We start from the raw sequence: 72089 nt of genomic DNA, 5'->3' as shown, positions 1-72089 counted from the left end.
CCCCACAAAGAAAACTCCAATTGACTCTTAATAAATCAGGGCCATAGTGACTACAATGCAGTGACATCCAGTGACACACAGATGACCTTTCTCTCTGATCAGACTCATTCAATCTCCTTTTCTTTTCCTTTGGGATTAGATGGCCATGGTGACTTCTTTCAGTCACATCTTGTCTCCCCAGAATCTGCCAGACAAACATGTTAGGTTCCACGCTTTTTCCAGCATCCTACACCTATGCCAACTTCCTATCCATAGCGCCCCCAGAGTACTTAAAGAGGTTATCCTGGGACCAAAAAAAGTACTCCACATGGTGTGGAACGTACTTAAATAGTCTCCTGTGCACCATCCTACTCTGCCCACTGCTTCCATTTCTCCCTGTGCCTTCCTCCTGCACACCCTATTAAAAGTAAAACTACATTTCCCAGCAGTCCTCAGTGCCGAGGCTGTTAGCAAGGGGACATGGCTTGATGAGCTATGATAAAGAAAAGGGTGGCTTGGTTGGACCATTTAAGAAAGGGGCATGGTTTGTCAGTATCACACCAGAAAGGGCTTGCAAGGTGAGTACACTAAAAGCCAGGACAGAGTGTCACATCATCTGTCTCAGATGGGGGAGAGAGCAAAAGGAGACAAAGTGAACAGAATATGGCAGTTTTCCACTCTTACTGCCTGTCACAGCATATTTCAAAAGGGAAAACGGCCAAGTACCGGTATTAAATGCATTTTGCAATACAAATGGTGCCGGGCCAAAAACGTCACACTGCAGCTCAGCCTATCGCCGGCTGAGGCGGACTATGCTGGGGCCGGTGATTGGCTGAGTGCAATATGAATCATCGACCACCGGCAACCAGGAAGAGGATCATGACAGAGGCCGGAGCGGGTTAATGGAGGCACCGTGGGAGTGACGGAAGGTATGTACCTCTTAATTTTTTTACTGCCGGCAGTATGACGGGCAATTTTCCCATCCCGGAGTACTCATTTAAGGATAGATTGGAAGGCTACAAGGGTACATATTGAATGAAGTCTTTAGCTCCACTTCCCTGCTCTCAGCTTGGCATTGTGCAATCTGCAGACCCCTCCCCTCCTCTTCTGCCCCGACTGCCAATCTGCGCAACAGGAGTAGGCAGGGGTGTTACTGAGCAGGCTGGGGGATGAGAAAGGAAATTGCCCTGCTGCTGACTGTACATCTTTTTGTATGTGGCAAAGTTGAGGCCGTCCCTATAGACAGCCCTGTAATTTTAGTTAAGTAAAAAAAAATGGTCCCAGCTGTGTTCCTCCTTCCTTTTCCTATTCTCACAAGGTGCCAACACCATGTATTTCTTCTATTCTACCATGGCGCCAACACTATTTACCAGGTTTAACCAAAGTGGACCAGTGAACATTTGCTAAAATTCTGACCATTACTATAGCGGTAATATGTCTCTGTGCCTTGGGATATTATTTATTAAGTACTAGAAAATAATAAATAAACATCTTATACACAAACCCTTTCTACCTGAACCATGCATAATTGTGTGCAGTATACCAGTGAGAATAATGGAACTAATTACTTTGCGGATTTACTTTTGCTGAAAATGGCATTTACCTTTTTAATGCACATACAATTAGATGCATATTATCCTAGACTGCTTTACAGCACCATGAATATAGTTTACTATTAGTCTTCATGGATACTTGCTCTTTATGTCATTATGGCACTTGCAGACATATTGAGAGAGATGTTATCTGGTTGCAATTCAGTGAAGATAAAATTAAGCACCAACTTGAATTTGAATTAGGAAAATTAATGCTTTCGGAACTACTTGCTGTTAATTTAAGAGCATTCGGAATGCCTGTGCACAGCACACCATATATTTAATGTTGTTTGCATACATTCTGATTATGAAGACTCATCTGATCAGCTCTCATCACATTCGTTGAAACATTGAGTGAGTATTCAAGGTTATGCAGCATATTGCCCTTCTAATGCTTTGTTCTTACACTCATCATCTCCAGAAGTGTCCTCAAGCTATCTAGAAGCTCAGTAATGCATTTTAAAGGCATGGAGCGCCATCTAGTGGAAATACAATAACAAATAACACTTCGAGTTGCTTATGAATAGGCTATACTAGAGCATTGAGAAATGTATATGGTATAATAACCTATGTTTCAAAAGTTATTTTATACAACCAACAGGAAAACTACTTATTTAGACATAATGTAGGTATTGCAAATAATAGCACACATGGGGTCTGGAACTGAATAGGAGGGATGAGATATGAGTGAGATATATATTATACGTAAATATATATATATATATATATATATATATATATACTTTTTTGCCATATATATATATATATATATATATATATATATATATATGGCAAAAATTGTTGTTAGTATAAATGGCAAAAATGTATATATATATATATATATGTATATATATATATACATATATATATATATATATATATATATATATATACACACATGAATTTTTGCCATTTATACTAACATAACAATTAATTACTTAATTACAAAAACATTTGAAAATAAGTAAGCTCTTAAAATACTAAATATAGGAGTGAAATAATAACAACTACAGCAAATGAAATGAAAATTAAAGTTCCCACATGCATAATTTTTTAGCATTAACAAAAGATAAAGGAAGTGATAAAATAAACAGTGCAATACAGGAACATGATTGGGAAATCTTGAATGGAGGATAAGAGGCTTAATCGAATCAAATCAATCAACATCTCTTTGATCATGACATCACAGTCGATTATGGGTGTAGATCTTATATATGAAAAGAACATTCACATTGTGAACTGAGCTCAGCAGGACCATTTCCCACAATGCCCTGCACTCTTTCACTAGCTTGCTGATTCTCTCCAGCCTTAGACATCTAAGGGCTATATTGTGTGCACTCCCTGAACTTGAATGTAACCACGGTGACATGAATAAACTATGCACCATGGTACATGCAATGAATTATAATTATCATCCGGCAGCAATCTTATATGGCAGAAATAACAAGCTGCCGGGTTCTTATCAAACGCTGCCATGTGCGCTGTGTTTTTATAGTCAGTTAAATTTGTCTAATTTTAAATCATAATAATCATAATAATCTCTTCCAAAAACAAAAGGCGTGACCTGTCTTTTCTCTAAGAAGTCTACAGTCACATTCTTCTCTGAATTTTTCCATGTGACAGAGCAATGCTACAATTAAAGCACAATAATTTGCTTATTATTCCAGTCAGGCATTAGTCCTAGTAATGGGGTACTTGGTGGAAAGATGGATTTTCTTGTTAGGAGCTAAGCATGGGATTAGCTGAATTCTCCATGGAGAAATCTTGATTTGTTCAAGGTCTTTCATGTTTTCTACAGAGAAAGGATTATGTCTGCTTAAAGAGAGGCCTTGCTTAAAAAGCTACAAAGTATAAGAAAGGGATTTAGGGCAGCCGGGCCTACGGTTAAGTAGCTGAGGGGTAGAGGGAGTTTTAGAGCAGAGGATTATTTAAAGCCATGAAGTTCAAAAAATAATTGGTTTAGCTCTGCTGGGTCAATGCAAGGTAACATGCTGGAAAGGCATTTAAGCATAGGCTAATATTCATTTTACTACAGCTAATTATTGCAAGGATTCAAGGGAAATGGAGAAAAAAAAAAGTGCAGCTCTCCACCGGGGCTTTAATCACTCCGTTCTCATTTTCTTTCTCTTTCCTCTTCACTTCCACATTTCACTGTCCATCCATCATTTTCAAGTCAATGTCATATGCCTATCTCTGTCTCTCATACAAGGAAAAATGGCAATCATTTCTATTTTCATCACTGCTGGGGGGTTTATTTTTATGTTTATTTTACATTTGCATTTAACTAATGTAAACACATAACAGTTGATTTATTTTGTAGATACATTTTGTCTCCTGACCTTCTCCTGCAAACAAAGTCCTTAGATAATTGGGCAGATTTTCCTTTCATAGCTTACACAGGAGATCATTAGTGTCTATGATAATACAAAGAAAGGAGTCTGTGTCACAGGACCGCTGTCAATGGTTTGGCAATTAAACGTGTAACTACTATGAACTTTAACTGGCTAATTTTTAGTTTCCTTTGTACATTTGAGTAAGTGACGTAATAGAAACTGTTTACTTTGTTACTTAGAACTGTTGCATGCTTGCTGTCTGCATAGCTTTCTCAAAAAGCCATCACCCTGTTTCTTTAAAGGGGTAGTCCAGTGGTGAAAAACTTATCCCCTATCCTAAGGATAGGGGATAAGTTTGAGATCGCGGGGGGTCCGACCGCTGGGGCCCCCTGTGATCTCTCTGTACAGGGCCCCGGCTCTCCGGACAGATAGCGGTGTCGACCCCCGCACGAAGCAGCGGCCGACACGCCCCCTCAATACATCTCTATGGCAGAGCCGGAGATTGCCGAAGGCAGCGCTTCGCCTCTGCCATAGAGTTGTATTGAGGGGGCGTGTCGGCCGCCGCTTTGTGCGGAGGTTGACACGCCCCCTTCCCGCGGGCTCTCAGAGCTCCGTACAGGAGATCGCAGGGGGCCCCAGCGGCCGGCCCCCCCGTGATCTGCAACTTATCCCCTATCCTTAAGATAGGGGATAAGTTGTTCACCACTGAGTCACCACTGGACTACTCCTTTAAGGATATAATAAAAAGCATTTATAAGTGTTGACTGTGACGACTAAAGTGAGCAGTTTACAAAGTGCAAGTGAATGCTAAAAAAAAGTTTTAATATTAATATTTCATATTAATGTATTGCTTGGTGGTATGAAGTTGTGTGTAACACGAGATACATTTATTATGTATTATGTATCACTATACAGTGAACCCTCAACTTACAATGGCCTCAACATACAATAGTTTCAACATACAAGGGTCTTTTCTGGCCCAGTGTAACTTGAAACCAGACTCAACATACAATGCTATGGAATCTGCAAAACGTGTCAATGGCTGGAAGAACCGACCAATCAGAATGGATATTTCACTGGTAAAACCTGTGTATTCCTAAAGTGCATGCACTCACTGGTGTCTGGTAGCGCCCCCTACAGTACAGGGAGGTATTACATGTTCTGTACTCTACCTGTACCAGGGTTAGCTGCTCCTTTGGGCATCAGATGAGGGCGGCTCCATTTTCCTTTTTTTAGGACATTGTGTGTACTGTACAGGTCCCTGAAGAAGCTTCTGTCCTCTACATAGACCAGTGTTTCCCAAAGAGGTTGCCTCTAGCTGTTGAAAAACTACAACTCCCAGCATGCTCGGACAGCCTTTGGCTGTCCGGGCATGCTGGGAATTGTAGTTTTGCAACAGCTGGAGCCACCTTGGTTGGGAAACACTGAAATAGACAGTGATTTACAGCTCCCAGCAGATCTTTCTTACTTTTATGTGTAAGGATTTGCTTTATCTATATTAATTATTTACTTATTTATCTTTAAGCCTCACTTTTTCCTATTTTTGGATGACATTTTGGTGGCTTCAGAACCAATTACCAGGTTTCCATAGAGTTATGGTCTCAACATACGATGGTTTCAACATACAATGGTCATCCCAGAACCAATTAATATTGTAACTTGAGGGACCACTGTACTATACATAAACACACAGCTATATCCTTTTCCATGTTAAAGAATAATCTGAGGTTTTTTTTTTTTTTTTACTGATTAGAATTAAATGAAAACATGTAATGACTGACGTCATTACAAAGTAGAATTGGTGTCACAAAAAATAAGCAATCATATGGATTTTTAGGTGCAAAATTGAAAGAGTTATGATTTTTTAAAGGCAAGGAGCAAAAAACGAAAATGCAAAAACGGAAAAAACCCTGGTCCTTAAGGGGTTAAAGGAAATGTGTCACCAAATGTGATTTTTTTTTTTTTTTTTTTTAGTGGTTAAATAATTTTTACATATTTTTTTTATATTTTTGTAAATGTTTAAAAAAAAATTACTTGTCACAAAATATGAAAAATTAAATAATAACATGAGAAATCTGGTGAAAGCAAGCAACTTGTCTGTTGCTGCAAATTAGACCTCGCCCATCTACCTTCCTCCTCTGTCTATGTGCAAAAGGAGAGGGGGAGGGGTTTTGTAGTTTTTCAATTCCACTGTCACCATTTTGTTGGTGTCTGAAGAGAGGTAAAGAACAGACTAGATGTCTCTTGATAGGTCACTGCTCCTAAGGGGCTTCAAGAAAATAGTGCTGGCTCCCCCCTTCATTTCACCTAGCCTGTGCTATGCACATGTGCAGAAAGCAGTTAAAGGGGTTATCCAGGAAAAAACTTTATTTATATATATATATATATATATATATATATATATATATATGTATATATATATCAACTGGCTCTAGAAAGTTAAACAGATTTGTAAATTACTTCTATTAAAAATAATCCTTTCAGTTATTGTGATCTGCTGAAGATGAGTTGTTCTTTTCTGTCTATGTGCTCTCTGATGACACCTGTCTCGGGAACTGTCTAGAGTAGAAGCAAATCCCCAGAGAAAACCTCTTCTACTCTGTGCAGTTCCCGAGACAAGAAGAGATGTCAGCAGAGAGCACTGTTGCCAGACAGAAAAGAACAACTCAACGTCAGCAGCTGATAATTATTGGAAGGATTAAAATTTTTAATAGAGGTAATTTACAAATCTGTTTAACTTTCTGGAGCCAGTTGATATAAAAAAAAAAAATCCTGGAATACCCCTTTAATGCTTTTTCTATGAGACACTTTAAGTCTTAAAGGGTTACTCCGGTGCTAAGACATCTTATCCCCTATCCAAAGGATAGGGGATAAGATGCCTGATCGCTGGGGTCCCGCCACTGGGGACCCCCGTGATCTTGCACGCAGCACCCCGTTATAATCAGTCCCCGAAGCATGTTCGCTCCAAGTCTGATTACTGGCAATCACGGGGGTCGGAGCATTGTGACGTCACGGCCCCGCCCCCGTGTGATATCATGCTCTGCCCCCTCAATGCAAGCCTATGGGAGGGGGCGTGACAGCTGTGGTCTCTAAACGGTCTCTAAACTGTAGCCCTCCAGATGTTGCAAAACTACAACTCCCAGCATGCCCAGGCAGCTGTTTGCTGTTTGGGCATGATGGGATTTGTAGTTTTGCAATATTTGGAGGGCTACCGTTTGGAAATCAATGTGCAGTGATCTCTATACTGTGGCCCTCTCGATCTTGCAAAACTATAACTCCCAGCATGTCCCCACAGCAGTTTGCTGTCTGGGCATGCTGGGATTTGTAGTTTTGCAACATCTGGAGGGCTACCGTTTCGAAATCACTGTGCGGTGGTCTCTAAACCGTGTCCCTCTAAATCTTGCAAAACTACAACTCCCAGCATGCACAAACAGCAAACGGCTGTCTCGCCATGCTGGGAGTTATAGTTGTGTGCCTCCAGTTGTTGCATAACTACATCTCCCAGCATGCCCTTTGGCGATCAGTACATGCTAGGAGGTGTAGTTTTGCAACAGCTGGAGGCACACTTGTTGGAAAATACTGAGTTAGGTAACAGAACCTAACTCTAACTGAAGGTTCTCCAATCAGTGTGCCTCCAGCTGTTGCAAAAGTATTAATCCCAGCATGCACGGTCTGGGAGTTGTAGTTTTGTGTGCATGCTGGAAGTTGTAGTTTTGCAACAGCTGGAGGTTTGCCCCCCCCCCCCCCCCCCATGTGAATGTACAGGGTACATTCACATGGGCGGGTTAACAGTGAGCTTCCTGCTTCAAGTTTGAGCTGAGGCAAATTTTCCACCACAGCAAAAACTCCTAGCGGGAATCTCACCATGAACAGCTGGATGCACCCTGTTTGTGAATCACTGGCGTAGAATACCCCTATGTCCACCCCTATGCAATCCCTAATTTAGTCCTCAAATGCACATGGTGCTCTCTCACTTCAGAGCCCTGTCGTATTTCAAGGAAACAGTTTAGGGTCACATATGGGGTATTTCCGTACTCAGAAGCAATTGCGTTACAAATTTTGGGGGGCTTTTTCTCCTTTTATCCCTTATGAAAAGGTAAAGTTGGGGTCTACACCAGCCTGTTAGTGTAAAAAAATAAAAAAATAAATTACACTAACATGCAGGTGTTGCCCCATACTTTTTATTTTCACAAGAGGTAAAAGGAAAAAAAGACCCCTAAAATTTGTACGGAAGTGAGTACGGAAATACCCCATATGGGGGGCATAAATTGCTCTGCGGACGCACAACAAGGCTCAGGAGTGAGAGCGCACTATGTACATTTGAGGCCTAAATTGGTAATTTGCACAGAGTGGCTGATTTTACAGTGGTTCTGACATAAACGCAAAAAAATAAATACCCACGTGTGACCCCCATTTGGAAACTACACCCCTCATGGAACGTAACAAGGGGTATAGTGAGCCTTAACACCCCACAGGTGTATGATGAATTTTCGTTAAATTTGGATGGGAAAATGAAAATGAATTTTTTTAACAAAAATGCTGGTGTTACTCTAAATTTTTTATTTTCACAAGGGAAAATAGGAAAAAAAAGCTCCCCAAAATTTGTAACCACATTTCTTCTGAGTGAGAATATACCCCATATGTGGATGTAAAGTGCTCTGGGGGCAAACTACAATGCTCAGAAGAGAAGGAGCGCCATTGGGCTTTTGGTGAGAAAATTTGTCTGGAATTGAAGGCCACATGTGTTTACAAAGCCCCCATGGTGCCAGAAAAATGCACACATGTGACCCCATTTTGGAAACTACACCCCTCACGTCATTTAATAAGGGGTACAGTGAGCATTTAAGCCCCACAGGTGTCTGACAGATTTTTGGAACAGTGATCTGTGAAAAATGTAATTTTTCATTTGCACAGCCCACTGTTCCTAAGATCTGTCAAACACCAGTTGGGTGTAAATGCTCACTCCACCCCTTATTAAATTCTGTGAGGGGTGTAGTTTCCAAAATGGGGTCACATGTGGGGAGGGGGAACTGTTCTGGCACCACAGGGGGGCTTTGTAAACGAACATGGCCCCTGACTTCAATGTGCTCTCTGGTGCTCCTTCTCTTCTGAGCATTGTAGTGCGCCAGCAGAGCACTTGACATCCACACATCGGGTATTTCCATACTCAGAAGAAATGGGGTTACCAATTTTGGGGGGCATTTTCTCCCATTACCCTTTGTAAAGATGTAAAATTTGGGGAAAAACTGCACTTTAGTGGGAAAAAAATGTAATTTATACATCCGAATTTAACTAAAAGTCGTCAAACACCTGTGGGGTGCCTTGAGGGGTTTAGTTTCCAAAATAGCATGCCATGTTGGGGGTTCCTAAATGCGACATCCCCCCAAAAACCATTTCAGCAAAATTCACTCTCCAAAATCCCATTGTCGCTCCTTCCCTTCTGAGCCCTCTAGTGCACCCACAGAGCACTTTACATCCACATATGAGGTATTTACTTACTCGAGAGAAATGGGGTTACAAATTTTGGGGGGATTAAAAAAATGGCTCTGCAAGAACATGCAAGTGTAAAAAATAAAAATTTAGAATTTTCTCCTTCACTTTGCTGATATTCCTGAGAAACACCTAAAGGGTTAACAAACTTTCTGAATGTTATTTCGAATACTTTGAGGGGTGCAGTTTCTATAATGGGGGTCATTCATGGGGTATTTCTAATATGAAGGCCCTTCAAATCCACTTCAAAACTGAACTGGTCCCTGAAAAATGTGAAAATTGCTGCTGAATTTTGAAGCCCTCTGATGTCTTCCAAAAGTAAAAACATGTCAACTTTAAGATGCCAACACAAAGTAGATATATTTTATATTACAATCAATATAAAATTTATTTGAATAGTTTATTTTCCTTACAAGCAGAGAGCTTCAAAGTTGGAAAAATGCTATACTTTCAAATTTTTTATGAAATTTTAGAATGATGCAAGTATCAACGAAAATTTACCACTATGTTAACCCCTTAAGGACGCAGCCCTTTTTCACCTTAAGGACTGAGCCCTTTTTCGCAATTATGACCACCGTCACTTTACAAATTAATAACGCGAAAATGCTTTTACCGAATATTCTGATTCTGAGATAGTTTTTTTGTGACATATTCTACTTTATTTTGGTGGTAAATTTTCGGCGTTAATTGCATCCTTTTTTGGTGAAAAATCCCAAAATTTCATGAAAATTTTGAAAATTTTGCATTTTTCTAACTTTGAAGCTCTCTAATTGTTAGGAAAATGGATATTCCAAATAAATTTTATTTTTCTTCACAAACACAATATGTCCACTTTATGTTGGCATCATAAAATGGACATACTTTTGCTTTTTGAAAAAATTAGAGGGCTTCAAAGTAGAGCAGCAATTTTCAAAAATGTCATGAAAATTGCAAAATCTGAAGGGACAGATGTTACAGAACTACAACTCCCAGCATGCCTGGGCAGTCGAGGCATGCTGAGAGTTGTAGTTTGGCAACATCTGGAGGGCTACTGTCTCCAAACTGTGACCCTCCAGATGTTGCAAAACTACAACTCCCAGCATGCCCAGACAGCCTTTGGCTCTCTGGGCATGCTGGGAGTTGCAGTTTGGCCCCCCTAGTGGTTGCCACAGTAAAGATTGATTTACTTTCACTTTCAATTCCCCCCCCCCCCCCCCCCCCACTGTCGATTCCCTACCTGATCAGGATCCTGCAGGCTCCAGCGAAGATCCCAGGTCCCCAGGCATCTTCTCCTGCAGGTACGGCCTCCATCTTCTTTCCAGAGCCCCTCGACATCCAGGGGCGGGCAGAACGGGGGGTTGCCATGGCAACCCCGTTCCTGCGCTGCCATTGGTCAGAACTCCGTTCTGACTAATGCCAGGGGATAGGAGTAGATCGCAGCTTTGCGACCTCCCTCCTATCCTTTAGGCTGATCGGGGCTGTTGCTGACAACTCCGATCAGCCCTATTTTCCGGGTGATTGGGTCACCAGAGACCAGATCAGACCGGAATTGGAGAAAATCGCATGTCTGAATTGACATGCGATTTTCTCCGATCGCCGACATGGGGGGGGTCTCAGGACCCCCCTGGGCGATGTGCCAGGGTGCCTGCTGAATGATTTCAGCAGGCATCTGGCTCCGGTCCCCAACCGGCTAGCGGTGGGGACCGAATTTACCACGGGCGTATGGATACGCCCTCGGTCCTTAAGGACTCGGAATGCAGGGCGTATCCATATGCCCTGTGTCCTGAAGAGGTTAAAGTAGAATATGTCACGAAAAAACTATCTCGGAATCAAATTCATAAATAAAAGCATCCCAGAGTTATTAATGCTTAAAGTGACAGTGGTCAGATGTGCAAAAAATGCTCTGGTCCTTAAGGTAAAAATAGAAAATAGGCTTGGTCCTTAAGGGGTTAAAATAATTCTATCATCTAGAATCTGAGCATAGGGCTTCCTGATAGATAAAGCTGCTAACTCCCCTACTCTCCTAGCTGAGGTAACAGCTAGTAATAATGCCGTCTTCTGGGATAGAGTACTCATGGGAACTGAAGATAGAGGTTCAAAGGGATTCTTGCAGAGAGAATTAAAGGGGTATTACAGGAAAAAACTTTTTTTATATATCAACTGGCTCCAGAAAGTTAAACAGATTTGTAAATTACTTCTATTAAAAAATCTTAATCCTTTCAGTACTTATGAGCTTCTGAAGTAAAGGTTGTTCTTTTCTGTCTAAATCCTCTCTGATGACACCTGTCTCGGGAAACGCCCAGTTTAGAAGCAAATCCCCATAGCAAACCTCTTCTAAACTGGGCGTTTCCCGGAGGATTTAGACAGAAAAGAACAACCTTAACTTCAGAAGCTCATAAGTACTGAAAGGATTAAGATTTTTTAATAGAAGTAATTTACAAATCTAGAAGAAGGACAGAGCAATTCGGCACAGCTTACTTCCGATCCTCTGGACTATATAGCTCAATAGCGGATATGGCAGTGAGGTGTGTGGTGCTCAGACTGATGAATAGATAAATCCAAACAATTCATGTAGAAGGAGAATGAAGCAGTCGGCAACTCACCAATCCTCGGTTCAGCAAAGTTCTTTATTGCACATACTCACAATCTGGGGTGCCCAGGGAGAAGACAAGATAGATGGCAATTGCGGGGGGGGGGGGGGTACCACAGAGAGACGACAACGTTGTTTCGCACTACATAGTGCTTCAACTGGCCGGTTGAAGCGCTATGTAGTGCGAAACAGCGTTTTCGTCTCTCTGTGGTACCCAACCCCCCCCCCACCCGCAATTGCCATCTATCTTGTCTTCTCCCTGGGCACCACAGATTGTGAGTATGTGCAATAAAGAACTTTGCTGAACCGAGGATTGGTGAGTTGCCGACTGCTTCATTCTCCTTCTATATGAATTGTTTTAATTTACAAATCTGTTTAACTTTCTGGAGCCAGTTGATATATAAAAAAATTTTTTTTCCTGGAATACCCCTTTAAGGACCAGAGTAAGATCCCAAGCTGGAACAAGACTAGACAGACAGCTGTAACTTGTTAACTGACCTGAAAAATCTAACAATCCAGGTTTGATTTGCAATTTTCTGGCCATATAGAGCCCTGAGAGTCGCTACATTCATTTTGAGGGTAGCCGCCCTTAAGCCCTTCTCAAGACCCTTTTGTAGTAAATCCAAAATGAAAGCAAAGTTTGGTTCGTTCAAATCTAATAAGGTAGAGTCTGATGTAGACAGAAACTTCTTCCACATCTTAAAATAAATTTTGGTAGTCACCAGCTTCCTAATATACTGTAGTGTAGATATTACTGCAACTGAGAGACCTTTGGATTTAACTCCTTAAGGACTGAGGGTTTTTCGGTTTTTGCACTTTCGTTTTTTCCTCCTCACCTTTTAAAAATCATAACCCTTTCAATTTTGCACCTAAAAATCCATATGATTGCTTATTTTTTGCGCCACCAATTCTACTTTGCAGTGACATTAGTAATTTTACCCAAAAATCTACAGCGAAACGGGGAAAAAAATCATTGTGCGCCGAAATTTAAGAAAAAATGCCATTTTGTAAATTTTGGGGGCTTCCGTTTCTATACAGTACATTTGTCAGTAAAAATGACACCTGATCTTTATTCTGTAGGTCCATACGATTAAAATGATACCCTACTTATATAGGTTTGATTTTGTCGTACTTCTGGAAAAAATCATGACTACATGCACGGAAATTTCTACGTTTAAAATTGTCATCTTCCGACCCATATAACTTTTTAATTTTTTTGCGTATGGGGCGGTATGAGGGCAAATTTTTTGCCCCGTGATCTGATGTTTTTAGCGGTGTCATTTTTGTATTGATCAGAGTTTTTGATCACTTTTTATTCATTTTTTAATGATATAAAAAGCGACCAAAAAGACGTTATTTTGGACTTTGGAAATTTTTTGTGCATACGCCATTGTCCGTGCGGTTTAATTAACAATATATTTTTATAGTTTGGACATACTACGCACGCGGCGATACCACACATGTTTATATTTATTTTATTTACATGGTGTTTTTTATTTTTATTTACATGGTGCTTTTAATGGGAAAAGGGGGGTGATTTGAACTTTTATTAACCCCTTAAGGACACATGACGTTCTCATACGTCCCCATTTCCCAGAACGTCATGTGCTTTCCCGGCCCCCTGCAGCCATCTGGAGCGGAGCCGGTGCCCGATGCCTGCTGAAATCGTTCAGCAGGCATCGGGGCATATCGCCCAGGGGGGTCACAATTCAGTCCAGCGATCTGCGGCGGATTCCGGGTCAATCGGGTCTCCAGTGACCCGGTGACCCGGAATTACTGGCTGATCGGGGCCGTCTCTGGCGGCCCCGAACAGCCATAGCCAGCAGGGGTGAGGTGGCACTGGTGCCACCTCACGATCGCCCTGATTCGTCGGCCGGTTTACCGGCCGACCAATCAGGGCACCTGCTGCGGGTGTCACTCCCGCAACCCGCTGCGCCCGTCTACCGGAGGACGTGAGCGGGACGTGGACCCCGGGAGCTGGGGACCCCGATCCCCGTCGTCAATGTTGGGATCGGGGCCCCAGGAGCAGCGGCGGCAGCGAGGGACTGACCTGCAGCGTGGATCCGGAGTTGGGTGAGTGACAGCCTCCTGCTGTTGCTTAGCAACAGCTCCCAGCATGCAAAAAGGGCATGCTGGGAGCTGTAGTTATGCAACAGCAGGAGGCAGACAACCACAACTCCCAGCATTCCCTTATGGGCATGCTGGGACTTACAGTTTTCTATGGAAAAGTGTACCTTCAGCTGTTGTATAACTACAACTCCGAGCTTGCACAAACAGCTAAAGTGCATGCTGGGAGTTGTAGTGGTGCATCTGCTGGTTGCATAACTACAACTCCCAGCATGCCCGTTGGCTGTCGGTGACTGCTGAGAGTTGTAGTTTTGCAAAAGCTGAAGGCACACTGGTTGTGAAACTCAGAGTTTTTTTTTACCTAACTCAGTGTTTCACGACCAGTGTGCCTCCAGCTGTTGCAAACTACAACTCTCAGCAGTCACCGTACACCATGCCCCGTACATGCTGGGAGTTGTAGTTTTGCAACAGCTGGAGGCACACCGGTTGTGAAACACTGAGTTAGGTCACAATCTCACTGATACATAACCAGTGTGCCTACAGCTGTTGCAAAACTAAAACTCTCAGCATGTACAGTCTGTCAGCGCATGCTGGGAGTTGTAGTTTTGCAACAGCTGGATGTTCCCCCCCCCCCTCAATGAGAACGTACAGGGTACACTCACATGGGCGGAGGTTTACAGTGAGTATCCGGCTGCAAGTTTGAGCTGCGGCAAATTTTCTGCCGCAGCTCAAACTGCCAGCGGGAAACTACTGTGAACCCCCGCCCATGCGACTGTACCCTAAAAACACTACATTACACTAACACACAATAAAATAAAAAGTAAAAAACACTACATATACACATACCCCTACACAGCCCCCCTCCCCAATAAAAATGACAAACGTCTGGTACGCCACTGTTTCCAAAACGGAGCCTCCAGCTGTTGCAAAACAACAACTCCCAGTATTGTGGGACAGCCGTTGACTGTCCAGGCATGCTGGGAGTTTTGCAACAGCTGGAGGCACCCTGTATGGGAATCACTGGCGTAGAATTCCCCTATGTCCACCCCTATGCAAGTCCCTAATTTAGGCCTCAAATGCGCATGGCGCTCTCAGTTTGGAGCCCTGTCGTATTTCAAGGCAACAGTTTAGGGTCACATATGGGGTATTGCCGTACTCAGGAGAAATTGTGTTACAAATTTTGGGGGGTATTTTCTGCTTTTACCCTTTTTAAAAAATTTCCATTTTTGGGAAAACAAGCATTTTAGGGAAAAATTTTTTTTTTTTTTACATATGCAAAAGTTGTGAAACACCTGTGGGGTATAAAGGTTCACTTAACCCCTTGTTACGTTCCCTGAGGGGTCTAGTTTCCAAAATGGTATGCCATGTGTTTTTTTTTTTTTTGTTTTTTTTTTGCTGTTCTGGCACCATAGGGGCTTCCTAAATGCGACATGCCCCCAGAGCAAAATTTGCTTCCAAAAAGCCAAATGTGACTACTCCTCTTCTGAGACCTTTAGTGCGCCAGCAGAGCACTTTTCACCCCCATATGGGGTGTTTTCTGAATCGGGAGAAATTGGGCTTCAAATTTTGATGGGTATTTTCTGCTATTACCTTTTTTAAAAATGTAAAATGTTGGGGAAAACAAGCATTTTATGTGAAAATTATTATTTTTTTTTTTACATTTGCAAAAGTCATGAAACACCTGTGGGGTATTAAGGCTCACTTTATGTTACGTTCCCATGTTACGTTCCCCGAGGGGTCTAGTTTCCAAAATGGTATGCCATGTGGGTTTTTTTTGCTGTTCTGGCACCATAGGGGCTTCCTAAATGCAAATGCCCCCCAAAAACCATTTCAGAAAAACGTACTCTCCAAAATCCCCTTGTCGCTCCTTCCCTTCTGAGCCCTCTACTGCGCCCGCCGAACACTTTACACAGACATATGAGGTATGTGCTTACTCGAGAGAAATTGGGCTACAAATACTAGTAAAAATTTTCTCCTTTTACCACTTGCAAATATTCAAAAATTGGGTCTACAAAAAAATGGGACTGTAAAAAATGAAGATTTTGAATTTTCTCCTTCACTTTGCTGCTATTCCTGTGAAACACCTAAAGGGTTAAAACACTTACTGAATGTCATTTTGAATACTTTGGGGGGTGTAGTTTTTATAATGGGGTCATTTATGGGGTATTTCTAATATGAAGACCCTTCAAATCCACTTCAAAACTGAACTGGTCCCTGAAAAATATCGAGTTTGAAAATTTTGTGAAAAATTGGAAAATTGCTGCTGAACTTTGAAGCCCTCTGGTGTCTTCCAAAAGTAAAAACTCATCAATTTTATGATGCAAACATAAAGTAGACATATTGTATATGTGAATCAAAAACAATGTATTCGTAATATACATTTTCCTTACAAGCAGAAAGCTTCAAAGTTAGAAAAATGCAACATTTTCAAATTTTTCATCAAATTTACGGATTTTTCACCAAGAAAGGATGCAAATTACTACAAAATTTTACCACTATGTTAAAGTAGAATATGTCACGAAAAAACAATCTCGGAATCAGAATGATAACTAAAAGCATCCCAGAGTTATTAATGTTTAAAGTGACAGTGGTCAGATGTGCAAAAAACGCTCTGGTCCTTAAAGCCAAAATGGGCTTGGTCCTGAAGGGGTTAAGGAAAGGGTTAAATCACATTTATTACCTTTTTTTTACACTTTTTTTTGCAGTGTTATAGCTCCCATAGGGACCTATAGCACTGCACACATTGATTCCCAGCACTGTTCACTGCAAAGCCATAGCTTTGCAGTGATCAGTGTTATCGGCGGTTGATTGCTCAAGCCTGCATCTCAGGCTTGGAGCAATCAATCGCCGTAGGAACACGCCGGAGGCAGGTAAGAGGATCTCCGCTCGTGTCCCAGCTGATCGGGACACCACATTTTCACTGCGGTAGTCCCGATCAGCCGGGCAGCTTTCACTTTCGCTTTAGACGCGGCGTTCAACTTTGAACGCCGCGTCTAAAGAGTTAATAGCGCGCGGCAACGTGATCGCTGCCGCACGCTATTAGCCCCGGGTCCCGGCTTCAGATACATGCCGGGATTGACCCGATATGACGCGGGATCACAGCGTGACCCCGCGTTATATCGCGGGAGCCGGCCAAGGAAGTAAATATACGTCCTTGGTCATTAAGGGGTTAAGAACTAGCCTCTCAAGAACCAAGCCATCAAATGAAGATTGCGGACATCCTGATGAAGAATTGGCCCCTGACTGAGAAGATTCTGGTCCTGGGAGAACCTAGGGATCTGTTAAAGACATGGTCCGTAGGCAGGAGAACCAAGCTCTCCGAGGCCAGAATGGGACAATCAGGATAATTGTAGCTCTGTCCTCTTTGACTTTCTTTATGACCCGGGGAATGAGAGCTAAAGGAGGGAAGGCATAGGCTAAGTCCCAAAGACAATTCTGGGACATTGCATCCACTGCCAGAGGTCTGTCTGCTGGATTCAAAGTAAGAAAGTTCCTAACCTGTCTGTTCTGCCTGGTAGCGGACAGATCCACTTGCAGAGTTCCCCACAAGGCTGACATCTTGTGAAAAATTCTTTGATTTAGACACTATTCTCTCTGACGAATCGGCTAACGACTTAGAAAGTCTGCCCTGATGTTGAGATCTCCTTTGAGATGCACTGCCGAGATTGATTTTAGATGGATTTCTGCAAAGGACAGGACCTGGAAAAATGAATTAATTAGGGAAGGACTCCTCGTGGTACCTTGTCTATTGATGATGGACATTAGAGTCACTAATAAATTCACTAGCCGATTCAAGAGCTCTGAAAATTGCCAATAATTCTTTAAAATTAAAAGATCTATCAAATACTTATTCTTTCCAAGGACCTTGAAAATTAAATTCTCCCAAATGTCCTGACAGCTCCAGTCTATACCCCTAGACAAATTTTCTTCAACTAACCATCACCGGATAAAGGCAAGCACAGGGGGAGACAACTCAATATGTCTGTCTAGACGTTAGAGCATTTAACAGCTCTAACTGCAAACCCCTAGAGTGAAGATGAGCCCAGGGGACTGCCGGAATGGCTGCATTAAATAATCCTAAAACAGACATCCCTTTCCTGATAGAGATATGGGGAGAGCTAATAATGTCACTGACTGAGGAAATTATCTTCTCTATCTTTGATGAAGGAAGGAAAGTGTCGTGTCCCGATACAGAACGTGGATCTGTACAGTTCCTAAAGTCCCCTCAGGTAGAGTCCCTCAAGCCCACAAAGCTCTCCTGCAGGATCTCCCTAGGATATTATTATGATTTCTATCGTACATTAATTATGTATGGTTATTTCAGGCATTGTACAATGAATATAAGCTATGTACAAAGGTTATTAGGATGTTTAAACTGTATAGGACCTTCCTAAGGTCATGTGATATGGTCATGTGATATGTGATCACCTGATACCCAGAGTTCCAGAGGCACAGGTAACCACAGGCAACCAGCTACCAATGGGATTTAGTCCAGCCCCTTGATATACAGTATAAAGGGCTGAAGTCTCCACACTTGGTATTTTTAGTTCCTAGACAGTAAGCAAGCAAAGGACTTCTATACAAGTTCAGTCCAGTACAGCTAGGACAAAGCCTACAAGTCTGCAGCCACATCTAATTTGTAAGTCTCATCCATGTTTACAAGTCAAGTCTCTACTGTCCCTACCAAAGTCATAACAGTAGCACAGAGGCCTGCATCATCATTATTACCACTACAAGTCCAAGCAAACCTGAGAGGTTCCCTGTGTCCGGGTCACCTCTATGGAAGTTGGCTAAGAAATGTTATACTGCCTTCTTCAGTAAAGTTCCAGTTGCATCAAAACCTGCTTTGGACTCTCATTTAATATATGCCATTTCTGGGTTGGTTGTGGGCAGTGCCCTACATTTAACAACCACATCCTGGCGTCACGAACACTACAAGGGATTACACTACCATCTGTCCCCGGGCTATTACCACCTGCCCCTATTACTACCTGCACTACACCACCCGGGTACCAAAAAAATTTTCTGGACAAAAGAATCAAATTAAATACTTGAAAACCTTTTTTTGTGAAGGAATAAGGGAAGACTTCTCCCAATGAATTAACCAACCTAGTTTGAGCAGGATTTCAATAGTATGATTAAGAAATAACTGCACTTTTACCTCTGAAATTGCTACTAGCAGAAAGTTGTCTAGATAGGGTATGACAATCTCCTCTCCATCTCATACATGAGCCACCATTTCTGCTACCACCTTAGTGAATACTCTTGGAGCAACAGCAATTCCGAAAGGCAGAGTACAGAACTGTAGGTGAAGAAGTTGAGAGTTTACATACACTGCTAACCTCAAATATTTTTGATAGTCTTTATGAATTGGAACATGCAGATAGGCATCTTTCAAATTTATGGATGACATAAAACAATCCTTGAACAGGTTGACTGTGGATTTTATTGTTTCCAACTTGAAACAGTTATATACAAGAAAATTATTCATAGGTTTAACCCCTTAAGGACCAAGCATTTTTCTGTTTTTACACTTTCATTTTTTCTCCTTACCTTTTAAAAATCATAACCCTTTCAATTTTGCACCTAAAAATCCATATGAGGGCTTATTTTTTGCGCCACCAATTCTACTTTGGAATGACATCAGTCATTTTACACAAACATTTATGGTGAAACGGAAAAAAAAATCATTGTGCGACAAAATTTAAGAAAAAACACCATTTTGTAATTTTGGGGGCTTCCGTTTCTACGTAGTACATTTTTCGGTAAAAATGACACTTTATTTTTATTCTGTAGGTCCATACGGTTAAAATGATACCCTACTTATATAGGTTTGATTTCGTCGTGCTTCTGGAAAAAATCATAACTACATGCAGGAAAATTTATACATTTAAAATTGTCCTTTTCTGACCCCTATAACTTTTTTTATTTTTCCACGTACAGGGGGGTTTGAGGGCTAATTTTTTTGTGCCGTGATCTGAAGTTTTAATCGGTACCATTTTTATTTTGATTGGACTTCTTGATCGCTTTTTATTCCTTTTTTATGATATGAAAAGTGACGAAAAATACGCAATTTTGGACTTTGGAATTTTTTTGCGTGTACGCCATTGACCGTGCGGTTTAATTAATGATATATTTTTATAGTTCAGACATTTATGCACGCGGCGATACCACATTTGTTTATTTTTATTATGGTTACATATTTTTAATATGGAATTTGGGAAAAGGGGGGTGATTTAAACTTTTAATAAGGAAGGGGTTAATGTGTGTGTTTTTAAACTTTTTTTAAACTTTTTTTTTTACACTTTTAGTCCCCTTAGGGGACTTAAAGGAGGAATCATTAGATTCCTCATACAGATCATTGTGGTTTCATAAAACCACAATGATCTGCGTGCTCTGCGCTCGATTGATAAAGCCTGGCCCTGCCAGGCTTTATCATTCAGAGAGCCGGAGCCGCCGCAGCAGGAGAGGTAAGCCCTCATGCTACCTCAGTAGTGGATCGCTCCCCCACGATCGCGCTGCGGGGGGCGATACACCCCATTGGACCACCAGGGACTGTATACAGGCACCTTTAGACGCCGCTGTCAACTTTGACAGCGGCGATCTAAAGGGTTAATAGCCGGCCGCGGCGATCGCGGCATGTCGGCTATTAACGCCGGCCCCCAGCTACAGGAATCAGCTGGGGGCTGGCCGGTATGACGCGGGCTCGAGTCGGGAGCCCGCGTCATACCCCGTTAACGGCCATTGGACGAGTATAGATGTCCATGGTCATTATCGGGTTAAGTTTAATTTTAACTCTAAAGGTCCCATTGGGTTTCCCTACCAAAATTAAGCTGAATAGAAGCCCTGGCCTTGTTCCTCACTAAGTACCAGGACCAACACCCCCTTGTGAATCAAGGAAAGAACCTCCTCTTATAGGGAAAATTGACCAGTAGGACCTGAGGGGCACCTTATAATGAAAAAACGAGTAGGAGACAGACTGACAAATTCTAACTTGGGACCATCATGGATGGTCTGGATAATCCAGGAACTACCTTAAATTTTCTCCCATTCTGGGAAGAACTCTTTAAGCCTGCCACCTATTTGTAGATCCCGTCATTGGGGACTGGGTTTTTAAGTACTGGGTTGGTTAAACATAAGGCCGCTCCCCTTACGGGAAAATTTCCACTTGTGAGGCTGATCCTTATTCTTGTTCAGATTACCCCTCTTCCACTGAAACCTAAAAGGGCCTATTCTGTTTAGGAGGCTGAGAAGCTGGAACCCTTCTTCCTATCTCCCACCTTCTCTAATACATCAGAGAGCACAGAACCGAACAAAAGTTCTCCCTCACAAGGAATTGAAGGAGGTGGATGAAAAAAGACAAGAGAAACGGCGTTCTGATAGTGCAGTAGGTTTGGCAATGTGGATAAAGGAAAATGAGAAATGCCGCTTACCTTGCAGGGTTGTGCTCTGTTTTGCACTTTAGGAAGTTGCACAGTGTGGGAACCGCCGGTCATCGGTACCGCAGGCAGCGGTAGAGAACGTAGCAGGAGGTAGTACGGGAGTCCTAGGCGGGAGTTGTCCCAAAAGGTCCGACTTGCGGGAGCAGCGCTGCACCGGGAGGTGGAAAGAAGGACGTAGGCAGTGTAGTTGTGAAAACCGTTTTTATTTGCTGAAGTGCGGGTGGTACAAAGGTAAACAGGTTCTCACAATAAGCTTGGCAGGCTGGACTTTTGAGCCAGTGTCACCTGACCAATTCTTGAGCCAAAGAGCCTTTCTATACACTTTTTCTCATCCCTTGTGAATCCCAGGGTAATTATCAATTAACAACGTTCTTCGGAGGGAATCCCCCCCTCAGGAATAATCCCTCTTAATGGGGGAATCACTAAAACTAAACTTTTATTATTTATAAAATGTAAGTCATAGAAAAAACACACGTGAATTTTTTAACTTTCAGTACTTTTTACTTCTCTTAAATGTGCGTACAGTTGGGATTAGAGATGAGCGAATTTGCAGTAAATTCAATTCGTCACGAACTTCTCGGCTCAGCAGTTGATGACTTTTCCTGCATAAATTAGTTCAGCTTTCCGGTGCTCCGGTGGGCTGGAAAAGGTGGATACAGTCCTTGGAGACTCTTTCCTAGGACTGTATCCACCTTTTCCAGCCCACCGGAGCACAGGAAAGCTGAACTAATTTATGCAGGAAAACGATTCGATGACGAATCGAATTTACTGTAAGTTCGCTCATCTCTAGTTGGGATACATCTTATATGGGAATTGTGTCCAGTAGATGGAGGTCTCTCACACCTTCCTCATATGTGCACTTTTTCACTAGACCTCATCAAGTGTATCCCACTGTGTTTCTTTTTTTTTTAAACAATGTTTTATTAAGATATATCAAATAAACAACATACCATACAGAAAGACATCATACAGGTGCAATAAATGTTCATCATACAGCACGACAAGCAGAGTCATAACTCGGTCAAATGAGTAACAGAAAACCCGACAGAAAAGAAAATGTGAGAGATGGCTGATGTTAACTCCGGACTACATCATTTTCAGAGTCAATATGTAGGCTAAGTCCAGTGCTGTATCATGTCATAAGTGAGGCCTCCGCATATAGGGCCCAGGTAAAAGTTGCACACATTAACGGTGTGTAATGATTTCACGGTCACCTTCCATACTACCACAATACTTATCAAACAACAGAATAAACATCAGGTCTCTATTCCAAAGAACCCTAACTCCCATGGCCACTCCCAAGAGGACCAAAATGCATCCCCAACAAATACTCACTGGCGAAACACAGACACACATGAAAGACAACAAACACTGACACAGGAGAAAAAACACAAGAGGAGTAAGGAGTAAGAAAGAACAAAGAAAAAAGAAAGAGTCAAAGAAAAGAAGAGAAAGTCAAAAGACCCACTGTGCCATCCCCCGTCCCTCTCTCTCATACTCAGTTCACTCATAGCCCACCCAGTGAACCACTAAGACTGGCTCTGCAGTACCAAGAAGAGTTGCAGAACTCATTCATTAAGTAAGGTAGCTCACTGGGTAAATATGCATGCTCCATAAACGACCTCCAGGTATGAAAGAATTTACCGGCCCTTCGTTCCATGTCTCTTAAAGTATCCAGTCTGTCAATAAAGAGCAATCCCTTCATTACATCAATAACTTGTCGGAGTGTGGGCAGCTCACTCTGTAACCATTGTCTTAGCAGGCATTTAACTGTGGATAATAGCATCCAATGCACCCCCATTACTGCCACCACTGAACCGCCTTCCCCTTCCAGTGCAGAGAGTGGAATATAATGGAAGATCATGGCCAAAGGGAAAAATGGGACCTCTACCTCTACACCAACTTAATGTAATTCTGCACCTCCTCCCCTAGGGAAGTGAAGCGCGGGCATTCCCACAAAGCATGTCAGAGTGGGGCTTTAGCTAAGGCTCATTTAGGACACTTCCTAAAATAGCGGGCAGGAGCATCCCTAAACAATAGATTAAACGCATAAGTTGCCTTATGTAGTATGCAGAAACACATTTTTCTCCACATCTCATTCAGAATGGCCCACCTAATATGTTTCCATCCTACGAGCAATTTTGGTCTTGCATCAGTGATGCCTAGTTCCTCCCGCCAAGACGCAAACAAAGATTCTCACAATAAGTGTAAAGAGACATGTTTAAGGTTCAAATAAATGGAAGACAAGGAGAGCCTACTATCATCAGGGCCTAAGAAAGCCCGGAACATCACCGCCTTAGAGAGTTAATCACTGCTTCTGGGAAGTCTGGTAACATAAGATCTAAGCTGCATAAATTGTTGGTAGCGGCCTGGAGGTAAGTCAAATGAGCACCTTAGCACCCCCCCCCCCAATCCATTAAATGCTCAGCACCCTCTGCATATACCTGATCTACATATTCAATCCCCCTAGCCTTCCAGGTATCAAAAAGAGATTGCCCCTGCCCTGTGGAAAGGAGGGAGAGGTCCAGAGAGGGAGAAAACTCGACATAATGTACGGTAAACCATAAAGCATTCTAGTCACATTCCATGCGGCGACAGTGTCTTTCAGGAGGAGATTTGTTTTGATCAAGGGAATGAGAAACCCATATGGAACATGCAACAGAGGCAGTCACGAGCATGACGGGATAGTGCCGCCAAATTATACAGGCATAACTCAGGTAACGGAATACCTCGCTCTAGTATTGAAAGACACATTTTCCTAAACGCTATGAGCGGTCGCTTGCCTTTCCATAGAAAGGTCCTGAAGGCTGATTGTAATCTAGACACATCAATATGACGGAGCAGCAAAGGGATCATCTGTAAGGGGTAAAGTAACCTACCAAAGCTTACCATTTTTAGAAGGTGGGCCCTGCCAAATAGAGACAGCGGGAGAGATTGCTATCTAGTCAGTTCCTGTTCTATTCGTTTAAATAGAGACACATAGTTGAGGCCATACAATGCGTTCCGACCTTGAGACCTAAGTATGTAATAAATGTGAATGCCACCTCAACGCCCAATTCAGTGGACGACCTATGGTTACCCATACCTAGATAAAGAAGCTGACATTTATAATTGTTTACTTTATAACCTGAGAAGCGGCCAAACATAGTGAGGACTTCCAGCACTGCTGGTAACTGAGTGTTAGGGGAACCCAAAAATAAAAGCATATCATCCGCGAACCAGGTGAGTTTCACCTCCTGTTGTCCCACCTGAATGCCCCGATATATAGAGGACCTCATTAAGTAAACACCTAGTGGCTCAAGAGCCAAGTCAAATAAAAGGAGTGAGAGAGGGCACCCCTGTCGTGTCCCCTTCTGCAAAACAACATTATCAGACAAAAAACCTGGTGTATAAATCCGAGACCTGGGCTCAGCATATAAAGCAGACAAAAAGGTCCTGAATGACCCCGCCAGTCTGAATAAGTTGACATTGTCAAATGCCTTTTCGGCGTCTAGAGCTAAAAGACCGTCCGGGTCTGGACAGTATCCCCTTCTGCTGGTAGCCTCCAAAGCCGCCAAGACAGACTTAACTTTAGCAACACCCGAGCAGCCTTTAACAAATTCGGTCTGGTGTGGACCCAAAAGGGAGGGCAAAAGTAAAGCAAGGCGATCAGCTATAATCTTTGCCATCAGTTTGAGGTCTTGGTTAATTAAAGAAATGGGTATTTAGGAACCTGGGCTCTCCGGAGGCTTACCAGTTTTGTATAGGACCTTTATATAAGCGGTATTGCTATGGTAGGATGGGGATACCCTCTAGGATGCTATTGAGCTGTCAGTCAGAGGCTTTGTGATGTCCTCTGCTAGGGACTTATAAAACTCTCTCCCAAAACCGTCAGGGCCCGGGGCTTTACCGGACTTCAGACCTTTAATACAATTCATCACCTCCTCCTGAGTAATAGGGAAGTTGAGAACATCATTGTCCTGCCCCCCGATCATACGTATCATCTTTCGCATAGAGAGCTGAATAGAATTGCTGGAGAGTGGCATTGACAGCCTTGGGATGAGTGTGAACACAGCCCTCCCTGTCTACCAAAGATCTGATAAACTCCCCTTGTCTGCGGGGGCGCGCTAGCCATGCCAGTAATTTTCCCGCTTTGTTCCCAAATCGGAATAGATCTACAGAACGTTGATCCCTCTGTAGTATGTCCCACACCTCCATGCTAGCCTCGAATTACTGTTTGGCCGCTACCCAGAGATCTGTATGAGATTGAGTAGGGGAATTAAGAAAAGTGGTGTAAGCTAGCCGCAATTTGTCAGAGTGGGCCACATGATTAGCTTTGCACTTCGGCCGCCACATAGGCCATTATCCTGCCCCTGATGACTGCATTTGCTGTAGCCCAGTACAAGGATGGTCTAGTCATTGATTCAGCATTAGTCGTAGCAAATTCCATCCACCACCCTTTGAGTCTAGCAATGAAATCTACATCAGAGGCTAGAAACCCTGGAAATCTCCATAATATATCTGTACCCTTGGGTGTTACATCCAATAGTGACATGCATACTGGGGCATGGTCAGACACTACCATGTCCTCAATCTCTACCTCCTCGACCCTGGTTAGCAGCCCCTGGGGCACCAAGAAATAATCTATTAATGACCAAGCATGCTGTGCATGGGAAAAATGAGTGAACTCTCTACCCATGGGATGGAAATACCTCCAGACATCTACCAGCGCCATGGAAATGAGTGGATCCTGTAGTGCATGCTCCCCTCTGGGACTCCTTGAAAGTTGGTGCACCTTCTATCCTCCTTTGTCTTCGCCACAGTGTTCAGATCCCCCCCGACTATGATGTTGTGAGAACCATCCTGGAGAGCAGTTTAGATTCAAGGGAAGAAAAGTAAGACTGATTAAAAGCATTTGAACCATATATGTTATAAATTGATAATTAACAAGCTGGGGTGTCTAGTACCACTCTAAAATAGCGCCCCTGAGTATCTCCTTCCTGGGAATGAATAGTTTACTGGAGATGTCTATGGAACAAAATTAACACCCCTGCTTTCCCAATCTCTTCAGAAGACCCCAGGACTTCTCCGACCCACATCTGCTTCATACGAGGAAAATCTTGTTCAGACAAATGCATCTCCTGCAAGAGAGCAATATCTACATCAAGTTTTTTGAGGTGCTTCAAGATCATGTGCCATTTGGCCGGGGACTTAAGTCCCTTAACATTCCAGGTAATGTCATATTGGGAGTAACTGAGTATTGGACATGTGGGCAGGATCTACTGCAGAGAATTGGGTGAGGCCAACACAGAGGGTATGAGAAAAGAGAGAAAGAGAGAACAAAGGAGGGAGAAGAGACACACACGACAACACCAACAAAAAACAAACACACAAAGGAGTGCCTGTCAACAGGCACCGAGTATCATTAGTAAAACACTCCATCGTCCTGACAAATACAGTGCTAGCACCCTTCCTGGACTTCACTTCTTTCGTGCATTGCAGGAGGCGCACTTAAACCTCCCCTCCTCCTAGCTACCCTGAAGCAAAGAAATCCAACCAACCCCCCTCTATAACCAAAAACAATATAACCCCCTGAGTACCCCCCTAAGAAAGTGCAATAATAATAACACCCTCCCCCTATTCCCAAACTGTGGAAAGAACCGTTACCTCCTCAGTAATCCCCAGAGGGACCACTACAGAATAAGATGGAGAGAACATATATAGTAGGCTCCCAATTAACAGAGCAAATCCACATCCGTCATAAAGAATAGAAATATGTCATAACAGACGAGCTCTTACTATATGGAAAGTAAACAGCAGATAATAAATAACAAATCGCAAATGCAAAACTGTCAGTATTAATCAACATGGGACCCACGGTCCTCTCACCTCCCAGAACAAACACTCAGTCTTGAGAGAGAAAGAAGAAACTTGAGACTTGTCAATTCAATTCAAGGCCGGAACAGTTCAAGTCGGGGGTGCAGGTACAGAGCTGTCTTTCTACATGCGATATCTATTCTGATTTAGTCGTGAGCCACCATCCTGCAGTTGTAGAGATGCCATTCGGGCCGTAGCCCCCTCCGGAGAAGAGAATGTCTCTGAGTTGCCATTAGGGAAGAAGATCTTGAGCTTAGCCGGATACTGAAGAACAAAACAAATCTGTTGCCGTACCAGGGATGAGCAGATTGCAGAAAAAGCCTTGCACCGCTTTGCCAGAGTAGTCAACAAAAAGAAGCACTTTGAGATGCCTGAGCATCAGTGGGGATTGTTTTTTTTTTTTTGAAGATGTGTAAGATAAGCTACTTGTCGGCATAGCTCAGGCTTGACTATAACCTGGTGGGGTTTAGATTCATCACCAGGCGACTGAGTGGACAAGTGCAAGGGAGGGCCAATTCTATGGGCTTTTTCAACAACACAAGGTCCAGGCAACTCTAGGGTTTCTGGTGATTGCCTGGGACAGAGTTGAGATAGCTGGGATGTGTGAATCGAGACGTCTCTCTGCAGCTGCTGATTTCAGGCAGGATGATATGGGCCACCACTGCAGCTATGTCGGTATAAGGTATATCGCTCTTAGACGAGTGCAACACTTGGTCCTCCATCTCTTCTGCCCCCTCACGTTAAATGCTGACCTGGGGTGCTGGATGCAGGTCTGTGCGGGTCTCGGCAGCTGCCGCCATCTTGTGGGATGCCATGTGCTGCAAGGCGCAAGTTCTTCTACATGCGACCACTCATACGCGCGCCGGAAGGAGATGCCACCCAATGTGGTATGTCTCTGATTAAATAGCTATCCAAATTTTGGGAGATTTTTCTCACAAACCTTCCTTTTATGGTGGTGAACCTATGCCCTTTCCGTGCATTTTTTGGATGCTCATCAGATGGCTTATGGCTGCTTAAATGCTCGTTTGGCTATTTATAATCTTTTGATGTGATGTCACTTCCAGTTTCAGGATTCTCTATTACTCACCAATAGGGCTTCTGCTTACAGTTCCTTAATCCTATCCATTGGTAGATAGGATTAAGGAACTGTAAGCAAAAGCCCTATTGGTGAGTATTAGAGAATCCCAAAACTGGAAGTGACATAACATCGTATTACAAATAGCCAAACGAGCGTTCAAGGGGCCATAAGCCTCAGTAACCCTTGACAAAGCCACTTCGGGGAGGCTGGTGTTAGGATTTTAGACAGTACTGCCACTAATCTAAAGAACAGAATTACAATAGGAAAATGTAAATATCTGATGAGCATCCAAAAAGGTAGGTTCACCACCATAAAAGGAAGGTGTGTGAGAAAAGTCTCCCAAAATTTGGATAGCTATATCATCAGAGACATACCACAGATAAAGACACACAGTGGGATACGCTTGGTGAGTGTCTAGTGTACATATGAGGAAGGTGTGAGAGACCTCCATCTACTGGACAAAATTCCCATATAAAATGTATCCCAACTGTGTGCATACTTAAAAAAAGTAGCAGTACTGAAAGTTTTAAAATTGACGTGTGTGTTTTTTCTATGATATATATATATATATATATATATATATATATATATAAAACTCAACGTGTGTGTGTGTATATATGTATGCGTGTATGTTCCACAAAAACTTTCAAACGGCTAAAGATATTAACATGAAACTTGGCACACATGTTACTTATATGTCAACAACAAACATAGGGTAGGTAATTTAACCCTTACTCACCCCCATTTGCCAGTGGCGGGGCTTATGTTTAAAGTCCCATACAAGTCAATGGGAAATATATGTTACTGCATAACTTCCAAACAGCTGGAGATATTTCCATAATACTTTGTCACTTATATGTCCACTTAAAATATAGGATAGTAAATTTAACCCTTAACTACCCCCATTTGTGAGGGTCAGGGTTTTTGTTTAAAGTCCCATGCAAATCAATGGAAAATGTATGTTCCCATATAATTTCCTTTGGGCTGGAGCGATTTCAATAATACCTGGTCACATATTACGGGTCGGGATAGGAGGATATGAGGACGAGTTAGGAGGTCGGGATAGGAGGACGGGGATAGGAGGTCAGGATAGGAGGTCAGGATAGGAGGTCAGGATAGGAGGACAGGATGAGAGGTCGGGATAGGAGGTCGAGATAGGAGGTCGGGATATGAGGACAGGATATGAGGACAAGATATGAGGTCGGAATGGGAGGACGGGATAGGAGGACGGGATAGGAGGTCTGGATAGGAGGTCGGGATAGGAGGTCGAGATAGGAGGTCGAGATAGGAGGTCGGGATAGGAGGTCGAGATAGGAGGTCGAGATAGGAGGACGGGAAAGGAGGACGGGAAAGGAGGTCGGGATAGGATGTCAGGATAGGAGGACGGGATAGGAGGTTAATATAGGAGGTCGAGATAGGAGGACGGGAAAGGAGGATGGGATAGGAGGACAGGATAGGAGGTCGGGATAGGAGGTCGGGATAGGAGGTCAGGTTAGGAGGTCAGGATAGGAAGTCGGGATAGGAGGTCAGGATAAGAGGTCGGGATAGGAGCTCGAGATTGGAGGACGGGATAGGAGGTCGGGATAGGAGGTCGAGATAGGAGGACTGGATAGAAGGATGGGATAGGCGGTCGAGATAGGAGGTCGAGATAGGAAGATGGGATAGGAGGACGGAATAGGAGGTCGAGATAGGAGGTCAGGATAGGAGGACGGGATAGGAGCACAGGATAGGAGGATGGGATAGGAGATCGGGATAGGAGGTCGGGATAGGAGGACGGGATAGGAGGACGAGATAGGAGGTGGAGATAGGAGGACGGGATAGGAGGTCGGGACAGGAGGACGGGATAGGAGGTCGGGATGTGGGGTTGGGATATGACAACAATATATGAGGACTGGATATGAAGGCAAAAGCTTCCTCCTTTGTTTATTTTCCTCCCCAACAAGGATTAGGAAGGAAAAACCAGGCAACGCCAGGTATTCAGCTAGTATATATATAAAACTCAATGTGTGTGTGTGTATGTATGTGTGTATGTATGTGTGTATGTTCCAGTATCACGTCCAAATCGCTGAAGATATTAACATGAAACTTGGCACACATGTTACTTATATGTCAACAACAAACATAGGATAGGTAATTTAACCCTTACTCACCCCGATTTGCCAAAGTCGGGGTTTTTGTTTAAAGTCCCATACAAGTCTATGGGAAATATATGTTACTGCATAACTTCCAAACAGCTGGAGATATTTCGATAATACTTGAGCACATGTTACTTATATGTCCACTTAAGATATATGATAGTTAATTTGACCCTTAACCCCTTAAGGACTCAGGGTTTTTCAGTTTTTGCACTTTAGTTTTTTCCTCCTTACCTTTTAAAAATCATAACCCTTTCAATTTTCCACCTAAAAATCCATATTATGGCTTATTTTTTGTAACGCAATTTTGTAACTTTTGGGTGCTTCCGTTTCTACGCAGTGCATATTTCGGTAAAAACGACACCTTATCATTATTGTGTAGGTCCATACGGTTAAAATGATACCCTACTTATATAGGTTTGATTTTGTCTTACTTCTGGAAAAAATCATAACTACATGCAGGAAAATTTATACGTTTAAAAATGTCATCTTCTGACCCCTATAACTTTTTTATTTTTCCACATAGAGGGCGGTATGAGGACTCATTTTTTGCGCGATTATCTGAAGTTTTTATCGGTATGATTTTTGTTTTGATCGGACTTTTTGATCACTTTGTATTAATTTTTTAATGGTATAAAAAGTTACCAAAAATACGCTTTTTTGGACTTTGGAATTTTTTTGCGCATACGCCATTGACCGTGCAGTTTAATTAATTATATATTTTTATAGTTCGGACATTTACGCATGCATAACATATGTTAATTTTTTATTTATTTACACTTTTATTTTTTTTATGGGAAAAGGGGGGTGATTCAAACTTTTATTAGGGAAGTGGTTAAATGACCCTTATTAACACTTTTTTAAACTTTTTTTTGCATTGTTATAGGTCCCATAGGGACTGATCTCTCATGCTGATCACTGGCGTGTATTCTCTCTCTCTCTCTCTCATCATACCACCACCCCCTGCTCCTCCCGCTACCTCTGGGTGCCAAAACAACATGCTTTGTTCATAGTAACATAGTTCATAAGGTGGAAAAAAGACCAGAGTCCATCACGTTCAACCTATAACTCTAATCAGTCCCTACTGAGTTGATCCAGAGGAAGGAAAAAAAACCTCATACTCGAGGTAAAAAATCCTTCCCCACTCCAAATATGGCAGTCAGAATAAATCCCTGGATCCCTGGACGTTCTGCCCCTATAAATCTAGTATACATAACCAGTGATGTTTTTATTCTACAAAAATGCATCCAGCCCCTTTTAAATTCTTTTACAGAGTTCAACATGATCACCTCCTCAAGCAGAAAATGCCACAGTCTCACTGCTCTTACAGTAAAGAAACCCCATCTGTGCTGGTGTAGAAACCTTCTTTCTTTAAACGTAGAGGATGCCCCCTTGTTATAGATACAGTCCTGGGTATGAATAGATTATGGGAGAGATCACTGTACGGTCCCCTGATATATTTATACATAGTTATTAGGTCTCCCTTAAGCCTTCTTTTTCTAAACTAAATAACCCCAATTCTGATAATCTTTCTGGGTACTGTAGTCCTCCCATTCCCCGTATTACTCTGGTTGCCCGTCTTTGAACCCTCTCCAGCTCCACTATATCTTTCTTGTACACTGGTGCCCAGTACTGTACACAGTATTCCATGTGTGGTCTGACTAGTGATTTGTACAGTGGTAGAATTATTTCCTTGTTGTGGGCATCTATACCCCTATTGATGCACCCCATGATTTTATTTGCCTTGGCAGAGCAGCCCGACACTGGTCACTACAGCTAAATTTACTGTTAACTAAGACTCCCAAGTCCTTTTCCATGTCAGTCGTCCCAAGTGTTCTCCCATTTAATACATAATCCCAGCCCGGAATTTTCTTCCCCATGTGCATAACTTTACATTTATCAGTGTTGAACTTCATCTGCCACTTCCCAGCCCAAACCTACAACTTATCCAGATCCATTTGTAACAGTGCACTGTCCTTTATTGTGTTTACCACTTTACAGAGTTTAGTATCATCTGCAAAGATTGCTACTTTACTATTCAACCCCTCTTCAAGGTCACTAATGCATATATTAAATAGGACAGGACTCAAGACGGACTCCTGTGGTATCCCACTAGTAACAGTCACCCAATCAGAATAAGTACCATTAATTACCACCCTCTGTTTCCTATTGCTGAGCCATTTACTTACCCACTTACACACATTCTCCCCTGCCCAATCCTTCTCATTTTATGCACCAACCTTTTATGTAGCACCGTATCAAATGCTTTGGAAAAATCCAGCAATTCCCCCTGGTCCAGTCTGGAGCTCACCGCCTCATAAAAGCTGATCAGGTTAGTTGATCGGCTCGGTCAACACTACTCTATAATACAGTATGCACATACTAAATACTGTGCCTACCACAATCTCTAAATTTAAATGTAGCTCTCATTGGTACTATGTAGTCGCATAGACACTTATAGGTGCTGTACTACATATCTGTATAACATGTTTGTGATCTTTTGATAGTCTGCCACCTTATGTGCCCATCTTGTGTTTCTTTCAATCATGCCTGAGTGTCATCTCTTGTTCCTATCCCATCCAGGTGCAAATTGCTGCAAATGTACCATGTACTGATTTAATTGGCTATTTAATAGGGCCATTGCAGAACATTTCCTATCATGTGTTGCTTCTGATTACAAAGAAAGCATAATTTGTCCATTGCCAAGTAGAACACATTATGCTGGAGTCACATCCAGCAATTGAAAGTGTTATCTCTCTCTGCAACATAAACACTGATAACCAGTACAGCACATTTGCTACATAGAGGTTAGAGCTATTAAGGAAGACTAACAGTGTGAAGCCGTTCAAAGTAAAATCTTACATGAGCAAACCCTTTTCAGTGCAGAAAGCGTTTTATGGGAAGGACCGGAACAAAACATTTGTATCCATGGTGACCACATCCAGGCTAAATCATTCTACCAGCTTACCACACACATAGACATGCACAAACACACATCTCAAAACAAAATTTCCACATTATCCCCTTTTCTTAGCCTCTATAGATTTATGAATCATTCAAGGCTTTGATGATTGGGATTTCATGATTCTTATTTTGTAAGGGATGCATATCTTTATCATCCAATGTCAACTTCACAAGCAGTCTGTGGCAGTGACAGGCTTTTGGAATACTTGTCACAGCAAATGAAAAGCCACCGTCTAAGCTGTCAGCATACTTAAAACTGAGTTGTCAATTAGCCACCCAATGTGTGTGGTCAGACAGTTCTCCCTTGGAGGTTATGTTTTCCTGCCAGCTATATCATCTGTTAGTTGAACTCAAGCAGAGCAAGAGAGCTCCCGGTGGCTAGGTTATTTCAGACTCTCACTGCTCTTCAAGAGAGCAAAGATGACAGGTACAATACTCATTAACAAAAATGTGTTTTACATACTAAGTATGCTTCGGAGAACTGGCACTAGAACATGGACTTAACCCACAGGAGGCTGGGAATTCAGGCTGCTTTGACCAGCAAAAAAAAACAAAACATTTCATTCATCATTAGGTCCAAACAAACATACAAGGGCCATGCAATTCGCACACTAGCAGGAAAGAAGCCACAACCATAATGTGTTTGTATAAAAGAATCGGCAGGGTGCTTTAGCTGAAACTATATGAAAACATTGTTTTCTACTGACAATAACAGCCAGGGATGCAACATCCATGAAGCAATGCAAGCACTCTGACTTCTGTAACTTTGGGGTTGTTAATGTGTGATACCTGTAATATTTCACTTTATTCAAATGAAACTAAGGGCACAAAAGAGTTAAAACAAATTGTTTCTAATACAAAATTAACCCTTTTCCACCCTATGGTGTATATTCACGTCAATGGCAGGAATACATTAACATGGAATAACTTATATATTTACATCATGAAGCTTTAACCTTTTGGGGATGCAGGGCATACCTGTACATCCTGCACCTGCTCCCACGATATAACGCGAGGTCACGCGGTGACCCCGTGTAATATCGGGTCAGTGCAGGTGGTTAACGGTAGCGGGGACCCGGGGCTAATGCCGGACATCACTGATCTAAACTAACCATTTAGACGCGGCAATCAAAGTTGATCACCGCATCTAAAATGTAAAAAGAAGCATTCCCGGCAGCTCAGCCGGGCTGATCGGGACCCCCACGGTGAAACCTCAGTGTCCCGATCAACTAGGACGCAAGCAGAGGGTCCCTTACCTGCCTCCAGCATGTCCGATCGGCAATTGATTGCTCCAAGCCTGAGATCCAGGCTGATGACACTAGCATTGAGCAATGATAAGTGCTGGCAATCAATGTACCTATGGGGGCTATAACAATGCAAAAAAAAAAGAGTAAAAAAGAGTTAATAAATGTGATTTAACCTCTTCCCTAATAAAAGTTTTAATCACATCCCATGTAAATAAAAATAAATATAAACATATGTGGTATCGCCGCGCATAAATGTCCAAACTATAAAAAATATATCGTTAAAGGGGTTCACCCTTGTTTATACTGTTTTTTGTTATTATGTTTGTGGGTTATGTGTCTATAAGTATGTGTTTTTTTATGTGTTGTGATTATGTATATATGTATTTTCTTACCTTTTGTGAAGATCCGGAAGCTGGCCCCTTTTTCTTCCAGCGGCTTGCTGTGTAACCTCGGCCTCCGCCATGTTGTGTTCGGTAAGTGGGATGTCGGGGTGTGTGTTCTTGCTTCTGTCCTTCCTATCTTCTGACGTCCGAATCTTTTCTTCCTGCTTCTTCCGTGGCTCAGCAACGAATCTGCGGCCTCTTCCGGCGCATGCGCAGGTAGTTTTTTTTTTTTTTACCAATAAAGTTTTTTTTGTCTAATTGACAAACTGTCTGCGCATGCGCGAGTACGCAAGTGCTACGCTAACAGCGTAGCGTACGTTAGGTCTACGCTAATAGCGTAGCTTCGCGGAAGCGCAGGCAGTTTGTCAATTAGACAAAATAAAATTTATTGGTAAAAAATAAATAAAAAATACCTGCGCATGCGCCGGAAGAGGCCCCAGATTCGTCGCTGAGCCACGGAAGAAACAGGAAGAAAAGATTCGCCTCGGACGTCAGAAGATAGGAAGGACAGAAGCAAGAACACACCCCCCAACATCCCACTTACCGAACACAACATGGCGGAGGCCGAGGTTACACAGCAAGCCGCTGGAAGAAAAAGGGGCCAGCTTCCGGATCTTCACAAAAGGTAAGAAAATACATATATACATAATCACAACACACATAAAAGAACACATACTTATACACACATAACACACAAACATAATAACAAAAAAACGTATAAACAACGGAGAACCCCTTTAATTAAACCTCACGGTCAATGACGTACACATGAAAAAATTCCAAAATAGCGTATATATCGTATACGGAAAAATAGGTGTTATTGGGGTCAAAAAAAGGATTATTTTAAGCGTACTCATTTCCTTACTAAAAGTTATAACTTTTTAAAAGTAGCAAAATAAAAGAAAACCTATATAAATTTGGTATCATTGTAATTGTTTGGACCTACAGAATAAAGATAAGGTTATGTTAACACTACGTAATCTCAGTTTGCGAAATTCCAATAAGGAATTCCCCCAGTGATTTTGTCTGGTGGCCAGTACCGAAGTCCTTCGCACGCATGTAATTCCGCTGAAAGAATGAACATGTGCAGATCATCATTCAGCAGATCAATTTCAGCAGCGGAATTCTTAACCACTGAAATTCCGCAGTGTGAATGGGTCTGCAGAAGGCCCATTCACATCAATGTTAAGGTTCACACAGCGGAATTTCCGTGCACAATTGCACATGTGGAAATTCCATAGTGTGAACATAACCTAACTGTAAATTCAACGTAAATTAAGTAATAACATGAATGAACCCATTATAAAGTTCAATTGGTCCTGCATAATACAAGCCCTCATATGACCCTGTAGGTGACTTTAAAAGACAATGAGGAAAAAAAACAATAAGCAGAAAAAAAATAGTCTGCTTCCTCAAGGTCCAAACAAGGCTGCGCCATTAAAGAGATAATTTAAACGATATATTATTTTCTGATAAATAACTATTTTTGGATCTGTTGGGTCTGTTGAAATGCCTTGCAGTAGGAAACACAGCTGTCACCACTTGTTCACATTGGCATTTTGGCTGCAACAAGATGTCGATTTGTATTGCACCTTATCGAAATAAAGAATGAAGATTTAAATCCCGATAAGTGCCATTGTACTTCTATCATAAGACTATTTTTGGATCTATTGAAATAGTTTTATCAGAATTCATTTTCTTTTGGATTGTTAGCTTGTAAAGGGGTCTTTTGGAGTTTTTGGTTCTTTGAATGTATGACAGGAGCAGCAAAGTTGGTCTAGTTACTAATATACTTCACTTACTTGTGTTTTTTTTTTTTTGCAACCTACAAAATTAGTGTTTCCTTTCCCAGCTTACTCTGCAGCCTGAGACAATACATCACAAGTCAGGTGCTGAAAGGGGGCTTGGCTGCTTTGTCTGTTGTGTGTGATGCCAGCCCCCTGATGATGTTACCAATGCAGTAAGGGCTGTAAAATAACACTACAGAGCACACTCCCCTTAACTAGTCCAGTGCCAGCACCATGGTCCATCCAAGCAACTGTTTACTAACCTTGATGACAGCTTTTCCAGCTCTCCTGATAATGTTCCAAACTCATTGCAGTATCACTGAGTAGCTGCAGTGGGTTTCAAACTTCGGGGACCAAGGTAGACCAGACTGCCAGTGCTGGACAGGGCAAAGTAATTTTGCCTTATTTTGTTATTTTACAGTCCCAGCAGGCTCTTAAACAATGTAGAATTTATTATTTAGGTATACAGTGATAGTTATTTCTCAAACTAAACAGCAGCTATAATGGCAGTCAATAATGGATACCTCAACACACAAATGCACAAACCTAAAAATGTCCTATAGCCAGGGCCAAACCTTGGCCCCAGGGGAGCGGTTGCTTTTAAACTGCAAACAAGCACTATAACAGCACTGGTTTGCACTTTATAAGCACCTGTCCTTTCTCAGAGAGTATAGGTGCTGCCCAGCCAGAACTTCAGTTCAGCAATATGTCTGTTTTGCTGACCATTTTTAAATGAAATTTAGATGTGTTTCATAGCATTTGTTACAAGTACTTAAAGTGCACTTATAGCACTTTTTGTTAGGGGTAAAACATGCTTGTTTTCATATATACTATTCATATAGACAATGCTATGGTAAAAATGTGAGGGAAAAAAACCCAGGGCATGCTGTATTGTAAAAATCAGAGCTACAGATGCCACAGAAACAATGAAACAAAAGTGTGTATAAAAATGTTCATGTATCTATATATGTAAATCTCAATGTGTGTATGCGTATGTGTGTGTGTGTGTCTATGTGTGTGTGTCTATGTGTGTATGTGTGTGTGTGTGTGTGTATGTTCCAGCATCACGTCCAAACGGCTAAAGATGTTAACAAGAAACTTGCCACACATGTTACTTATATGTCAACAACAAACATAAGATAGGTAATTTAACCCTTACTCACCTCCATTTGCCAGGGTCAGGGTTTTTGTTTAACCCCTTAAGGACTGAGCCCTTTTTCACCTTAAGGACTGTGCCCTTTTTTGCAATTCTGACCACTGTCACTTTGTGCATTAATAACTCTGGGATGCTTTTACCGATTATTCAGATTCCGAAATAGTTTTTTCGTGACATAGTCTACTTTAATACAGTGGTCAAATTACGTCGTTACTTGCATCCTTTCTTGGTGAAAAATCCCAAAATTTCAAGAAAATTTTGAAAATGTAGCATTTTTCTAAATTTGAAACTCTCTACTTGTAAGGAAAATGGATATTCCAAATAAATCATATATTTATTCACATATACAATATGTCTACTTTATATTTGCATCATAAAGTTGACATGTTTTTACTTTTGGAAGACATCAGAAGGCTTCAAAGATCAGCAGCAATTTTTCACAAAATTTTCAAAATTGGAATTTTTCAGGGACCAGTTAAGTTTTGAAGTGGATTTGAGGGGTCTTCATATTAGAAATACCCCATAAATGACCCCATTATAAAAACTGCACCCCCCAAGTATTCAAAATGACATTCAGTAAGTGTGTTAACTCTTTAGGTGTTTCACAAGAATAGCAGCAAGGTAAAGGAGAAAATTCAAAATCTTCATTTTTTACACTCGCATGTTCTTGTAGACCCAGTTTTGACATTTTACAAGGGGTAAAAGGAGAAAAAGCCCCCCAAAAATTGTACCCCAATTTCTCTCGAATATGGAAATACCTCATATGTGTATGTCAAGTGTTCTGTGGGTGCACTAGAGGCCTCAGAAGGGATGGAGCGACAATGGGATTTTGGAGAGTGAGTTTTTCTGACATGGCTTTTTGGGGGGCAAGTCCCATTTAAAAAGCCCCTATAGTGCCAGAACAGCAAAAAAAAACAACTACACCCCCTCAAGGAAACTACACCCCCTCAAGGAACGTAACAAGGGGTCCGCTGAGCCTTAACACCACACAGGTGTTTGATGACTTTTCGTTAAAGTTGGATGTGTAAATATTTTTTTTTCACTAAAATGCTGGTTTTCCCCCAAATTTTACATTTTTACAAGGGGTTATAGGAGAAAATGTCCCCCAAAATTTGTAAACCCATCTATTCTGAGTATGGAAATACCTCATGTGTAGACATCAGTACACTGCAGGCAAACTACAATGCTCAGAAGAGAAGAAGTCACATTTGGCTTTTGGAAAGCAAATTTTGCTGAAATGGTTTTTGGGGGGCATGTCGCATTTAGAAATCCCCTATGGTGCCAGAACACCAAAAAAAAACACATGGCATACCATTTTGGAAACTACACCCCTCAAGGAATGGAACAAGGCATACAGTGAGCCTTAACACCCCACAGTTGCTTCACAAATTTCTGCAAAAGTTGGACTTGAAAATGAAAAATGGGATTTTTTTTCACTAAAATGCTGGTTTTACCCCACATTTTTAATTTTCATAAGGGGTAATTGGAGAAAAAGCCTCCCAAAATTTGTAACCCCGTTTCTTCTGAGTATGGAAATACCCCGAACTAAAATGCTCAGAAGAGAAGGAGCACCATTGAGCTTTCGTAGAGAGAATTTGGTTGGAATAGGCCATGTGCGTTTACATGTAGTTCGCCCGCAGAGCACTTTACATCCACATATGGAATCTGTTCTTACTCAGAGGAAATGGGGCTACACATTTTGGGGGGATTTTTTCCTATTCTCCCTTGTGAAAATGAAAAATGTAGGGTAACACCAGCATTTTTGTGAAAAAAAATAGTTTTTTCATTTTCACATCCAACTTTAACAGAAATTTGTCAAACACCTGTGGGGTGTTAAGGCTCACTATACCCCTTGTCACATTCCGGGAGGGGTGTAGTTTCCAAAATGGGGTCACATGTGGGTATTTACTGTTTTGCGTTTATGTCAGAGCCGCTGTAAAATCAAAGTTCTGTACTCAGGAGAAATTGCGTTACAAATTTTGGGGGTCTTTTTTTCCTTTTACTGCTTGTAAAAATTAAAAGTATGGGGCAACACCAGCATGTTAGTGTAAAAATATTTTTTTTTTACACTAACATGCTTGTGTAGACCCCAAATTTACCGTTTCATAACAGGTAAAAGGAGAAAAAGACGCCCAAAATTTGTAACGCAATTTCTCCCGAGTACGGAGATACCCCATATGTGGCCCTAAACTGTTTCCTTGAAATACGACAGGGTTCCGAAGTGAGAGAGCGCCATGCGAATTTGAGGACTAAATTGGGGGTTTGAATCCGCCACAAAAATATCCTACGGCAGTGTTTCCCAATCAGGGTGTCTCCAGCTGTTGCAAAACTCCCAGCATGCCTTGACAGTCAGTGGCTGTCTGGCAATACTGTGAGTTGTTGTTTTTCAACAGCTGGAGGCTCCGTTTTGGAAACACTGCCGTACAATACTATTTTTTTATTTGGGGGGCTGTGTAATGTGTATATGTAGTGTTAGTGAAGTGTAGTGTTTTTAGGGTACATTCACACGGGCGGAGGTTTACAATTAGTTTCTCGCTGGGAGTTTGAGCTGCGGTGGAAAATTTGCCGCATCTCAAACTTGCAGCAGAACTCGCTGTAAACCCACCCGTGTGAATGTACCCTGTACATTCACATGGGGAGGCAAACCTCCAGCTGTTGGAAAACTACAATTTCCATACATGATGGGAGTTGTAGTTTTGCAACAGCTGGAGGCACATAGGTTGCGAAACACAGAGTTTGTTACTTAACTCAGTGCTTCGCAACCAGTGTGCCTCCGGCTGTTGCAAAACTAGAACTCCCAGCATGTACAGTCTCCCAGTGCATGCTAGGAGTTTTATTTTTGCAAAAGCTGGAGGCACACTGGTTGCAAAACACTGAGTTAGGTAACAAACTCGGTTTCACAACCAATGTGTCTCCAGCTGTTGCAAAACTTCAACAATCAGCATGCATTGACAGTTGAAAGGCATGCTGGGAGTTGTAGTTTTGCAACAGCTGGAGGCACACTGCTACAACTCCCAGCATGCCCTTTGGTAGTCTGTGCATGCTGGGAGTTGTAGTTATGCAACAGCTGGATGCACACTTTTTCATAGAAAAAAGGTGCCTCCAGCTGTTGCATAACTACAACCCCCAGCATGCACAGACTACCAAAGGGCATGCTGGGAGTTGTAGTTGGAACGCCAGCTGTTGCAAAACTACATCTCCGAGCATGCCCTTTGGCTGTGCATGCTGCGAGTTGTTGCTAAGCAAGAGCAGGAGGTGAACAGGCCTCACCTACGGCTGTATGCTGCCACCGGGACCACCGCCGCTCCTGCCGATCCCGAGGGGACCCCCGCCGGACCAGAACAAGGTAGGAGACCCCTGCCAGTGCTGCCATCTTCGCCGTCCCAATCGCCGCCCAGCAGGGTCGTGATTGGTCGGTCGTTCCGACCGATCAATCACGTGATCGTGAGGCGGCACCCGTGCCACCTCACTCCTGCTGGGTAAGAGTGAATGGGGCTGTGTCGGACAGCCCCATTCACCCTTTTTTCCGGGTCACCGGGTCACCAGATACCCAATTGACCCGGAAAAGCTGCAAATTGTAGGTCTAAATTGACCTGCGATTTGCGGCGATCGCCGACATGGGGGATCTCGGGACCCCCCCCCCCCCCAAGGGTTTGCACGGGGTGCCTGCTGATATATATCAGCAGTCACCCCGGTCTGGTCCCTGCCAGGCAAGCGGCGGGGACCGGAATTCCCACGGGCGTACCCATATGCCCTCAGTCCTTAAGGACTTTAAAACGGGGGCGTATGGATACGCCCGGCGTCCTTAAGGGGTTAAAGTCCCATACATGTCTATGGGGGATACATGTTACTGCATAACTTCCAAATGGTTGGAGATATTTCGATAATACTTGGTCACATGTTACTTATATGTCCACTTAAAATATAGGATAGTTAATTTAACCCTTAACTACCCCCATTTGTGAGGGTCGGAGTTTTTGTTTAAAGTCCAATGCAAATCAATGGGAAATGTATGTTCCCACATAACTTCCGTACGGCTGGAGATATTTCAATACCTGGTACACATATTACGGTGCGGGATAGGAGGTCGTGATTGGAGGTCAGGATAGGTGGTCGAGATAGCAGGTCGAGATATGAGGACGGGATAGGAGATCGAGATAGGTGGTCGAGATAGGTGGTCGAGATCGGAGGTCGAGATAGGAGGTCGAGATATGAGGATGGCATAGGAGGTCGGGATAGAAGGTCAGGATAGGAGGTCAGGATCGGAGGTCGGGATAGGAGGACGGGATAGGAGGACGGGATAGGAGGTCGGGATAGGAGGTCGACATAGGAGGATGGGATAGGAGGACGGGATAGGAGGTCGGGATAGAAGGTTGGGATAGGAGGTCGGGATATGACAACAATATATGAGGACGGTATATGAAGTCAAAAGCTTCTTGTTTTAGATCAAAAACTGTCGTTGCAGTTAAAAAAAACAACACAAAACTGCCAAATGGAAACACAGCCTAAATGGGCACTGTCAGATTCATAAAACATATTATATGTTGCACATTTTGGCAAAACATTACCGTTCTAATATACTTCATAAGAATTTTTCATTTCCTTTTTATAGAAATAATGGCTTATAAAAAACACCACTAGGGGTCCCCATACCATTCAAAATATAATCCTGTCTAACTGCATCATCATGTTTGTTCCAGCTAAAACACAGGCAGGGACAAAGCCTAGCACTTCTCAGTGCTCACTCCTGTCCCATCAGACTGCAGAATGAAAACAGGAGGGGATTACAGAAAAGCCTGCATTGATTGAATGAAGAGACCCAGCACAGGGACTTAAAATTAAGGGAATACTCTAAGAAGTATTGTGAGCATACTCTAAGAAGTATTGTGAGCATTGTTAAGTACATTTCTGTGAGGTTTTTTTTCTCTGTCTGGGAGGAATACAGGTGGAGAGTGGGTGGAGTAGTTCATTAATTGGCAGCTGATAAATTGCAGCTGTTTGCAGCCAGCTAGCCCTTTGCATTGATTTCCAGGCGTTGTGGCTGGAAACTATAAAAGAAACTATACAGTCATGGCCATAAATGTTGGCACCCCTGAAATTTTTCAAGAAAATGAAGTATTTCTCACAGAAAAGGATTGCAGTGACACACGTTTTGCTATACACATGTTTATTCCCTGTGTGTATTGGAACTAAACCAAAAAAGGGAGGGAAAAAGCAAATTGGACATAATGTCACACCAAACTCACAAAATGGGCTGGACAAAATTATTGGCACCCTTAACTTATTATATGGTTGCACACCCTTTGGGAAAAAAATAACTGAAATCAGTCGCTTCCTATAAGCATCAATAGGCTTCTTACACCTCTCAGCCGGAATGTTGGACCACTCTTCCTTTGTAAACTGCTTATTGGAAGAGCGCCTTTTCCCAACAGCAATTTTAAGATCTCTCCACAGGTGTTCAATGGGATTTAGATCTGGACTCATTGCTGGCCACTTCAGAACTCACCAGCGCTTTATTGCCATCCATTTCTGGGTGCTTTATGACGTATGTTTGGGGTCATTGTCCTGCTGGAAGACCCAAAATCTCGGACGCAAACCCAGCTTTCTGACACTGGGCTGTACAGTGTGCGACCCAAAATCCTCAGATTTCATAATGCCTTGCACACATTCAAGGCACCCAGTGCCAGAGGCAGCAAAACAACCCTAAAACATCATTGAACCTCCACCATATTTCACTGTAGGTACTGTGTTCTTTTCTTTGTAGGCCTCATTTAGTTTTCGGTAAACAGCAGAATAATGTGATTTACCAAAAAGCTCTATCTTGGTCTCATCTGTCCACAAGACATTTTCCCAGAAGGATTTTGGCTTACTCAAGTTCATTTTGGCAAAATGTAGTCTTGCTTTTTTATGTCTCTGTGTCAGCAGTGGGGTCCTTCTGGGTCTGCTGCCATAGCATTTCACTTCATTTACATGTTGACAGATAGTTCGCGCTGACACTGATGCTCCCTGAGCCTGCAGGACAGCTTGAATATCTTTGGAACTTGTTTGGGGCTGCTTATCCACCATCCAGACTATCCTGCGTTGACACCTTCCATCAATTTTTCTCTTCCATCCACACCCAGGGAGATTAGCTACAGTGCCATGGGTTGCAAACTTCTTGATAATGTTGTGCACTGTGGACAAATGCAAATCTAGATCTCTGGAGATGGATTTGTAACCTTGAGATTGTTGATATTTTTCCACAATTTTGGCTCTCAAGTCCTAAGACAGTTCTCTTCTCCTCTTTCTGTTGTCCATGCTTAGTGTGGAACACACAAACAAACAATCAAAATACTAAGTGAACTTATCTCCTTTTTATCTGCTTTCAGGCATGATTTTGCCTCAGGTAAATTTAAAGGACCATCACATGCTTGAAACAATCTTATTTTTCCACAATTTTGAAAGGGTGTCAATGATTTTGTCCAGCCCATTTTTGGAGTTTGGTGTGACATTATGTCCAATTTTCTTTTTTCCCTCCCTTTTTTGGTTTAGTTCCAAGACACACAAAGGAAATAACCATATGTATAGCAAAACATGTGTTACTGCAATCCTTTTCTGTGAGAAATACTTGATTTTCTTGAAAAATTTCAGGGGTGCCAACATTTACGGCCATGACTGTATATGGAGATAAAAAAAAAATTCTGATAGGGTTTTGTTATAAGCCACCAAACATAATGGAAGAGGCAGAAGATCAATTACTGAGGCAAATAAACAAGGCAGCAAATCATAATGAGGTGATATAATGGCGGACTTTAACTATCCTGATATAAACTGGGAGACTGAGACCTGTGAATTTCATAAAGGAAACAAGTTTCTGACTATAGCTAAAGACAATTATCTGTTCCAAATGGTGCAGGGCTCGACCAGAGGGGGCGCCCTACTAGACTTAATATTAACCAACAGACCTGACACAGTAACTAATGTGCAAGTAGAAGGACACCTAGGAAATAGTGATCATAATATAATAAATTGTAACTTGTTCTTCAATAAGGGAATCTCTCGAGGGGCCACAAAAACAATGAACTTTAGGAAGACAAAGTTCGATCAACTCAGAGAAGCCCTTGACAATATAAAATGGGATAATGTCCTCAAAAACAAGAATACTGACACTAAATGGGAGACTTTTAAGAATATTTTAAATTCTCACTGTAAGATGTACATACTTTATGGTAATAAATGGGTCAAAAATAAAAGAAAACCAATTTGGATGAATAAAAATGTTAAGGGGACAATAAATGACAAAAATAAAGCAGTTAAACTACTAAAACAAGACAGCAGTGAAGAAGCATTACAAAGCTATAGAGAAAAATTTTAAAAATAAAAAAAAAACTGATAAAAAACACTAAAATAGAGACAGAAAGGCTTGTTGCCAAAGAGAGTAAAGCTAACCCCAAAATGTTATTTAACTATATAAATAGCAAAAAGGTTAAAAACGAACGTGTAGGCCCTATAAAAAATGATGAGGAAGACATTATAAACATGGATCAGGAAAAAGCAAATATATTAAACAAATTCTTCTCCATTGTATTCACCGAGGAAAATGAAATGCCAGGTGAAACACAGTTTGATAAGGTAAACTCCCCAGTACAGGTCACCTGTCTAACCTAGGAAGAAGTACAGTGCCGCCTACAAAAAATCAAAATAGACAAATTGCCAGGTTCAGATGGCATTCACCCCCGTGTTCTAAAGTAATTAAGTAATGTAATAGATAAACCCCTATTTTTAATATTCAGGGACTTTATAGTAACAGGGACTGTTCCCAAGGACTGGAGCATGGCAAATGTGGTGCCAATATTTAAAAAAGGGTCAAAAGGTGACCCCGGGAATTATAAGCCTGTTAGTTTAACCTCTGTTGTATGTAAATTGTTTGAGGGTTTTCTAAGGGATGCTATTTTGGAGTATCTTGATAAAAATATATGTATGATCCCATATCAGCATGGCTTTATGTGGGATCGGTCCTGTCAAACTAACCTGATCAGCTTTTATGAGGAGGTGAGCTCCAGACTGGACACGGGGCAATCGCTGGATGTTGTATGTCTGGATTTTTCCAAAGCATTTGATACAGTGCCACATAAAAGATTGGTGCATAAAATGAGAATGCTTGGACTGGAGGGAAAATGTGTGCAAGTGGGTAGGTAACTGGCTCAGTGATAGGAAACAGAGGGTGGTTATTAATGGTACTTATTCTGATTGGCTGACTGTTACTAGTGGGGTACCACAGGGGTCCATCTTGGGTCCTGTTCTATTTAATATATTTATTAATGACCTTGTAGAGGGGTTGAATAGTAAAGTAGAAATCTTTGCAGATGATACTAAACTCTGTAAAGTGGTAAACACAATAAAGGACAGTGCACTGTTAGAAATGGATCTGGATAGGTTGGAGGTTTGGGCTTGGAAGTGGCAGATGAGGTTCAACACTGATAAATGTAAGGTAATGCACATGGGGAGGAAAAATCCGGGCTGGGATTATGTATTAAATGGGAGCACACTTGGGACGACTGACGTGGAAAAGGACTTGGGAGTCTTAGTTAATAGTAAATGTAGCTGTAGTGACCAGTGACGAGCAGCTGCTGCCAAGGCTAATAAAATCATGGGGTGCATCAATGGGGCATAGATGCCCATGACAAGGAAATAATTCTACCACTGTACAAATCACTAGTCAGACCACACATGGAATACTGTGTACAGTAATGAGCACCAGTGTACAAGAAAGATATAGTGGAGCTGGAGAGGGTTCAAAGATGGGCAAACAGAGTAATACGGAGAATGGGAGGACTACAGTACCCAGAAAGATTATCAGAATTGGGGATATTTAGTATATAAAAAAGAAGGCTTAGGGGAGACCTAATAACTATGTATAAATATATCAGGTGACCGTACAGAGATCTCTCCCATGATCTAATCATACCCAGGACTGTATCTATAACAAGGGGGCATCCTCTACGTTTAGAGGAAAGAAGGTTTCTACACCAGCACAGATGGGGGTTCTTTACTGTAAGAGCAGTGAGACTGTGGAATTCTCTGCCAGAGGAGGTGATCATGGTGAACTCTGTAAAATAATTTAAAAGGGGCTAGATGCATTTTTGGAGAATAATAACATTACAGGTTATGGATTCTAGATTTATAGGGACAGAAGGTTGATCCAGGGATTTATTCTGATTGCCATATTTGGAGTCGGGAAGGAATTTTTATGAGGGTATGAGGGTTTTTTGCCTTAATCTGGATCAACTCAGTAGTGACTCATTAGGGATATAGGTTGAACTTGATGGACTCTTGTCTTTTTTCAACCTTATGAACTATGTTACTTTGTTACAACAGACTCGGGGAGGAAGATGAGTCATGCAGACTGAGGACACACCCTCTATAAAGCACAGAATGACAAACCAAGTGATCAACAGATAGAAGGTATTTGTGTGAGAAATATAGGTGCTAGATGCATATATATATATATATATATATATATATATATATACATATATGATCAGGATTAGGTACTGAGTAACAAAATTTTTAAGGGATATGACAGATTTAATTTCTTAAAAAATAGCACAACACCTGTCCTCTGGTATTGTGTCTGGTATTGCTTCCCAGTTCTATTGAAGTTTTACTATCATACACAACCTGAGGACAGGTGCGGAAGAAATAAGCTCTGTTTTTTTATTCTGGATAACCTCTTTAACTCCTTAACCTCTTCAGGACGCAGGGCATATGGATACGCCCTGCATTCCGAGTCCTTAAGGACGCAGGGCGTATCCATACGCCCGTGGGAATTCCGGTCCCCACCGCTAGCCGGTTGGGGACCGGAGCCGGATGCCTGATGAAATCGTTCAGCAGGCATCGCGGCATATCGCCCAGGGGGGTCATTATACCCCCCCATGTCGGCGATGGCCGCAGATCGCTGGATAATTCAGTCCAGCGATCAGCGGCGATTTCGGCTCAATCGGGTCTCCAGTGACCCGGTGACCCGGAATTACTGGCTGATCGGGCCAGCAGGGGTGAGGTGGCACTGGTGCCACCTCACGATCGCCCTGATTCGTCAGCCGGTTTACCGGCCGACCAATCAGGGCACCTGCTGCGGGTGTCACTCCCGCAACCCGCTCCACCATTCTTCCGGAGGAAGTGAGTGGGTGCGGGACGTGGAACCCGGCAGCTGGGGACCGTGATCCACGGCATCCCTGTTGGGATCGGGGCCCCAGGAGCGACGGCGGCGAGGGACTGACCTGTGTCCCGGAGCAGCAGTAGGAGGTTAATGACAGCCTCCTGCTGTTGCTTAGCAACAGCTCCCAGCATGCAAAAAGGGTATGCTGGGAGATGTAGTTATGCAACAGCAGGAGGCAGACCACCACAACTCCCAGCATTCCCTTATGGGCATGCTGGGACTTATAGTTTTGCAACAGCTGGAGGCACATTTTTTCAATGGAAAATTGTACCTTCAGCTGTTGTATAACTACAACTCCCAGCTTGCACAAACAGCTAAAGTGCATGCTGGGAGTTATAGTGGTGCATCTGCTGGTTGCATAACTACAACTCCCAGCATGCCCGTTGGCTGTCGGTGACTGCTGAGAGTTGTAGTTTTGCAACAGCTGAAGGCACACTGGTTGTGAAACTCAGAGTTTTTTTTACCTAACTCAGTGTTTCACGACCGGTGTGCCTCCAGCTGTTGCAAACTACAACTCCCAGCATGCACCGTATATGCTGGGAGTTGTGGTTTTGCAACAGCTGGAGGCACACTGGTTGTGAAACACTGAGTTAGGTCACAAACTCAGCGATACATAACCAGTGTGCCTACAGCTGTTGCAAAACTAAAACTCTAAGCATGTATAGTCTGTCAGTGCATGCTGGGAGTTGTAGTTTTGCAACAGCTGAATGTTCCCCCCCTCCAATGTGAATGTACAGGGTACATTCACATGGGCGTAGGTTTACAGTAAGTATCCGGCTGCAAGTTTGAGCTGCGGCAAATTTTCTGCCGCAGCTCAAACTGCCAGTGAGAAACTACTGTGAACCCCCGCCCGTGCGACTGTACCCTAAAAACACTACACTACCACAAAATAAAATAAAAAGTAAAAAACACTACATAAACATATACCCCTACACAGCCCCCCTGCCCTCCCCAATAAAAATGAAAAACGTCTGGTACGCCACTGTTTCCAAAATGGAGCCTCCAGCTGTTGCAAAACAACAACTCCCAGTATTGCCAGACAGCCGTTGACTGTCCAAGCATGCTGGGAGTTTTACAACAGCTGGAGGCACCCTATTTGGGAATCACTGGCGTAGAATACCCCTATGTCCACCCCTATGCAATCCCTAATTTAGGCCTCAAATGGGCATGGCGCTCTCACTTTGGAGCCCTGTCGTATTTCAAGGCAACAATTTAGGGTTACATATGGGATATCGCCGTACTCGGGAGAAATTGGGTTACAAATTTTGGGGGGTATTTTCTGCTTTTACCCTTGTTAAACGTTACATTTTTGGGAAAACAAGCATTTTAGGTTTAAAAAAAAAATTTTTTTTACATATGCAAAAGTCGTGAAACACCTGTGGGGTATAAAGGTTCACTTAACCCCTTGTTACGTTCACCGAGGGGTCTAGTTTCCAAAATAGTATGCCATGTGTTTGTTTTTTTGCTGTCCTGGCACCATAGGGGTTTCCTAAATGCGACATGCCCCTGAGCAAAATTTGGTCTAAAAAAGCCAAATATGACTCCTTCTCTTCTGAGCATTGTAGTTTGCCCGTAGTGCACTTTAGGCCAACTTATGGGATACCTCCATACTCAGAAGAGATGGGGTTACAAATTTTGGGGGGTATTTTCTGCTATTAACCCTTGCAAAAATGTGAAATTTGGGGGAAACACATTATTGTGAAATGTTTTTATTTATTTTTTTACATATGCAAAAGTCGTGAAACACCTGTGGGGTATTAAGGCTCACTTTATTCCTTGTTACGTTCCTCAAGTTTCCAAAATGGTATGCCATGTGTTTTTTTTTTTTGCTGTTCTGGCACCATAGGGGCTTCCTAAATGCAACATGCCCCCCAAAAACCATTTCAGAAAAACGTACTCTCCAAAATCCCCTTGTCGCGCCTTCGCTTCTGAGCCCTCTACTGCGCCCGCCGAACACTTTACATAGACATATGCGGTGTGTCCTTACTCGAGAGAAATTGGGCTACAAATATAAGTATAAATTTTCTCCTTTTACCACTTGTAAAAATTCAAAAATTTGGTCTACAAGAACATGCGAGTGTAAAAAATGAAGATTGTGAATTTTCTCCTTCACTTTGCTGCTATTCCTGTGAAACACCTAAAGGGTTAAAACGCTGACTGAATGTCCTTTTAAATACTTTGGGGGGTTTAGTTTTTATAATGGGGTTATTTATGGGGTATTTCTAAGATGAAGACCCTTCAAATCAACTTCAAACCTGAACTGGTCCCTGAAAAATAGTGAGTTTGGAAATTTTGTGAAAAATTTGAAAATTGCTGCTGAACTTTGAAGCCCTCTGGTGTCTTCCAAAAGTAAAAACTTGTCAATTTTATGATGAAAACATAAAGTAGACATATTGTATATGTGAATAAAAAAAAATTATTTGGAATATCTATTATCCTTACAAGCAGAGAGCTTCAAAGTTACAAAACTGCAAAATATTCAAATTTTTCATCAAATTTTGGGATTTTTCACCAAGAAAGGATGCAAGTTACCACAAAATTTTACCACTATGTTAAAGTAGAATATGTCACGAAAAATCAATCTCGGAATCAGAATGATAACTAAAAGCATTCCAGAGTTATTAATGTTTAAAGTGACAGTGGTCAGAATTGCAAAAAACGGCCGAGTCCTTAAGGTGAAAAAGGGCTAAGTCCTTAAGGGGTTAAGGACCAAGCCCATTTTCACCTTAAGGACCAGAGCATTTTTTGCACATCTGACCACTGTCACTTTAAGCATTAATAACTCTGGGATGCTTTTACTTATTAATTTGATTCCAAGATTGTTTTTTCATTACACATTCTACTTTAACATAGTGGTAAATTTTCATCGATACTTGCATCATTTCTTAGTGAAAAATTACAAAATGTCATGAAAAATGTTAATTTGAAGTTTGAAGCTCTCTGCTTGTAAGGAAAATAGACATTCCAAATAAATTTTATATTGATTCACATATACAATATGTCTACTTTATGGTTGCATCATAAAGTTGACATGTTTTACTTTTGGAAGACATCAAAGGGCTTCAAAGTTCAGCAGCAATTTTCAATTTTTTTCACGAAATTTTCAAAATCGGAATTTTTCAGGGACCAGTTCAGTTTTGAAGTGGATTTGAAGGACCTTAATATTAGAAATACCCCATAAATGACCCCATTATAGAAACTGCACCCCTCAAAGTATTAAACATGACATTCAGAAAGTTTGTTAACCCTTTAGGTATTTCACAGGAATAGCAGCAAAATGAAGGAGAAAATTCAAAATCTTCATTTTTTACACTCGCATATTCTTGTAGACCCAGTTTTTGGATTTTTACAAGGGGTAATAGGAGAAAAAGCCCCCCAAAATGTGTAACCCCATTTCTCTCAAGTAAGGAAATATCTCATATGTGTATGTAAAGTGTTCGGCGGGCAGTAGAGGGCTCAGAAGGGAAGGAGGGACAATGAGATTTTGGAGAGTGAATTTTGCTGAAATGTTTTTTTGGGGGCATGTCGCATTTAGGAAGCCCCTATGGTGCCAGAACAGCAAAAAAAAAAAAACATGGCATACTGTTTTGGAAACTTCACCCCTCAAGGTACGTAACAAGGGGTCCAGTGAGCCTTAATGCCCACAGGTGTTTGACGACTTTCCGTTAAAATCGGATGTGTAAATCAATTTTTTTTTTCACTAAAGTGCAGTTTTTTCCCCAAATTTACCATTGTTATAAAGGGTAATGGGAGAAAATGCCCCCCAGAATTTGTAACCCCATCTCTTCTGAGAATGGAAATACCCCATGTTAGAATGTAAAATGCTCTACGGGCGAACTACAATGCTCAGTAGAAAAGGAGTCACATTTGGCTTTTGGAAAGCAAATTTTGCTGAAATGGTTTTGGGGGGTTATGTCGCATTTATGAAGCCCCTATGGTACCAGAACAGCAAAGAAAAAAAAACACATTGCATACTATTTTGGAAACTACACCCTTCAAGGAATGTATGAAGGGGTACAGTGAGCCTTAACACCCCACAGGTGTTTGACGACTTTTTGTTAAAGTCGGATGTGTAAATGAAAAATGAAATTTGGGGAAAAACTAAAACGCAGTTTTTCCCCAAATTTAACATTTTTTACAAGGGGAAATAGGAGAAAATTACCTCCAAAATTTGTAACCCCATGGAAATATGGAAATACCCCATATGTGAATGTAAAGTGTTCCGCGAGCGAACTACAATGCTCAGAAGAGGAGGAGCGTAATTGAGCTTTTGGAGAGAGAATTTGTTTGGAATGGAAGTCAGGGGCCATGTGCGTTTACAAAGCCCCCATGGTGTCAGAACAGTGGACCCCGCCCCACACATGTGACTCCATTTTGGAAACAACACCCCCACAGAATTTAATAAGGGGTGCAATGAGCATTTACACCCCACTGGCGTTGACATCTTTAGAACAGTAGGCAGTGCGAATGAAAAATTAAATTTTTCATTTTCACGGACTACTGTTCCAAAAATCTGTAATACACCTGTGGTGTGTAAATGCTCACTGTACCCCTTATTACATTACCTGAGGGGGTGTAGTTTCAAAAATGGAGTCACATGTTGGGGGGGTCCATTGTTCTGGCATTATGGGGGCTTTGTAAACACACGTGGCCTTCAATTCCAGACAAATTTTCTCTCCAAAAGCCCAATGGCTCTCCTTCTCTTCTGAGCATTGTAGTGCACCAAGAGAGCACTTTAAATCCACATATGGGGTGTGTTCTTACTGAGAAGAACTGGAGTAACAAATTTTGGGGGCTTTTTTCCTATTTTATCTTGTAAAAATTAAAAATTTAGGGTAATACCAGCATTTTAGTTAAAAAAAATGTTTTCCCATCCAACTTTAACAAATATTCGTCAAACAACTGTGGGGTGTTAAGGCTCACTATACCCCTTGTTAAGGTCTATGAGGGGTGTAGTGTCCAAAATAGGGTCACACGTGGGTATTTATTTTTGTGTTTATGTCAGAACCGCTGTAAAATCAGCCACCCTTGTGCAAATCATCAATTTAGGCCCCAAATGTACGTGTGCTTTCAGTCCTGAGCCTTGTTGTGCATCCGCAGAGCATTTTACGCCCACATATGGGGTATTTCTGTACTCAGGAGAAATTGCATTACAAATTTTGGGGGTCTTTTTTTTCCTTTTACCTCTTATGAAAATAAAAAGTATGGGGCAACACCAGCATGTTAGTGTAAAAAATTTTATTTCACTAGCAGGCTGGTGTAGACCCCAACTTTTCCTTTTCATAAGGGGTGAAAGGAGAAAAAGCCCCCCAAAGTTTGTAGAGCAATTGCTCCCGAGTACGGAAATAGTCCATATGTGGCCCTAAACTGTTTCCTTAAAATACGACAGGGCTCTGAAGTGAGAGAGCACCATGCGCATTTGAGGACTAAATTACGGATTGCATAGGGGTGGACATAGGGGTATTCTACGACAGTGATTCCCAAATAGGGTGCCTCCAGCTGTTGCTAAACTCCCAGCATGCCTGGACAGTCAGTGTTTTCCAGAAATGCTGGGAGTTGTTGTTTTGCAACAGCTGGAGGCTCCATTTTGGAAACATTGCCGTACGATATGTTTTTCATTTTTATTGGGGGAGGACAGTGTAAGGGGGTGTATATTAGGGATCGACCGATTATCGGTATGGCCGATATTATCGGCCGATATGATACGCATACTACCTGCACATCATGACATTTATATATGTCATTCTGCGGGAACGGGCTAATTACACAATTTAGGTGGCCACGAGGCCCCTTTTAGCACGAGGCCTTAGGCGACCGCCTAAATCGCCTAATTAGAGAGCCGCCTCTGCCCAGCATGCACTGACAGACTGTGCATTCTGGGAGTTGTACTTTTGCGACAACTGGAGGCACACTGGTTGGAAAACCTTCAGTTAAGTTCTGTTACCTAACTCAGTATTTTCCAACCAGTGTGCCTCCAGCTGTTGCAAAACTACAACTCCCAGCATGTACTGATCGCCGAAGGGCATGCTGGGAGATGTAGTTATGCAACAGCTGGAGGTACACAACTACAACTCCCGGCATGCTGAGACAGCAGTTTGCTGTTCGTGCATGCTGGGAGTTTTAGTTTTGCAAGATATGAAGGGCCACAGTTTGGAGACCACCGCACAGTGATCTCCAAACTGTGGCCCTCCAGATGTTGCAAAACTACAAATGCCAGGATGCCCAGACAGCAAACTGCTGTCTCAGCATGCTGGGAGTTGTAGTTTTGCAAGATCTAGAGGGTCACAGTTTAGAGACCACTGCACAGTGATCTCCAAACTGTAGCCCTCCATCTGTTGTAAAACTGCAAATCCCAGCATGCCCAAACAGCAAACAGCTGTCTGGGCATGCTGGGAGTTGTAGTTTTGCAACATCTGGAGGGCTACAGATTAGAGACCGTGTATAGTGGTCTCCAAACTGTAGCCCTCCAGATGTTGCTAGAGAGCAACTCACCGGCTTCCATAGGATCGCACACCAGGGAGCCGCATTGCCGTCCCCTGCCACCCGCTGCCGATCGCCGCTGGTAAGTGACCTCCGGCGCCGTTCACATCACGGTTCCCCTGCTCTGCCCGGACTACAATGGGTGGGCAGAGCGGGGAACCGAACTTTAACCCCCTGCCCCCGATCTGCTATTGGTCGGTCGCTTCTGACCGACCAATAGCAGGGATAGGAGGGGTTTGCACGGGATGCCTGCTGAATGATTTCAGCAGGTATCCCAGTCCGGTCCCCGCCCGGTGAGCATCGGGGACCGGATTTCCCACGGGCATTGAGGTATGCCCGTGGTCTTTAAGTACCAGGGAGCCAGAATGTACCTATATGCCCTTGGTCCCTAAGTGGTTAAATCCAGTGTCCAAAAAAAGGTACTGCTGGTGTGAAATTTGTGCCAGTACTTTTATGTGCTTAGTAGGTAGGACAATTGTTTTTAGAGACAGTCAGGAAAGTCAGGAAATGTGATCACTGAGGGATAATATAATTTAATGCTTTCAAACAACGCTGCTCTGAACTGGTTAAGAACCCCAGGGACACAGTAGGCCTGTTATAAATTATATGGACAGTGTTTACCAAGGCAACCAGCTGAGGCTAGGGGAGAGCTTAAGGCTTATTAGCAGCCAAGCTGACAACAAGATGCATGGCAGTTTGTGTTATATATTGCTACTGTGGCTTTCCATTACTTTAACTGAATAATGGAAAGCAAAATGACTGCCATTGCTGATTCTGCTATTTAGTACTGGTGCTTTTAAGCCTTATTTTGTGAATGGGAAATCCAATATACAGTCATGGCCGTAAATGTTGACACCCCTGAAATTTTTCAAGAAAATGAAGTGTTTCTTACAGAAAAGGATTGCAGTAACACATGTTTTGCTATACACACGTGTATTCCCTGTGTGTGTATTGGAACTAAACCAAAAAAGGGAGGAAAAAAAGCAAATTGGACATAATGTCACACCAAACTCCAAAAATGGTCTGGACAAAATTATTGGCACCCTTAACTTAAAAGGGTTATCCACCATAAGGGGATTTTAGTACGTACCTGGCAGACAGTAATGGAAATGCTTAGGAAGGATCTGCGCTTGTCTTGGGGCTAAATGGCTATGTTGTGAGATTACCATAACACTGTGGCTAGCTTTTTGTGAACTGGTATTTCCCGTTTGAGTTTTCTTCTTTTGCCTACAAATCCCATACTTTCATTTTCCTCCCTCCCACACATCAGCCAACCCACCCATTGAAACATAAATGAGCTGCATCCATTTAAAAGACCTGTGGTTTTCAATCAGGGTGCCTACAGCTGTTGCATTAGTTGAAGATTGATCTCTCTCCCACCAAGCGATTGCTCCACCCAAGGAAGCAGACGGGCTCCCTGTCATCAGCTGACTAGTGAGTCAGGTCACGGCCACATTGCAACCTGGGAAAAATCTGAGACAACAGTCATTTTATATGCTGTTAAAAAATAAATATTGGTTTGAAAATCACATAGGAATTGGGAGAAAACCGTCACACACAGGTACAGACTCTATATTATGAACTACACTAACTTTGCAGTCCCTGTAGCATAGTCAAATAAAAAAAATTCCTGGAATACCCCTTTAATATTTGGTTGCACACCCTTTGGAAAAAACAACTTGTCACGATGCCGGCTGGCAGGTAGTGGATCCTCTGTGCCAGAGAGGGATTGGCGTGGACCGTGCTAGTGGACCGGTTCTAAGTCACTACTGGTTTTCACCAGAGCCCGCCGCAAAGCGGGATGGTCTTGCTGCGGCGGTAGTGACCAGGTCGTATCCACTAGCAACGGCTCACCTCTCAGGCTGCTGAAGATAGGCGCGGTACAAGGGAGTAGACAGAAGCAAGGTCGGACGTAGCAGAAGGTCGGGGCAGGCAGCAAGGATCGTAGTCAGGGGCAACGGCAGGAGGTCTGGAACACAGGCTAGGAACACACAAGGAAACGCTTTCACTGGCACAATGGCAACAAGATCCGGCCAGGAAGTGCAGGGGAAGTGAGGTGATATAGGGAAGTGCACAGGTGAAGACACTAATTGGAATCACTGCGCCAATCAGCGGCGCAGTGGCCCTTTAAATCGCAAAGACCCGGCGCGCGCGCGCCCTAGGGAGCGGGGCCGCGCGCGCCGGGACAGGACCGAGGGAGAGCGAGTCAGGTACGGGAGCCGGGGTGCGCATCGCGAGCGGGCGCTACCCGCATCGCGAATCGCATCCCGGCTGGAAGCGGAATCGCAGCGCCCCGGGTCAGTGGATCTGACCGGAGCGCTGCAGCGGGGAGAGTGTAGCGAGCGCTCCGGGGAGGAGCGGGGACCCGGAGCGCTCGGCGTAACACAACTGAAATCAGTCACTTCCTATAACCATCAATAAGCTTCTTACACCTCTCAGCCGGATAGTTGGACCACTCTTCCTTTAACACCGAAAAGAAGGAAAGACACCTTACTATGAAAAGTAAGTGAGAGTGCACTTTCTAAGCTAGAGCCCCGATAACGTGTACCAATCAGTGCACACAAATGCATAAAATCATCATAAATCCATATACTTTATTGAACTCAAAAAGTTAAAACATACATAGAAAAGTACAGAATACATAAAATGAGAGGCACTGGATCACTATAGAAAGGCAGGTATAGGTCTGTATGTGATATAGTATGCAGGAATAGTCACATGTATATATGGCAATAAGGGTTAAGGATACAAGTAAACCACAGTATAAGACTATAACAAACGTGTGTCAAAATAAAAAGATCATAGCCCAATGCAAAAGCAGATTATCAAGAATGCCAGACCATACCTACCAACCCCAACGATCGTTTCGCTTCTAAAATGCTTCCTCAGGGGGTGTGGCTATCCTACAAAACAGCTTACCTTATATCTAGCCAGCCATCCAATCACATACATCCACCTTAAACTGACAAGCTAAACATCCAATAATGGTACCAGAATAATAAAGTATTGCCCCCCATGTGTTAATAGAGCCAATCTCAAGATGTGCTGCCCGGCAGACAGAATTCCCAACTTCCAGAACGCTAACTGCGTATTTCCGGGCGGCTAGATGTCACATGATCAATTCTGATCACATGAATCTGCCGGGACCTCGCCAGCGCATGCGCTCCGCCGATGAGTATATATTTGGGTGTGGGTCACGTGTAGGCCTATCACGCGATCCAGTCCAATGTCGGCAGAGCGCAGACGCGGCAGTGATATCTGCGCGTCAATGGGACACGCATTGTAAGGCCCGTACTCAGGTCATGTGATGATGCAGTCACATGATCCGCGTCAGTAAGACGTTCGTCATGGGACGCAAACTACGGTCATGTGATACCATAGTCACATGACCGGAGAGAAAGGAAGCCTCGGGCGCATGTGCAATAATAATGGGGGAAGATAGTATAAGAAATAGAATAGAAAGTAGCAAACAGATCGGTATAGCAGTGCTAGCAAGTATGAGGTGAGTGTGTGAAAAGTGTGTAAAGGTGAAAGTGAATAAACATGCAGTGTACGAAGTTAGATGTGAAGAAAATGTGATGCTCACAGATTACAGATGAAAAGTTATTTAAAAAAAAACAAACAAACAAAAACGTATTGACAGTTAAAAAAAACACACGTGATATTGAAATTTTTATGTCAAAATGAAGAAAACACTAGGTGAGAATGTGTAAAGATGAAAACAAAAAACAAAACTTCATTTTGACATAAAAATTTCAATACCACGTGTGGTTTTTTTTAACTGTCAATATGTTTTGTTTTTTTTTAAATAACTTTTCATCTGTGTGCATCACATTTTCTTCACATCTAACTTCGTACATGCTTATTCACTTTCACCTTTACACACTTTTCACACACTCACCTCATACTTGCTAGCACTGCTATACCGATCTGTTTGCTACTTTCTATTCTATTTCTTATACTATCTGCCCCCATTATTGCGCATGCGCCCGAGGCTTCCCTTCTCTCCGGTCATGTGAATATGGTGTCACATGACCGGAGTTTGCGTCCCATGACGCGCGTCTTACTGACGCGCTGATCATGTGACTGCATCATCACATGACCTGAGTCCGGGCCTTACGATGCGCGTCCCATTGACGCGCAGAAATCACTGCCGCGCCTGCGCTCTGCCGACATTGGACTGGGTCGCGTGACAGGCCTACACGTGACCCACACCCAAATATATACTCATCGGCGGAGCGCTTGCGCTGGCGAGGTCCCTGCAGGTTCATGTGATCAGAATTGATCATGTGACATCTAGCCGCCTGGAAATACGCAGTTAGCGTTCCGGAAGTTGGGAATTCTGTCTGGGGGGGCAATACTTGGGGGGCAATACTTTATTATTCTGGTACCATTATTGGATATTTAGCTTGTCAGTTTAAGGTGGATGTATGTGATTGGATGGCTGGCTAGATATAAGGTAGGCTGTTTTGTAGGATAGCCACACCCCCTGAGGAAGCGTTTTAGAAGCGAAAGGATCGTTGGGGTTGGTAGGTATGGTCTGGCATTCTTGATAATCTGCTTGGGCATTGGGCTATGATCTTTGTATTTTGACACACGTTTGTTATAGTCTTATACTGTGGTTTACTTGTATCCTTAACCCTTATTGCCATATATACATGTGACTATTCCTGCATACTATATCACATACAGACCTATACCTGCCTTTCTATAGTGATCCAGTGCCTCTCATTTTATGTATTCTGTACTTTTCTATGCATGTTTTAACTTTGTGAGTTCAATAAAGTATATGGATTTATAATGATTTTATGCATTTGCGTGCACTGATTGGTACACGTTATAGGGGTTCTCACCACTCTTCCTTTGCAAACTGCTCCAAGTCTCTCTTATTGGAAGGGCACCTTTTCCCAACAGCAATTTTAAGATCTCTCCACAAGTGTTCAATGTGATTTTGATCTGGACTCATTGTTGGCCATTTCAGACCTCTAAAGCGCTCCATCTATTTCTGGGTGCTTTTTGACATATGTTTGGGGTCATTGTCCTGCTGGAAGACCCAAGATCTCAGACACAAACCCAGCTTTCTGACACTGGGCTGCACAAGTACACCCTGATGCCTTAGTACATAAGGACCACCCATACGCCTGTGGGAATTTCGGTCCGGAGCGGGATGCCTGCTGACAATGACTCGAGGAGAGGGGGTCCTGAGACCCCCCCCATGTCAGCGATTACCGCAAATCGCCGATCAATTTAGATTGTCGATTTGCGGCGATTCCTGGCTGATCGGGTCTCTGGTGACCCGATAGCCCGGAAAATAGGGATGAGGAGAGCTGCCTCTGAAGAACAGTAGTGCCACCTCCTCCTATCCCCTGCAATTGGCCCGTCAGGACTTTGCAGGGCAGGGGCGGTGGTGAAAGTTTAGATCCCCTGCTCTGCCTGCCCCTAGAGGTCCAGGCAGAGTGGGGAATGATGGCAGCGTGGGCCGTTGATGCAGGGGGATCGGCGGCCAGTGGCGTCTCCAGCATTCATATTTAGCGGGGGGCACATGGGGGGCCTGTGACAAAAGTGGGGGGGGCAATTTTAAAACGTGTGTGTGTGTGTATGTGTATATATATATATATCTCAATATATATATATATATATATACATATACACACACTGTGCAGAACACACTGTGCAGAACACTGTGCAAAAATAAAAAAAATGTAATTTAAAATCTTCATACATTCTTGTTGCACAGTGATTTTTTTTTTCCGTTTTTGCCGTAGATTTTTGGGTAAAATGACTGATGTCACTACAAAGTAGAATTGGTGGCGCAAAAACTAAGCTATCATGTGGATTTTTAAGTGCAAAATTGAAAGGGTTATGATTTTTAAAAGGTGAGGAAAAAACAAAAGTCGAACAACGCTATGTCCTTAAGGCGTTAAAACTTTTGGACACTACCATCAACTTTGATAGCGGCATCTAAAGTGTTAATTTCGGACATCAGCCTGATTGGTGATGTCTGGCATTAGCCGAGGGTTCTAGCTAATGATTTATACAACACAGTGGGAGCAAGCACTGTGCGTACACACACGCCTTGTGTCCTTAGGTCTCATTTACATGGATGGATTCTCAGCATATTTTATGCTGTGGATCCGCCGACAATGGACCCTACAGTGCTGCCTCCATCTGTGCCTGCTCAAAACAGCAATCCTCCGCTACGAGCAGACACGCTTTGATGTGTAAACTCGCACACATAGCGGCTGCTCTCGGCCTAGCTCAGAGAGCAGGAGGAGCGGCCATGATGTGCGCAAGTATACACATCAAAGCGTGTCTGCTCGTAGTGGCGGATTGCTGTTATGAGCAGGCACAGATGGAGGCAGCACTGTAGGGTCCATTGTCGGTGGATCTGCAGCGTAAAATACACTGTGGATCCACCCCTGAATGAGCCCTTAGGGTACGTTCACACGTACAGGATCTGCTGTATATTTTCTGCAGCTGATTTTGCTACCTATTGAAGCTAATGGGTTGCAAAATCAGCTGCACAAAATATGCAGCAGAAATATGCAGCTGATCCTGTACATGTGAATGTACCCTTAAGGGGTTAATGATAAACTAGCAGTGTGTTCACTAGGGATGTAAGAAAAAATCGATTCTCGCGATAATCGCGATTTTTCATTTGCCGATACAGAATCGATTCAAAATATTTTTGAATCGATTCTTTTAGGGATGTGGAATTTTTAATAAAACGCACTTTATCTTACCTGCCAACGAGCCCGCGGAGCTCCGGTACACTCCGGTACAGGTGTTCGGTCCCCGGGCTGTATTCTTCTTACTTCCTGTTAGTCCGGCACGTCACATGGAGCTTCAGCCTATCATTGGCCGCAGCGATGTCCCGCCTCCGCTGGTGATAGGCTGAAGCTCCATGTGACGTGCCGGACTAACAGGAAGTAAGAAGAATACAGCCCGGGGACCGAACACCTGTACCGGAGTGTACCGGAGCTCCAGGGGCTCGTTGGCAGGTAAGATAAAGTGCGTTTTATTTTATTTTGCAGCCCGGACGGGATAACATGAGAAAAGTGAGCACCGGAGTACTAGATCGCCGCTGTCAAAGCTGACAGCGGCGTCTATTGGGATCTATGAATGCTCCCAGGTGGGCGATATATCGCGATGTATCGTCACCCAGACGGTATTGCGATATATCGCGATATATCGAATCGCCACACTGGTATCGCGATTCGAATCGAATCGCCAAATTCTTGGCGATTCACACCCCTAGTGTTCACATGTTGTCCTTCCAGTGGGGTCACTTTCCCTCCTCCAGTGTCCACAGGTCTCCAACAGGTCACATTACCAGAACAATTTATGGAAAAATCGCGGCAAAAATTGCGCGGTTTTACCGTGATTTACAAAAAATCGATGTAAAACCATGCAATTTTGCCGCGATTTTTCCCAAAAATTGTTCTGATAATGTGACATGTGGACACTGAAGGAGGGAAAGTGACCCCTCTGGACTTCTACTATACACATGACCCAGCCCCAGGATATACTGCTGATCAGGGGGGAGAGAGGGAGTTCACGGGACATCACTCACCTCACATGAAGCTGCTCTGTGTTCGGAGGCCTGTCAGCTCTCGGCCCCTTCCTCTCCAGTGTTGGGGGCAGAGCCATCATGTACCTTCATCCCTGCTCTGCCTGTCTCTGCTAATGATACGCAGACCACGAGCAGCGCAGGGATATCCCCAACATCTGCAGCGTGCTCTTTACCCAGCCGTCAGTCCGCCCCTGGCCCCGATACTAGTATCGGGACAGCCCTATTTATTTTAAAGGGGGGCACGGCCTGTCGGCGGCAGGTACCTCGGGAGCAGACGGGGACCGGTGAGTGAAGCAGGCAGCGGGGTGGACCGACAAGCAATTGGAGGCAGCAGCAGCGTCCAAGGCAGCAGTGAAGATTGCTGTAAAGTGATCTTCACTGCTGCTTCTAGGAATTTCAAAACTACAACTCCCAGCATGCCCAGACAGCTTTTGGCTATACAGTGGTCTCCAAACTGTAGCCCTTCCAGATGTTGCAAAACTACAACTCTCAGCATGCCCAGTCAGTCCAGGCATGCTAGGAGTTGTAGTTCTGTATCATCTGGCCCTTCAGATGTTGCAGAACTACAACTACCAGCATGCCTGGACAGTCTGGGCATGCTTGGAGTTGAAGTTTTGCAAAATCTGGAGGGCTACAGTTTGGAGACCACTGCACAGTGGTCTCCAAACTGTTCTCCTCCAGTTGTTGCATAACTACAACTCCCAACAGTCTGGGCATGCTGGGAGTTGTAGTTTTACAACAACTGGAGGCACACTGGTGTTTCCCAACCCGTGTGCCTCCAGCTGTTGCAAAAGTATAACTCCCAGCATGCACTGACAGACCATGCATGCTGGGAGTTGTAGTTTTGCAAGAGCTGGAGGCACATGGGTTGGGAAAGACTGAGTTAAGTAACAAACTCTCAGTGTTTTGCAGGCAGTGTGCCTCCAGCTGTTGCATAACTACAACCCCCAGCATGCCCTTCTGCTGTCACTACATGCTGAGAGTTGTAGTTTTTGCAAAAGCTGAAGGCAAACTGGTTGCGAAAAACTGAGTTTGTTACCTAACTCAGTGTTTCGCAAACAGCGTGCCTCCAGCTGTTGCAAACTACAACTCCCATCACACACTGATAGACCATACATGCTGGGAGTTGTAGTTTTACAACAGCTGGAGACACACTGATTGGGAAACACTGAGTTAAGTAACAAACTCTGTGTTTTGAAACCAGTGTGCCTCCAGCTGTTGCAAAACTACAACCCCCAGCATGCACGGACAGCAAAATGGCATGCTGGGAGTTTGAGGTTTGCTCTTCCCCCCCCCTCCCAGGGTACAGGGTACAGTTACAATGGCGGGGGTTTACAGTGAGTTTCTTGCTGCAAGTTTGAGATGCAGCAAATTTTCCGCTGCAGCTCAAACTCCCAGCGGAGACTAGCTGTAAACCCCCGTCCGTGTGAATGTAACCTAAAACACTACACCTACACAAAATAATAACTCCCAGTATTGCCGGACAGCCATTGACTGTCCAGGCATGCTGGGAGTTTTGCAACAGCTGGAGGCACCCTGTTTGGGAATCACTGGCGTAGAATACCCCTATGTCAACCCCTATGCAAATCCCTAACTTAGGCCTCAAATGCGCATAGTGCTCTCTCAATTCGGAGCCCTGTCATATTTCAAGGCAACAGTTTAGGGCCACATATGAGGTATTTCCGTACACAGGAGAAATTGCCTAACCGATTTTGGGGGTCTTTTTCTCCTTTCAACCCTTATGAAAAGGTTAAGTTTGGGTCTACTCCCACATGTTATTGTAAAAAAATTTAAAAATATTACACTAACATGCAGGTGTTGCCCCATACTTTTTATTTTCACAAGAGGTAAAAGGAAAAAAGACCCCCAAAAATTTGTAAGGCAATTTCTCCTGAGTATGGAAATACCCCATATGTGGACGTAAAATGCTCTGCGGGTGCACAGCAGGGCTCAGGAGTGAGAGCGCACCATTTACATTTGAGGTGATTTGCACAGGGGTGGCTGAACCTTATAGCGGTTCTGACATAAACACAAAAAAAAACCACCCACATGTGACCCCATTTTGGAAATTACACCCCTCACGTAACATAACAAGAGGTATAGTGAGCCTTAACACCCCACAGGTGTTTAAAGAATTTTTGTTAAAGTTAGACGTGAAAATTATATATTTTTTTTTCACTAAAATGCTGATGTTATCTTAAATTTTTCATTTTCACAAGGGGTAATAGGAAAAAAGCACCCCCAAAATTTGTAGCATCATTTCTTCTGAGTATATAAATACCCCATGTGTGGACGTAAAGTGCTCTGCTGGCACACTACAGGGCTCAGAAGAGAAGGAGCGCCACTGGGCTTTTGGAGAGAGAATTTGGCAGTAATTGAAGGCCATGTGCATTTACAGAGCACCCATGCTGCCAGAACAGTGGACCCCCCCATGTGACCCCATTTTGGAAAATACACCCCTCACATAATGTAATAAGGGATGAAATGAGTATCTACACCCCACAGGTGTCTGAAAGATTTTTGGAACAGTGGTCTATGAAAATGAAAAGTTTTATTTTTCATTTGAACAGTCCACTGTTACAAAAGTCTGTCAAATGCCAGTGGGGTGTAAATGCTCACTGCACCCCATATTACATTCCGTGAGGGGTGTAATTTCCAAAATGGGGTCACATGTGGAGGGGGGTCTACTGTTCTGGCAGCATGGGGGCTTTGTAAACGCACATGGCCCCCGACTTCCATTCCAATCAAATTCTCTCTCTCCAAAAGCCCAATGGCGCTCCTTCTCTTCTGAGCATTGTAGTTCCCCCGCAGAGCACTTTAAATCCACACATGGGGTATTTCCATACAAAAAAATTTTGATTCACACATCCGACTTTAACGTAAAACACCTGTGGGGTGTTAAGGCTCACTGTACTCCTTGTTACGTGCCATGAGGGGTGTAGTTTCCAAAATATGCCATGTGAGGGTTTGTTGCTGTTATGGCACCATAGGGCTTCCTAAATGCGACATGCCCCCCAAAAACTCTTCAGCAAAATTTGCTTTCAAAAGGCCAAATGTGATTCCTTCTCTTCTGAGCATTGTAGTGCGCCAGCAGAGCACATAACGTTGAGGAAAACCCCAGGGGTTTGCACGGGATGCCTGCTGAATGATTTCACAGTGGGGACAGGAATTCCCATGGGCGTACAGGTACACCCTGGGTCCTAAGTACCAAGGAGCCAGGGCATACCGATACACTCTGGGTCCTTAAGGGGTTAATGGTGTACAAAGAAGACATGAAAGACGGCCCTCACCATCCAGGAAGGTGCTTTATTGACCATGTACAAGCATCACAAGCGCAGACGGGTATGGCGATGTTGCGAGTTTCCCCCCACCTCGCATTGCCCTACCTGATCATACTACTCCTCAAGGCTGAGCACCACAACTACCAGTCTGCCAAAAGTCAGTCCAGACTGTCTCCAGTATCGTGAAGACTATATATTTAGTGACGTTAGTGCCAGACACGCCTCTTCATTATACCACTGTGCATATTAACCCTGTACTGTGATGTCATTCTGTGTTTTAACCCTGTACTGTGACATCACAGTACATGGTTCATATGCACAGTGACATCACAGTACATGGTTAATATACACAGTGATGTCAGCACAGGTTAAGCACAGTGATGTCACAGTACTGTGCATACTGGAGGGAGAATAGTGGAGCTGAGCATAGTGGTAAGGGCACAGGCACTGGAACACAAGCTGCTGAACACTGGACACACCTGAAACAGGTAGGCGGCAGCCATGGACAGCGTGATGAGGCCAAGGGTGCTGCTCCTCTCTCTGCACTCTGCTAGCAGGGCCGGAACATAGCATCCACTTCCCATAAAGTAGCAGAGGGGCTCAGAGGCGGCTCTTCTATTAGGTTACTGCCTCAGGCTGATCTAAAGCACAATCTTGCACTTGCAACAGGTTTCAAGGCCAGTGCGAGGCCTAATAGAAGAGCTGTCTCTGACAATATACACTCCCCATATCACTATATACACCCTTCTATATCACTATATATACCATCCCTATACCACTATATCTGTCTTTATATATAAATCCAAAGAGGCAGCAGCACACAAGGTATACGGTGCAAAAAAGTATGTGGTTTTATTGCATCAGTGCATACAGAGCAACGTTTCTGCGACCTCCTCGTCGCCTTTCTCAAGCTCAACTAAGTGACCCCTCAGTGCAGTTTAAATACATTCAGTAATTACAACAATTGTTAACATAAGTGTGAGTATAGGGCATGACATAGTATACAACAAAGCGTCATACATTAGTGATCCAGTGATGGTGACGATAATTCCTCATCAGTGATTCCTCCCAGTGCAGGTGAATGTGGGCGGATACTTGAGATCTACGTTATTTAAATATATACATAATGTACAGAGTTATCATAAGCACTTACCCAACAGAGAAATGTGAGTACTCAGCAAAACACCAGTGTATTTAAATACACGGAAAGCGATGTATGCAGAATACTGGGGAGTGCAGAGGGAGAGGCGTCTTTTTTATATATACCTTCCATCACTGATCTACAGCGTAGCTATGAGGCTGAAACAAAGAAATCTATGACGTTGCAACTGCATTATACCACTCTAAGGGAATATTATAAAGCTGCACGTGTCCCAAGAGGCATGAGGGTGCAACCAAAAGACTGTGCTTATGCAATGGACATTGAATATAGAAATCGCTTTGAGAGCATAACCAACCAATATTGTCTGGAACTAGTGTTATTACAACTAGAATTTTTACAAAAGGATCTTGAGATGACTAAGATTAAGGTCTCTGAGCTAGAAGCATCACTAAAACAGCATCTAACCAATGAAGAATCTATTGCTTTTTTTGACAAACAGGACAACTTTCTAAGCAAAATGCGATCCGGCTTGGAGGAGACTAAGAGACACAAGTGGTCTAGAGACACTCAAGACTATTCTCTATCTAGAGTCTATTTGTGGACCAATACACCATTTTCTTTCAGACGGAATAGGAGAACCAAGGACATATTTACAGAACAAGGAATTTCTAATACACAGGTACCAGATCCCTCCTCACGGGATGAACAAAGAGAGCCTTTTTTAGATATCCAAGGACAATCTCCAGACAACAAAGGCGGGGAGGACGTAAACATCACCGAGGGAGTAAAAACAAGAAATCAGAACCAGAATCAGAACAGGAGCACAGCGGTTGCCAAGAGCAACCCCAACAATTTCAACAACCGTCACAAGAAAAAGAGAGCCTGAAAAGCAATGCCGTGGTAAATATATCTTCTGTTGTCTTGACTGATACACAAATACAGGTCTTATCGAAAGGTTTAAGCTTTTGTCCCAGTATGTATGTAGACTGGTTTGAACTTGAGCTAGACGTTACTCAATTCATTCGCAAATTGAAACTTAAGTTGTGGTTTTCCTTGCAGGCCCCTAAAATTTCAGTTGACAGTGACCGCATGGGTGAGGACAACATTGGTGATTCCTCCATGATGTCACTGAAGGACTTTAATTTACGGGTTCCCAGTGAATTTCAACCCCCTTTAGAATCTCATGCCATCAGTACATATGAAGAATGTGTTAAACGTGATCTGTGTGGCTTTGAGGATGGTCTGGTTGATGACAGTCTACGTAAATACTTAATAGTTGATTACCCGGTTACACCAATGCTATATTTATTACCAAAAATACACAAAAATCGTGAAAGACCTCCAGGCAGGCCTATTGTGTCAGGCCGAGAATCGGTGACATCACATATCTCTATCTTTTTAGATAGATTACTACGTACTTATGCCACCAATGCCCAATCATACATTAGGGATACCTCAGATTTTTTGAATAAAATCAATGATGTGACTGTCGACCACCAGACCATCCTGGCCACCTTAGATGTCACAAGCTTGTACACCTCCATCAGTCATGATGGGGGTGTTCATGCAGTGGAAAATGCACTTATTTTGTCAGATTGTCCGCCACACAAAATTGACTTCATTGTTTCATTACTGAAGGTAGTACTGGAATGTAATTATTTCATATTTAATGACACTTATTACATGCAAAAGAGGGGGACAGCAATGGGCAGCAACGTGGCGCCCACATATGCGAACATCTATGTGGCCCACCTTGAGGAGGATTACATCTATGTATCGCCCCACTTCAGCCAAGTGCTGAGGTGGTGGCGCTACATAGATGATATCTTTTTACTTTGGACCGGTACTGCAGAGGATTTGTTGATATTTTACAATTTTCTCAATAACATACATGTTGACATTAAATTTACCTTGACCCATTCAATGACCTCTGTAAATTTCTTGGACGTGACAGTGAGCAAGAATGGTGACAAACTGACGACAGACATGTATTATAAACCCACGGACAGTAACACATTACTGAGGTTCGATAGCGGGCATCCAAGAGCCATGATAAGGTCCCTGTCACGATGCCGGCTGGCAGGAGGTGGATCCTCTGTGCCAGAGAGGGATTGGCGAGGACCGCGCTAGTGGACCGGTTCTAAGCCACTACAGGTTTTCACCAGAGCCCGCCGCAAAGCGGGATGGTCTTGCTGCGGCGGTAGTGACCAGGTCGTATCCACTAGCAACAGCTCACCTCTCTGACTGCTGAAGATGCAGAAGATAGGCGAGGTACAAGGGAGTAGGCAGAAGCAAGGTCGGACGTAGCAGAAGGTCGAGGCAGGCAGCAAGGATCGTAGTCAGGGGCAACGGCAGGAGGTCAGGAACACGGGCTAGGAACAGACAAGGGAACGCTTTCACTAGGCACTAAGGCAACAAGATCCGGCCAGGGAGTGCAGGGGAAGTGAGGTATAAGTAGGGAGTGCACAGGTGGAAACTAATCAAGGTAATTGGAAGATTGGACCAGGCACCATCATTGGTGCACTGGCCCTTTAAATCGCAGAGACCCGGCGCGCGCGCGCCCTAGGGAGCGGGGCCGCGCCCGCCGGGACAGGACCGACGGAGAGCGAGTCAGGTACGGGAGCCGGGGTGCGCATCGCGAGCGGGCACCACCCGCATCGCGAATCGCATCCCGGCTGGAGGCGGTACCGCAGCGCACCCGGTCAGGAGATCTGACCGGGGCGCTGCAGCAACGAGGATGAGGCGAGCGCTCCGGGGAGGAACGGGGACCCGGAGCGCTCGGCGTAACAGTACCCCCCCCCTTGGGTCTCCCCCTCTTCTTGGGTCCAAAGAACCTGAGGAACAAAAACTCAATTCTTTCGTGATGAGGTCCGATGCACATTAGGAGGGGTTCCGTGCGGTAACGCATGGCACAGTCCAAACTTTCATTGTTAACACAATTGAAGTAGAGGGGTCTGGCGAGACTGGTCACAGGGATGTTGAACCTGTTGATAAGAGAGGCCAAAAAAAAATTTCCTGCAGATCCGGAATCCAAGAAGGCCATAGTAGAGAAGGAGAAGGTAGAGGCAGATATCCGCACAGGCACAGTAAGGCGTGGAGAAGCAGAGTTGACATCAAGAACTGTGTCACCTTTGTGCGGAGTCAGCGTACGTCTTTCCAGGCGGGGAGGACGGATAGGACAATCCTTCAGAAAGTGTTCGGTACCGGCATAGTACAGGCAAAGATTCTCCATGCGGCGTCGTGTCCTCTCTTGAGGTGTCAAGCGAGACCGGTCAACTTGCATAGCCTCCACGGCGGGAGGCACAGGAACGGTTTGCAGAGGACCAGAGGAGAGAGGAGCCGGGGAGAAAAAACGCCTCGTGCGAACAAAGTCCATATCCAGGCGGAGCTCCAGACGCCATCCGGAAAAACGCATGTCAATGCGAGTGGCAAGATGAATGAGTTCATGTAGGTTAGCAGGAGTTTCTCGTGCGGCCAGAACATCTTTAATGTTGCTGGATAGGCCTTTTTTAAAGGTCGCGCAGAGAGCCTCACTATTCCAGGACAACTCGGAAGCAAGAGCACGGAACTGAATGGCGTACTCGCCAACAGAAGAAACACCCTGGGCCAGGTTCAGCAGGGCAGTCTCGGCAGAAGAAGCTCGGGCAGGCTCCTCGAAGACACCACGGACCTCAGCGAAGAAGGACTGGACTGTGGCTGTGGCAGGATCATTGCGGTCCCAGAGTGGTGTGGCCCCAGACAAGGCCTTTCCAGAAAGGAGACCACGGCAGAGTCTAGAGTCCTCATCAAATTTGTCCGGCAGGGACAAGCAGGGGTTTGGAGCGGCCGGTTGCTGCGGAGGAGTTGCAGGAGCCGGCGGAGGAGATGGTTGTTGCAGCTGCTGTGTCGGAGACTGAAGTTGCTGTATCTGCGGCAGCAGCTGCTGTATCTGTGACTGAAGTTGCAGTGTCACGGTGGTCAAGTATGCCAGCTGGTGATTACGTTGGGCAATCTGTCGGGCTTGCTGGGCGACCAGTCGGGCTTGCTGGGCGACCAGTGTGGGGAGGTCGGCGACAACTGGCAGAGGAACTTCAGCGGAATCCATGGCCGGATCTACTGTCACGATGCCGGCTGGCAGGAGGTGGATCCTCTGTGCCAGAGAGGGATTGGCGAGGACCGCGCTAGTGGACCGGTTCTAAGCCACTACAGGTTTTCACCAGAGCCCGCCGCAAAGCGGGATGGTCTTGCTGCGGCGGTAGTGACCAGGTCGTATCCACTAGCAACAGCTCACCTCTCTGACTGCTGAAGATGCAGAAGATAGGCGAGGTACAAGGGAGTAGGCAGAAGCAAGGTCGGACGTAGCAGAAGGTCGAGGCAGGCAGCAAGGATCGTAGTCAGGGGCAACGGCAGGAGGTCAGGAACACGGGCTAGGAACAGACAAGGGAACGCTTTCACTAGGCACTAAGGCAACAAGATCCGGCCAGGGAGTGCAGGGGAAGTGAGGTATAAGTAGGGAGTGCACAGGTGGAAACTAATCAAGGTAATTGGAAGATTGGACCAGGCACCATCATTGGTGCACTGGCCCTTTAAATCGCAGAGACCCGGCGCGCGCGCGCCCTAGGGAGCGGGGCCGCGCCCGCCGGGACAGGACCGACGGAGAGCGAGTCAGGTACGGGAGCCGGGGTGCGCATCGCGAGCGGGCACCACCCGCATCGCGAATCGCATCCCGGCTGGAGGCGGTACCGCAGCGCACCCGGTCAGGAGATCTGACCGGGGCGCTGCAGCAACGAGGATGAGGCGAGCGCTCCGGGGAGGAACGGGGACCCGGAGCGCTCGGCGTAACAGTCCCTTCCTTTCAGCCAGATGCTCCGGGCTGAGAGAATTACGGACGATGACTTGAAGCTAGAGAAAGCACTATCTAAAATGACTAACGATTTTCTAGAAAGACGGTATCCTAAAAAACTGATTCAGGAACAACGTACTCGCATTATTAATCTAAGACAACAAAAACGAAACGGACAAACTGACAGTACAATTTCAAGAAATGTGGACAGTAGAATTCCATTTATTTCCACATATAGTGACTGTTCATATCAAATTTCATCAATTGTACGTAAATATTGGTATCTGGTGAGGGAGGGACACTCCCAGGTGAAAGAGTTTCAGGAACCCCCCTTAATGTCCTTCCGCAGGGCTCCTAACCTAAAGGACAAAATTGTCAGAACAGACATATCTGAAAAACCAAAGACACAACAAAAATACTTGACGGTTAGTAATAAGGGATGCTTTCCATGTCGCAGCTGCGTTAACTGCAGCTACATGCAGAAAGGCACTAAATTTGTGCACCCACAGACGAAACAAGAACACGTGATTAAATTTTATTTGACGTGCAATTCTG

Source organism: Hyla sarda, chromosome 1 (genome assembly GCF_029499605.1).
Source record: "Hyla sarda isolate aHylSar1 chromosome 1, aHylSar1.hap1, whole genome shotgun sequence".
NCBI lineage: Eukaryota > Metazoa > Chordata > Amphibia > Anura > Hylidae > Hyla > Hyla sarda.
Note: the sequence above shows the minus strand (reverse complement) of the source record.